The following is a 72,089-nucleotide window of genomic DNA, read 5'->3' on the forward strand; positions in this document are numbered from 1 at the left end:
TTCAATAGTTTATTATGTTGCACAGTTAATCTTATTGAATAATGTATATTGAATCTTAATTGCAGGATCCAATAGAGCCAACACGAACAACAACACCACAAGTGGTTTGTTTTTTAAGCTTTTTTTTCATGATAATCTGGGAAGGTTCATCTACGGTGTTATGTGTAACTGTGAAGGTGAGAAATTTATATTTTTTGTGATTCTGACATTTATTTTTTGTTCCAGGTGGATGACTTGGAAGAGGTCAGTGATTACTATCAAAACAGAGGTCGCTTTGATGAACTCATATCCGTGTTTGTGATGAGTAGTAGCACTTGAAGGAACTTACATATTTATATATTCAAGATGATGAATATAATAATGTTGCCACTACTATCATGAACCATTCTCTAGAGGCAAGGGATCATATGCAATTCAAAGATGTTGTAGTTAAAGTGGTCAAGGTTGAATTGTACTACAAAGTTGTACACGTTTATTTGCAAGAACACCCAGATCTTATTAATGACCTCTTAAATGTCCTTGCCCTTAGGGTAGACCACACACTAGTGGTTGGCATCATGTGTAAGGTATGGCTCTAAACTCTTTTTTTCTGTTACTTTTTTTAGGATTACCGATATGTCTTTCACTTGGATATTAAGTTTTTCTAGATGTTCTCTTTAGCAGCTATTTGGTTTGGAAAATTTTCATGACCATCTTTTGTTCTGTTGTATTTTTTATCCACGCTAGACATCTCCGTCTTGTGAAGCCATACATGGTTGCAGTATAGAGAAACAATGTAGATGTTTTTAATGAGGCTTTGAATGAAATTTATGTAGAAGATGAAGATTATGATAGGCTTCCAGAATCTATAGATATGCATGATAACTTTGATCAGATAGGGCTTGCTCAGAGGGTAAGAGGAACTTCTCTATTGGTTCTTTCATTTAAGTTAAAGTGGGATGTAATTTAGCATTTGAATAGTTTTGTAATGATCTTCAATTTCAATTAGGTTGAGAAACATGAACTTATTGAATTCCGATTAAAGGCTTTTCTATAGCAAATTTTCGAGGCAAATGATTCTTGAATTCTGTTTGGTTATATTTATTGCTTTCTGAAAATTATGAAATCTTACTTATAAATTTTTATGAAGTTGCGCTTGTATAAATTAAAAGTATGATTCCTTGATGAACATTTCTTCTAAAAATGCCTGATTTAATTATATCAGATCAACAACAGACCAGTGCCTTCATCCCTTATTGATTTCATACTATTTCAAATTGAAAGATCCTACGTATAACCATGGAGACAGTTTTAATAACTTGTTTTCAAAACAAGACAATCACATCAAAAGAATCTATATGGATTGTAACTGAAATATAAAATATAGTTAGTCTTATTGAATTTTAACTCTGCTCTGAAAGACCAATAAGACAAGAAACTTGCCAACCAACCTTTCAAACTGATGCTCAAACTAGAAATTAGTCTCAATCACAATAGCATAAGATAGCACATTGACGCAATCTAATAAAATAGATTTATCACATGGAACTAATTAATCAATTGAAAAGCATATACCATTCAGAATGAAGAACACTTGAAATTTATATTGAAAATAGATAATCAAACCAATTGATTTCAATATGTATCATCCATCAACTTTGATATTTCCAGAAAACAAACTACATAAGTGTTGTATAAAATTGTCTTGACAAGATCATAAAATTTGAGGTATCTCCCCCACTTGTTCTAAAAGATCCTCCATTTATAGATCATTATTCAGTTTGAAAGTGAAAGGGCATACCCTTTCATTAAAACTAAAACTAACAAAAACTAACTAAAAAATAACTTCCTAAAAATTGTCTTTACAATATGAACATATTATAAAAACATAGAAAAACATGACTCTTGGCTCCAACTTAGACATCAGGTCTGGTCTTTCAACATCTTGCCATAGTTCTAGATATGCTCCAAGTACTTCTCTGACTTATATATGTCTACATCGTGGATGATATCCCTGGTAATGAATTCCAGAGTGACAAAGTTTTCCATCTGATTCATAGTCTTTTTCAATTCAATTCCATCAATTTGGGCAATATCAAGGGTGACATTGAGAAGACTACGACATTCTGAGATCCATACATATTTATCATTTAGCTCAGCCTTCTGATTAGTTAACTATGGGAAACCATGCTAAACAGTGTCTTTGCATTCATCATATTCAAATTGTAATTGTTCATCAAATTTATTGTGTTTAGCCAACAACCTCTTTATTTTTTCAACTTCTTTTGTTTCTACTTTGGCCATTGTTTTATTATGCAACCTTGTTCCCAATCTATTTGAAATTCTGTTGTGTGAAATTGCATTGTCCATGTTCTTTTGAAACACTGTCTAGAAAGCCCTGTAAAACCTCAAATCTTTTAGTTAGTAATACATCACTAGTATCTGCCCTCACACTTTGCATATGTTTTAATATCCTTTTATTTTCTTGCTACAACTCCTCGATTTTTTTCTTCCATTGAGAGCTATCCGGAGTAAGAACCATTGGCACATATTGACTGCTTCTCCTTAGTGTTTCTTCATACAATGCCTTATACTGGTTCATCTCCCTCACTACTTTGACCATCTGTGCTTTATTTAATTTTGAAATATCCACTCCGATATCAATAGAAACAATTGGATTAATTTCACCAACTTTTAGTTTCATCATAAGGCCAAAGGCCTTGTCAACATCAATGAATTTTGGTCTCTTGTGGGGAGGATACAAATCCCATAACCTCACAGATTCCTCATCCTAATCAAATCTTGAACCAATAAATACATCATTTACACCTTGTATATCCAATTTGAATTCCTTGTTTTCTGAATGCAATAAACTGTCAAAGATAAAAGAAGCACTGAGGTCCCATCCAGGAAACAAAATCACCCCAGCCTCTGTAAGCAGTTGCCTCCCCTTTTGAGGGGTCATTGTGGTTATCTCTGCATCAATTTCCTCTTTAAATTTGTTTAACAACTCAGCCTCATTATTAGGCATTATGTTGGGAATAGAGTCCCTCAAATTATTCCCTTTAAAATTGTACAAGAATGTTTTAAATTCTTTGGAATGAATAAAAACATCATCAACAATAAAAGTAGAAAAATCCTCTAATCGAGAGTCAGCATGAACTTCCGATGTTGTCTCTATTTGGCCTTGCATGTCTAGCTCTTCTTCCTTCTCTGGCACTTGCCATCTAGAGACACCTACATTCTCATCAGATTCACTTTCTGCCTCCTCCTCCTCAGTTTCAATTTCCTCAAGTCTCCATCTCTTTTCTGCCAGTTCATTATTCAGTTGATCAATTACCTCTTTGGCCTCTACATCCTCCATGTTCCTGAAGATATCTTCAGCCTCAATACTAACATGCAGATAACCTCCCAAGTTCTGGCTCTTCTTGCAAGACTGAATGTATCCTTTAGGATCATAGTTTTTCCTAGCATAATGCTCATACAAATTTTATTCTTCTATTAGCTTCTTATCAATTATTTCATAAACTTTGGTTGACACTATGATGAAATCACCAAAACTTAGTGTCCCAGGCAGGAAGGCTTGCTTACGCATATCTGGAAAATGTTTAGCATTGGACACACTCAATTGCCTCACAATCTCTAGATAAGCTATTATGTCTGGTACTAGTTTTGGCAGCATGTAGGGGCTCCCCTCAAATCCATATACTCTAAAACATGTAAAATCCTTATTCACAAACCAGACCCCCCAATTATGATCAACAATGTGTCTTTCATCATAATCCCTGGGTCTTAGGAACCTCTTAATCTTGTCAGAGATAGACCCTTCACATGAAATCCCATACATTTAGTACAATGACATCACGATAAGTTCTTCAAACTTAATATAGTGGGACCTCATATATCGAGAATCCCAAAGAAATATCCACAATTGGATAGGCTGCTCCTCACCTTCCCCGTTCTTGGTATTTAGTTTTAGGCCCTCAGGCAAAAAACCATTTACATATCCATAAAATAACACTAGATGCATCTATAGTGAATAAAATTTGAAATTGGGATGAGTATCATCCCTAAGGTTTAAAAAACCTTCATGCAACCTCTCCACCAGATATGTTGCATAGTAAAAAAGACCTAGGTTTATACATTTGTATATCAGAGGCTAACACCAGTGGCCTGGTGCTTGCTAGATCAGGCACCTCCACCCCTCCTACTTGCCCAAATGATATATATGTGTACTGCAAGTAGTGTCTGAACAAATCCATGTTGAATGGTGGCTCATCTTCCTCTGTTAATTTTCCTCCTTGCCTCTTGTGAATGGCAAATTTCCAGCCGGTATATGTAGTGTCCATTCTAAGGTATTATTCCTCCAACTCCCCAAAGGACAAGGGCTTATCAGGACTCGGGTCTAAATTGAAAACCTCATTTATGGTACCCACAAAAAATATAATAAATGCTTCCCCATTTGGGAGCTAAATCCACCTCTTCACCGAATTATAATTCCTCACCAAAACCTCTAGCAATCTTATGTTTACAAAAACAATGGGGACTGTTAGCTTACCTAAATTTGTCATCCAAGGATTGCAGAGCGACATCTCCTTGCTCCTTCTCAAATAGTGGAACATAAATAGTTCATGTCCCCTTACCTTGGTCCAGACATCTCTGACCTCTCTGTACTTGTCTTCTAATTGGTATCTCCCCGGCAAGTGCTACTTCAACCTTCTGGATTTTGGGCCAGATTCCTGCATTTGGTCTATCATGTCTTGGTTTAACTTCCTGACTAGAGGCACCTCTTCATTTTTAGCTTTATTCACCTTAGAGTCAGGGCTATTAGCTGCCCTCTTATTTCCTATTGAACTCAAAGTTTCCATTTTTGCAATTACAATCCTCTGCTCTGTTTTTCAAAGGCACAATGTGTTCTATCTGTGTATTCTTCTTTCACCAACACAGTATTTAGACAAGGCAATTCCTAGTTCTTTCGTATTCTTTTGCAATAATGAACTTCTCATAAAATTTGTCTCGTGCAAAAAATAGATGCGTATCTACTATAAGTATTAAATAGAAGACTTCTAAAAAATTTGGTTTTGAATTCTTATATGACAACGTCTTGTCGGCATATGTCTCCCCGATGAATATTTCCCTTTTGGCACTCTCTGAAAAGCCCTTTATCTGCTTTGACATCTTACTTTCTCTTATCGAGATTCCCTTAGCTGATGACTCCTTTTCCTCCTAATCGATATATCTCAAACCAATATTATCATCAGGCGTCGGGTGAGCTCATTTAGCATTATCGTGATAGGCATTGTTTCCCCGATGGGCTTCATCATCGGTATAGATCTTCTTGATGCAACCTGCTTCATCACCATGAGTCTTCCTGATAGTGTCTTTGTTAGGTCCCAAAGACAACTGATAGGGGGGGGTGTGAATCAGTTGTCAAATAAATTCAAAACAAAACAACTTAACCAACTTATTGCTTAATACTGGTGGATAGTTTTATCAGATAATTGCAATATCGGTAAAGATTAATGCATGAAATAAAAGGACAAAGTCATCCACAACACATAACACCAATATTTGTACGTGGAAACCCTGTAAGGGGAAAAACCACGATGGGAAACCTTACCCACAATTAGATGATACTACTACAGATAGTAAGTGTATACAAATGGGGTCTGCACATGCAGAAAGACCAAGCGCCTAGAGCTCACTGCTCACACACAAAATAGGAGTCACACTGACTACAATTGGATGGTTAAATCCAATAAGGATGCACTACTTAAAATAGCATCTTCATATGCTAGATTCAGTACCGGTGTAGTTCTGATATGCTTTCACAAAAACCTTGCTTGACCTTCAAATGATGTCTACGTGTATAGCTCTGCTTAATCTCGCGTATACCTTCACACAATTCTTCTTTGCATTCCTCTACTGATCTTACAAATAAGATCTTACATTCATATCATAACCTAGGACCAATTTTAGTAGGTTGACTCTAAAAGATATTACAATAAAATCAATTTACAAATAAATTAATGCCTGATGCAATAACCGATTCAACATGTCGGCTTAATGCATTTACAACAATAATAAGTCATCTTCATAGTGTGCCATGCTGATCTGAAAAAGATAAACCTGTCGGTGTATAACCTGGACCTATTTGCCGGTAACAGCAAATATGTGAATATGAATATACCAATAATCAAATCTCCAAGACAAGGTGTCCAAACAATGTCTTTGACATAACCAAGTGTTTTCCATGTCATTCCAAGTGTCGGTGATCATTATATCCTACCAGTGTACCAGATAATGGTGAATGTGCATAAGTCACTTGTCGGTGAATATTGCTGATTCTCCAAAGTGCTAGAGTTGATAAAGTTTAGTAGGTGTTGACATCAATGACAAAACCATACCAAAATACCAACAATCTCCCCCTTTGGCAATGATTGCAACACAAGATGGAAAAACCATCAAAGTGTCAAAACAGAAACGCCAAATACCAAGTCATCCACAACACATAACACCAATATTTGTATGTGGAAACCCTGTAAGGGGAAAAACCACGATGGGAAACCTTACCCACAATTAGATGATACTACTACAGATAGTAAGTGTATACAAATGGGGTCTGCACATGTAGAAAGACCAAGCGCCTAGAGCTCACTGCTCAAACACAAAATAGGAGTCACACTGACTACAATTGGATGGTTAAATCCAATAAGGATGTACTACTTAAAATAGCATCTTCATATGCTAGATTCAGTACCGATGTAGTTCTGATATGCTTTCACAAAAACCTTGCTTCACCTTCAAATGATGTCTACATGTATAGTTCTTCTTAATCTCGCATATACCTTCACACAATTCTTCTTTGCATTCCTCTACTGATCTTGCAAATAAGATCTTACATTCATATCATAACCTAGGACCAATTTTAGTAGGTTGACTCTAAAAGATATTACAATAAAATCAATTTACAAATAAATTAATGCCTGATGCAATAACCGATTCAACATGTCGGCTTAATGCATTTACAACAATAATAAGTCATCTTCATAGCATGCCATGCTGATCTGAAAAAGATAAACCTGTCCGTGTATAACCTGGACCTATTTGCCGGTAACAGCAAATATGCGAATATGAATATACCAATAATCAAATCTCCAAGACAAGGTGTCTAAACAATGTCTTTGACATAACCAAGTGTTTTCCATGTCATTCCAAGTGTCGGTGATCATTATATCCTACCAGTGTACCAGATATCGGTGACTATGCATAAGTCGCTTGTCGGTGAATATTGTTGATTCTCCAAAGTGCTAGAGTTGATAAAGTTTAGTAGGTGTTGACATCAATGACAAAACCATACCAAAATACCAACAATCTCCCCCTTTGGCATTGATTGCAACACAAGATGGAAAAACCATCAAAGTGTCAAAACAGAAACGCCAAATACCAATAATTATCAAAATATAAGAAATCTTTCTCAAAGTAACAATCTCTCCCCCTGAGAGTGACATATGTTTCCTTTTGTTTTTCCATACCGATCTCCCCCCCTTTGACATCAAATGCCAAAGTTACCAAAAAAAAGTTCATATACAAAATACCAACCAATTTAGTATACCAACTACTCCCCCTGAGAAGTAGCTTCCTCATCAAAGTCGGAGTAAAGAGATTTCTCTATTAATTTTGTCGGTTGATGACAAACATCAAATTTCTAAGTATCTACCGGTGAGGGAATGACCCCAAGCTGATCTCTAAGATATTCAAAGGTCTCCTTAGGCAGAGGTTTAGTGAAAATATATGCAATCTGCTCTTTAGTATTCACATAAACCAGTTTAATTTCTTTTGCTTCAACATTCTCCCTTAGAAAATTCAATTTGATAGAAACATGTTTGGTTTTAGAATGTAGTACCAGGTTCTTAGATATATCAATTGCTACAGTGTTGTCACAATAGATAGTGATAGGTTCCATGCATTTTACCTTTATGTCTTTCAACATTTGTTTAAGCCATAGTACCTATGTACAATTAGTTGCTGCTACAACATATTCTGATTCTGCTATTGATAAGGATGTACAACTTTCTTTCTTACTCAACCAAGAAAAAATGCTCCTTCGGTGGTGCTTTTTCTATCATCCACATCTCCTACCCAATTTGCATCTGTGTATGCACATAATTCAATGTTTTCATCTCTAGGATACCATAATCTAAGATTTGTTGTGCCTTGTAAGTACTGGAAAATCCTTTTTACTGCTGATTCATGATTTTCCCTAGGATTACTCTGAAATCTTGAAACAATACATACTTCATTCATGATATCAGGTCTGGTTTGTGTTAAATATAGTAAACCTCCTATCATAGGTTTGTACCTAGTTGGATTAATAGGTGTAGATTCATCCCTTAGTGATAGTTTGTCACTTGTAGTCATAGGTGTGCTTACCGGTTTAGAGTTTTCCATCCCAAATTTCTTTAGTAACTCCTTTAAGTACTTGGATTGACTCAAGAATATACCTTTGTCAGTCTGTGTAATCTGCAATCCTAAAAAGAATTTTATCTCTCCAATCATAGACATTTCAAATTCTTGCTGCATTTCAATAGAAAATTCTTTACATAGTCCATCTTCTCCTCCAAAGATTATATCATCAACAAAAACTTCTATAACCAAGATGTCATAATTAGTCACTTTATAATATAGGTTGCTATCAACATTACCTTTAGAAAAACCAATCTTCAAAAGATACTTATCCAATCTTGCATGCCAAGATCTTGGAGCTTGTTTCAATCCATACAAAGCTTTCCTTAACCTGCAAACCATATCTTTGTTATCTGTCAAAGAAAATCTATCAGGTTGTTCAATGTAAACTTCTTCTTCAAGATCTCCATTCAGAAATGCACATTTAATATCCATTTGATATACTTTGTAGTTCCTGTGTGCTGCAAAAGCAAAAAATAATCTAGCTACCGGTGCAAAGGTCTTATTGTAATCAATTCTTTCTTTCTAAGAATATCTCTTACACGCTAGTCTTTCTTTATTTCTGATAACCTTACCATCTTCATTAAGTTTTTTTCTGAATACCCATTTGGTTCCAATTACATTTTTATCTTTAGGCCGAGGAACTAATGTCCAAGTGTTATTCTTCTCAATTTGTTCTAATTCTTCTTCCATAGCTTTAATCCAGCATTTATGTTCACATGCCTCATTAACTGATGATGGTTCAATTTGAGAAATAAGACATACCTCTTCATTTACCAATCTTCCTCTTGTCATAACTCCTTTATACTTGTTTCCAATTATCTGATCTTCGGAATGATTCAATCTTACATACCGGGGTGTCTTTGTTTCTTGTTGTTCCTCAGTCACAGTGGAATTTTCAGTTGGTGCTGGTGTAACTAGATCTTCATTCTGTACCGATGGGTTCAGTGTAGGTTCATTTGTTATAATTTCTTTTGCTGGTTCAGAATCTATATACCTTGAAGTTCCTCTGAATTGTTCATCAATCTTCACATTTGTACTCTCAACAATTTTCTGCAATCTTTTGTTAAAGCATCTATATGCTTTACTCTTAGATGAATAACCAAGAAATATTCATTCATCACTTCTAGGATCAAATTTCCCAATATACTCATCTCTTCTAATATAGCATTTACTTCCAAATATTCTGAAATATTTAAGAGTAGGCGTAATACCAAACCATAGTTCATTAGGGGTCTTACTGGTTTCACCTTTTATGTGAACTTTGTTGAATGTATAGACCATTGTACATACTGCCTCTCTCCAATATACATGTGGTAGGTTTTCTTCTGATAACATACTTCTAGCTGCATCCAAGATAGTTTTGTTTTTCCTTTCAACAATTCCATTTTGCTGTGGTGTCTGAGGTGCTGATAGTTGTCTTCTGATTCCATTCACTTCATAGAATGCATTAAATTCCTTAGATGTAAATTCTCCTCCTTGATTTGATCTTAGACATTTGATTTTCTTACCGGTTTCATTTTCTACCATTGCTTTGAACAGTTTGAACTTCCCAAGTGCTTCTAATTTTTCTCTGAGAAAAGTAACCCAACACATTCTAGAATAGTCATCAATGATTAACATGAAATATCTATCACCTTGCAAGCTTTTGGTTCTAGCTGGACCACATAAGTCAATATGAATTAAGTCAAAAGGATTATTGGATTTTTTTGGAATACTTTTAAAGGTAGTTCTAACTTGTTTTCCAAATTGACATTCCTTACATACTGTATTGTGAGGTTTGACAATTTTAGGTAAATCTCTAACTACCTTAGTAGTACTGATTTTCACCATGCAATCAAAGTTTACATGACAAAGTCTCTTGTGCCATAGCCAACTTTTATCAATATGTGCAATCAAGCATGTCTTTTCACTATTTTTCAAATGAAAGATAGTTCCTCTAGTTTGATTACCAGTTGCAATTTCTAAACCAATTCTATTCATGATTTTGCATTTTCCATTTTTGAATTGTAACTAAAATCCTTTCTCAACTAATTGACCAACACTCAAAAGATTATGCTTTAAACCTTCAACATAGTAAACATTGTCAGTGTTATGCTTACCATCAAGAGATATTGTACCCTTACCTTTGATCAGACAAGCTTTATCATCTCCAAATCTCACTAGACCTCCATTATATTCTTGAAAGTTCAAGAATTTACCTTTATCTCCTGTCATATGATGTGAGCATCTTGAATCAATGATCCATTCATCCTTTACTTCAATTTTAGCTGCCAAGGCCTTCTCTACCGGTTGGACTGTAGGTGTCAGTTGATTTTCTGTTATAGCAACAAAAACCCATCCATTGTCTGCCAGATCCTCATCAGAATCATCAGTCACTCCTTCATCAGCAAGATAACAAGATTTGTCTTTATTCTTCTTAAATCTGTATCTCTGATATTCAGGGTTAGGCTTGTATGTTCTTCTAGCTTCTTCTCTTAGTCTATCATGTCTATCAGGGCATCTTGAAGCCATATAACCAATCTTATTACAGTTAAAACATTTAAAGGGTGCTTTACCTTCATACTTACTTCCAACTGGACCTTTAGGCATTTACCTTGCAAATAGTGCTTCAAGTTCTTCAAGTTCTTCATTTTCTTTCCTGCTTTCTTCAAGTTCTCTTGCATAAAAGGCTTTCCAATCAGATTTGTCAAATGATGATGCAGGTGATGTTGATGCTTTAAAGGCTAAATCTATCTTTATAGTAGCAACATGACCAAATTCCTCAATTTCAAAGGCTGAAAGTTTTCCAATCAATGTATCTCTAGTTACTGATGCATTAGGCATTGTTCTTAACTCATTTATAGCAGCGACCTTCATTTTATATGCCAGTGGCAATCCTCTTAAAACTTTTGAAACAATTTCATCTTCACTTAAGGTTCCTCCACAACATTTAATACCCAAAACAATTTCATTAACTCTTTCCATAAAAGCAAAAATCCTTTCATCTTCTTCCATTTTTCAAATTTTCATACCTAACCCAAAAACTTTCAAGATTTGCAATTTTGACTATGGAATCTCCTTCATTAAGTGTTTCCAAATGATCCCAAATAGCTTTAGCAGTTGACCTATCTGATAATCCCATGATTTGTTGATCTGTTAATGCGCTCAAAAGTGCTTCTCTTGCTTTGCAGTCATTTTCTTCATCTTTAGTCAAGTTAGGTGGATTAGTCTGGTTTTGAGTAGGAGTAGTATAGCCATTCTTTGTAACATCCCAGATGTCCTTTCCAATGCAATTTAAATGTGTCTCCATTCTGATCTTCCATATGCTATAGTTGGTTCCATCAAGTTTAGGACTGTCCTTCCTAAAATAGTTAGTAGACATTGGATCTCCTCAAGCTGTTAAACTTATGCAAAAGAGGACTAAGCTTTGATACCAATTGTTAGGTCCCGAAGACAACTGAGAGGGGGGGGTGAATTAGTTTTCAAATAAATTCAAAACAAAACAACCTAACCAACTTATTGTTTAATACCGGTGAACCAGTCTTTTATACCAGTGGACAATTTTATCAAATAATTGCAATACTGGTAAAGATTAATGCATGAAATAAAAGGACAAAGTCATCCACAACACATAACACCAATATTTGTACATGGAAACCCTATAAGGGGAAAAAACACGGTGGGAAACCTTACCCACAATCAGATGATACTACTGCGGATAGTAAGTGTATACAAATGGGGTCTACACATGCAGAAAGGCCAAGCACCTAGAGCTCACTGCTCAAACACAAAATAGGAGTCACACTGACTACAATTGGATGGTTAAATCCAATAAAGATGTACTGCTCAAAATAGCATCTTCATATGCTAGATTCAGTATTGGTGTAGTTCTGATATGCTTTCACAAAAACCTTGCTTCACCTTCAAATGATGTCTGCATGTATAGCTCTACTTAATCTTGCATATACCTTCACAGAATTCTTCTTCGCATTCCTCTACCGATCTTACAAATAAGATCTTACATTTATATCATAACCTAGGACCAATTGTAGTAGGTCGGCTCTAAAAGATATTACAATAGAATCAATTTACAAATAAATTAATGCCCGATGCTATAACCAATTCAACATGTCAGCTTAATGCATTTACAACAATAATAAGTCATCTCCATAGCGTGCCATGCTGATCTAGAAAAGATAAACCTGCCAGTGTATAGCCTGGACCTATTTGCCAGTAAGAGAAAATATGAGAATATGAATATACCAATAATCAAATCTCCAAGACAAGGTGTCCAAATGATGTCTTCGACATAACCAAGTGTTTTCCATGCCATTCCAAGTGCCGGTGATCATTATATCCTGCCGGTGTACTAGATACCGGTGACTGTGCATAAGTCACTTGCTTGCCGGTGAATATTGCTGATTCTCCAAAGTGCTAGAGTTGATAAAGTTTAGTAGGTGTTGACATCAATGACAAAACCATACCAAAATACCAACAGTCTTCGCTCTGCTCAATCAATCTACTCCTTCATCGGGTATCGGGGTAATCCGAAATGAAACATACTGATCAGCAAAGTCTTCTCGATAGAGTATGTTCCATCAGTATATGTTTCACCGATGATTTCTTCAGGCATTGGGGTGGCTCAAAGTAACACATACCGATCACTTTGGCTATACCAATACAACCAGCTTCATCACCATGAGTCTTCCCGATAGTGTCTTCGCTCCACTCAATCATTCCACTCCTTCATCAGGTATCAGGGTAATCCGAAATGAAACATACCGATAAGAAAAGTCTTCCTAATAGAGCATGTTCCATCGGTATATGTTTCACTGATGATTTCTTCAGGAATTAGGGTGGCTCAAAGTAACACATACCGATCGCTTTGGCTATACCGATGGACTCTTCTTTTTGCCACTCTTATCAGTATAAGTCTTACCGATACCCTCATCGGCTATCGGCAAGACAATTCTCCACTGCTGCCGCTAGTATTTACTATACCGATGGGTCATATTAGTATAGTTTTTGTCGATGCATCAATTCTCCTCAACTTCTCTCCTTGATCTGTATAACTTATGCTGATGAGTACAACTCAGGCTTGCTATGCTCTCTCATTGGTATATGGTATCCTGATGCCTCCTCACTATTGGAGTTGAGAAAAATGCAACACCACAGGAGCCCAAATGATCTCTGCAAGTGAAAAACCTGTTACAAGGAGAAGCAATGAAGCAAATCATAGAAGAAATAAATACACAAAAAATATGCTCAAAAAAGAGAGAGCTCAATATTCACAAAATGTATAATGTAATAATCCTTCTTCTTACAAAGAAAAGAATGAACTTAACATTTAATAGGTCAAGAAACCCTAAAAGGGAAAACCTAGGCTTGCACATAATAATTAATAAAAGAATTAATTATTATGCACCTAAAGTTAGCTTAAGTGTAAAAGAGATAAAGGGAACTTAAATAATTAAACAAATATTGTTTAATTAATCAAGTAAATACCCGAATACTCTAACAAGAGGAAGGGGTAGTCTGGTGGCTAGAGAGGGTGAAGGTGGCCAGTGAGTGACACTTCGGTGGTGGGGTGGTGCTCTGGTGGTCGGGCGGCGGAGCCAGGGAGGCCGGTGGGCCAGGCGGTAAGGTCTGGGCCGGGCGGTGGGTTCTGGCGGCAGCGGGGGGGCCAACAGGCATGGCGGGAGGTGGGGTCTGGGCTGGGTAGCGATGGGGCCAGTAGGCGCTGCGATCGACAGTGGGGGCCAGGGGCTATAGCAACGACAGGGGCCAGGGGTTGCAGCAACGGTGGGTGCCTGGAAGGCGGACCGCTGAGGAGCAGCGGTCGACAGGGAGATGGGGAAGTGCCGGCGGGGGCTAGAGTGTAGCACCGACAATAGGTAGTAATTCTTGAGGCCGTACTAAAAGTGACAGTGATCTTGCAGAGTGCAGGGGCGCCACAGTGCCCTGCGTACCATGGGAAACACCCCCCCGCAAAAAAAAAAAAAAAAACAACAACAATTTTGTTTTAATTTTTTTGAAAAAAACTTATGCCTTTTGATTTTTGTTGATTTTTGGTTGTTTTTTTTTTCAAACAAAAATCATTTGGCCTACATGCCATAAAAAGGCAAAAAATGTTGTTTTTTTTTCTCAAACTACGTGTCAGGGCCGTACGGCCTGGATCTAGAGAGAAAAATACTCCCAGAGGCTCAAGAACCAAAAAAGGTCAAATTTTATATGACCATAGGGGTTTTCAGGCCTTCTGAGCATGATGGTGAGGTCCGTTTAGGCCCAAAGTGCTCAAAAAAAAGGCCTATCCCTAGGTGCATAAAAAACTTTCTAAAACTCCAGATCTGCTTCCAATGCAAAAAATTCTCAAAACAGGAACAGATAGATGCAGATCTGGAGCTCTGATACCATGTTGGAGTTGAGAAAAATACAACACCATAGGAGCCCAAATAATCTCTACAAGCTAAAAAACCTGTTACAAGGAGAAGCAATGAAGCAAATCACAGAAGAAAGAAATACACAGAAAATATGCTCAAAAAAGAGAGAGTTCAATATTCACAAAATGTATAATGTAATAATCCTTCTTCTTACAAAGAAAAGAATGAACTTAACCTTTAATAGGTCAAGAAACCCTAAAAGGGAAAACTTGGGCTTGCACATAATAATTAATAAAAGAATTAATTATTATGCACCTGAAGTTAGCTTAAGTGTAAAAGAGATAAAGGGAACTTAAATAATTAAACAAATACTGTTTAATTAATCAAGTAAATACCCGAATACTCTAACATTCACCTCAATCGGGTGATCGTGAACTTGCAGAGGAATTGGTGGTGTATTTTATGGAACAGGTATACAATTGGTAAAACATATAGTTGATTGTTCTCTCTCACAAGGTAAAGTATATTTTGAATTTTCATTTTGGATTGGGGCATTGAAATGGGGCTTACTTTTGCAATTTGGAACTGGAGGGCAAGAAAGAATTCTTTGCTTCATGCTTGTTCATATGCTATGACTTGATCAAACCAAATGTGGCTTTGGAACTTGCCTGGATGAATAATATGATTGAATTTGTGTTTCCATACCTACTTTAGGTTCTTGATATACTCTGATGATTCTGTGAATATTTTAAGTTTCTCTTTAATAAACATTTTAAATCTTCTGCATAAATAAATATGTGCCTATTTTGTTTACAGAATATGTATGCTCAGCTTCTTCCCCTTTTCTTTGCCAACACCTCCAATGCCTGGCATGGGAGTGGACGTGGGAGGTTGCTTTCAGCCAGGTATGAGTGGAATGGGAATGCCTCCCATGCCAACTTATGGTATGCCGCCTATGGGTGGCTATTGATGGGATTGAAGAACTTAACGTGGGACACAATTCTTCAATCATACATGGTTTTTTGAGGTTGATCTTCAAGTGAAAAGAGTAGATTGTCAAATTTTTTAATTGTCGTTTGGTTGATACAAAATAATGAATCTTTAGTATTATCGTATTGGTCAATCAGTTCAAATATTTCCATCAACCAAGCATTTGACGCCCGAACCGTCACATGATTAGATTTTCAAATTGTTTTTATTATTGTTTGGTTGGCTGATATAGAATAATGAATCTTTAGTATTATCTTATTGGTCAATCAATTCAAATCTTTCCATCCACCAAGCATTCGACGCTCAAACCATCGCATGATTAGATTGTCAAATTGTTTTTATTGTCGTTCGGTTGGCTGATACAGAATAATGAATCTTTAGTATTATCTTATTGGTGAATAAGTGCAAACCTTTCCATCCACTAAGCATCTGACAAGGATGTTGTATGTCTGATAGCATCCTCATCAGATAAGCAGTGAGAGGGCATCGAAATTATGATGCCCACTCAATTTATTCCGATGACTGTCGAGTTTTGCTGACGACTAAGTAGTGAGGGGTCGTCGGAATTCTGACGCCCACCCAATTTTTTTCGATGACTTATCAAATTTTGTTGACGCCCGGACCGTCACACATACAAAATCCTCATCGATGCAGATGTCATCATAGCCATTAGATGTCTGATGGCTAAGCCATGATGTGGCCATCTAAATTCAGACGCTTGAACCGTTGCACATACAACATCCTCATTGGTGCGAATGCCCTCATGTCGTCAAAATTCTGACGGCTACATAGTGACGGGGTGGTTTGAATTCAGATGCCCAAACCATTGCACATACATCATCCTCATCGGTGTGGATGCCCTGGTTGTCATTGGAATTCTGATGACTTATCAATTTTTACCAACGGCTAAACAATGAGGGGGCCATCGGAATTCCAATTTATCCCAACGCCTTAGTCGTCGGAACATTACCTGCAAGGCATTGGAATCCTGATGACTTATCGAGTTTTACTGATGGCTAAGTGCAGTCATGGCCATCATCAAAAGAGTCTTCACCTCCATTGAAATTCTGACAGTCTTGAGCACTGTCAGAATGCCCAGCTACAAGTTTTCGATGGCGTTGCTCATCGACAGTCCAACGAATTATAGTCGAAATCCCGATGAACTGTCGTCGAAATTTGAGGCCAAATATACTAGTGGAAAACAACAACTCAAACCGCTTGAGCTATGCTAACATTTTTCTTTTATGTTGTCTTTTATATTAACTTTCACTCATTATTCCCTCTAAGTAACTCAAGGAAGTATATCTTGACTAAGAGGTACAAGGACTGGGGGCATAATACCTTTCTTTGTTTTTTGCTTGTGGATGTAATTCTGATGATCTTAAAAACGTCCTATAAACTGGGTGTTTGTGATAGGAGCTTTCACATTACGGTGAAATGGCCTCACATACCTTGACTCCATTTATATGTATGCTTTAGTGAGGTCGGAACCATTTCCTTATCTATTTTAAGTTTCTGTTGTGTTTGCATGCAAGAAGTATTCAGGTCATCTTGGCCTCCTTTTGCCTTAGTGCTTATGTTTGACTGCTATATCAAAGAGGATAGGACATTCAATTCATCCTAGCTCTTTGTGCCTTGATGCTTATGTCTATTTCCTATATTTAATGCTCAATGATGATGAGAAAGTGAATCAATATCCAATGACTAGGTCCTAGTTGCATCTTTTGCATTCATGTTAAGTTTCATGAATTGCATGGTGAATCTGGCATACTAACGATGATTTTGGTCTTCTTCACCTAGAGCTTGAATTTAAATCAACCTTCTCTTCACAGTTAAGTGGTCAAAACCCTAATTTTAAACTTGCTCCGATTGGCATGAAAACTGCACCCTTGGTTAATTTGACCGTCCTCATTCCATTTTCGGGATCAAAATCCAAGATCATCTTCCTAGTCAATTTCACACAACTGTGACCACTTAACACTTTCATCAACTGCTCATTCTTTTCTTCAATTTACACTCAATTTCTCATCAATCAATGCTAAATCTTTAAATGGCCCTTTGAATCATTCTTTGCGCTCAAATTATTAATTGCTTAATCTTTTTATCAAATTGCTTGAAATCACTGCCCAACCTACCGATCTTTCGATTTCGCTCCCGAGGGGGCATACTCATGACATCATCATCATCAGTGATCACATCCTCAAAGTCAATAATTTCTTTCAAAATCTTGATCACATCCTCAAAGTCAAGAATTTATTTCAAAATCTTCATTACAAGTCGAGCAGCTAATCTTTACAAAACATCAAACAAGACCTGATCGCTAGGGGCATCTCAACTTCATCACTTCATATCAAGTTGAGATTTCTCAATCATGTGAATCAAATTAATCTCTAGGGGCATATCAGTTTTGTCACATCAAATCAAGCTGATATTGTCTTCATCTAAATTAGTCTCTTAACATTAATCAATTATATCAATTTCGTCGCATCAAATCAAGCTAATATTGTCTTCATCTAAATTAGTCTCGTAATGTTAATTAGTTTCATCTCTTATCGTCAAGTTGATTATTCGTTTAAACTCAATCAAGGGTTTAAAGAGTATCTTTGACTGCACACTCAATCTAAGCAGGTGTTCAGTTTCATCGCATCAAATCAAGTTGAACAATTTATCTTCACTCATCATGTCTCAATCCATCAAGTTCAAGATCGGTTTTATCTTCACTCACTGTGTCTAGTTAAACCAAGTTCTAGATCAGTAAGATCCGCTTCTTGATCCATCAAGTTCAAGTTTGGTATCTTTTCTCTTCATCAGTCCTAGTTCAATAAAGTTTGGGATCAGTATCACTTTCAATCAGTCTGTTAAGTTTCATCACTTCAAAACAAATTGAATACCTCACTCTTCATCTGGTTCGTGATCAATCAAGTTTAGAACTGGTATCTCCTAGACATCAATTGTTCTTTGAATCAACGCGTTGCTCACACATCAATTCAAAGAGGGGCAGTGTGCCTGAATGCATGTGCATTCCCCATTGTTATATTTTCACACACTACTGTAGAGTATCATCTTATTGTGGGTAGGTTCCCACTGTGGTTTTTCCCTTAACCGCTTTTTCCACATCAAAATCTTGTTGTTATATGTTGTGCTCTTAATTTTCTTATCTATCTGTTACTGCAGTTTATCAGTTTATGTTTTGGAATTTAATTTGTTGTGATCTGGTGAAGACTTATTCACCCCCCCCTCTCTCAGTCTTCCTTCTTGATTGCTGCTAACACTTTGTAACTTGTTTGTAAACTTCATTGACACTATTAGTCATTGATTCTAGGGTTGTGGTAAGGGATGCATGATGTTCATGCTCAAAGGTCTTCAATCTATTCACCAATTTGGTTATTTTTGTAGTTTTTGTGTTGATTGATTTATCAAATCCTCCAATGTCATTTGTGAATGGTCTATAGGAGGAGGTGGAGGGTTTGTATCTTGAGGGTCTTGTTGTCGATTCTCTTGTGGGTTTTTCCTTGAGTTCTCAGGAGGTATGTTTTGTTGGAGGGCAATGTTTTGATAATTTGAAATACTTATAACAAAAAAAAATTAAAAAATTAAAAACAATGAAATTACATTCAAATTTCAAATAAAATTAATCAAATACATAAAATTCATCAAAAATAACAAGTACATACCTCTTTGTTGCTCTGGCATTGTGTATGATTTTTTTTGCCCAAAAATTATTCGCTTGTAGTAGACTAGAAATCCTCCCCAAAACCCTTCTTGTGCAACCATGGGTGGAAATGACCCAGTTGGCTACGATAAAAAAAATTATTGTCAATAAAATGCGAATGGGTTCTTACAACTAAAAATTTTTTTGCGCTTTTTAAAACCTAAAAATTGATCACGTTTTAGGCTCGGTAATACGAGCCTTAATACGAATGGGCTATTTAAATTTAAAAATAACTTGTTTGTGTTATTAGTTTTTAGAATTTATTTTGAGAGGGTGTCTAGTTTTTTGCACAGTAACTTTGTGCACTTATTCATTAATTTAATGTATGTATCTCTTTTAAGCTTTCTGTGTGGTTGTAACTTTTTTTTTTTTTTTAAATGATCTCTAAGTTGCCTAGTTAGTTGATTAGTTGGTTAATTTCTCTAGGGTATCTTGGTGGGCATTACAAATTCACATGCTTACAATACATTAACATAAGCCAACCTAGATTAACAAAAATAACAACTGGGCATAATGAAGCATGTTTAAACCAATATTATTTTAGAAAATTAAATATGAGGGGATGTAAAGGGGAAAATTTGATTTGGCAATTTACAACATAAAAGGAGAAATCACCAAATCAATTTTTTCTCTGGGGGAGGAATTACTTTACATTCAAAAGAGGGGAGGAATCCACTAGATTTAATCACAAATCAGATAAGGATTGAATACTAAGTGGATTGATTGATTATGATTTGTTTTTCCCTCTTTTGTAAGTTGAAATTCTGATTTAGGGTAAATTGTCAAATTTGAAAACAAATATGAGAAAATAATGAGCTAGAGGTTCGAGATTTCATTGTGCACCTAGACCTGAGTAATATGAGTTGATTCGAATCTACCCTATGAAAATGCCCCAAAAATCAGGGACTGCAGTGTTGCCTCTTGGTCCTCTGAATTTTCCGCACGTCAAAAATGGTTTTTTCGTCTTTGCAAATAAAGCTTATTTACAGAAGAACAGTTGTGCACATGTTTCCTGCACAAAGAAAAAAGGGGGAAATGGTTGGGAATAGGGGCTTGCCTTTGGTCAAACCTCGGTTTGGAATCAACCTTAAATGAAATATTGCAAATTCTTGAAATAAAATGATGCAAAGGAATACCTTCAGATCTGCAATGAATGATGATGATTCTTTTCTTCTTGAATGTAATCACATATGTTGTATGAAATGGCATGAACATGAAAAAATCCTAACACACACATGTTTGCAAATGAATGATGTAATGTTGCTCCATAATGGATAGATGAAGAATATTTAGCCTTGAAGACCTCTAGAGATGCTTGATGATGAATGCTCCAATGCTTGAATTCTTGATCTCTCGTGTGCTCAATGCTTCATGAATATAATGGATGATCAAATGAGAGGAGACACCCTCTTTATATATATGCATGTCATCAAACTTATTAATTTTTCAACATAGGCTGACATGAAGAAGCAATTCCCGCTCAAATTTGAGATAGGGCCTAGGGTTTTAATTGGGCCCCAATTAGGGAGGACCAGAGCATAGCGCCCTAGTCCTACCCTAGATTGGGCCAAGGTAAGGGGTCCCAAAAAGGCACAAAGTGAAAATATGGAGTTTATTGCATGACAAAGGCATAAATGGATCCAAATCAAGCGTGAGAATGAGGACACTAAGGTGAGGGCCCCAACTGCGGTCAAAATTGCAAAGGGTGCAATTTTAGGATGCTACATTTAGCCCCCACTTTAGCAGGAGTATGAGCTTACGCAAATACTCACTGTAAAGTAGAAGAAAGAGAGATGAAGAAGATGAGGGATGTAGAACAAAATCACAAGGAGAATAAGATATCGCTAATCTCAAGGAACCAAGCCCCCAATCTTAGGATCTCAACTCACTCAAACATATGCAAGGCACACAAAACAAGACAAAAAGGAAAACAAAGGCAAAGACACAAAGACACACAAGACACAAAATCTAAAGACCAAAACAAGAACTCAAGTCAACTAGCCAGAGTGACCTCAATATAAAAATGTCTCACCAACTAATATCATTCTTGAACAATGCCATCTCATGAACACAGGTGATCACATAAAAGAGAAAAGCAAGCATCATCCATGAACTATCAATAGAAAAGCTACGAGTTCATAAGAAGAAGAAGAGAGAGAATAAATACATGCTAGATGTGTTTATTTAAGTGATCCATGAGAATAATGATGAAGAGGAGGAGAACATAGATGTCTTTCCCCTAGATGTTTGCATCTAGGTGATCTATGTTGGGGAGGAGAGTAGGAATAGTCTAGCCACACTCTGATAGTTCCACTCATTCTCGTGCATGTGTGCAAGTGATGTCTAGTTTCAAGTGTATAGCACCCCATGTAAGACTTTGATATTTCCGAGTGTGCTTCAACCTGTTTAAGACATGTAATGTAAATGCAAATGCCAATAGGAGATTGTGTGTACAAATGTGTATTGATGCCAAGGGGTGAATGTGAAAATGCGAGAACATTCATTTAAGAGTTTTACTCTAGTTTTGAGAATGTGTAACCCCGATTGAAATAGATACATGTCTAGATCTGAGGAAATCTTGTATAAGAGTTTCTCTCTATTTTCAGTGATGTGTTTCCCCATCTAAGACATATATCAAATTCTACATCTTGTTTCGGGCGTGAAGTATCTCGTATAAAAAAAATTCTCTGATTTCGAGAATGACCACCCCATTTAAGACATGCAAAAATGATGTGCAAAAATATAGTACAATATACTAAATTGGGAGAGATATGGGTCGTCCTCCTTAAGATGTCAAAATAGCCCTATGTTGATGGCTTAAGGAAGATTAGAGATAAGGACACTATCCTTCAACACTAAGGAGATATCCTTTAGCCAACAATGTCATAAATCCAAGCTAGATAGGGATTACTCTTGAAGTAAGGATAAGATAGTTGAAAAAGAGATATCTTGCAACAAGTGTAAAGGAGATCCTTGGAGGAGAAGATATATTTGCTAAAAAAGGCATCTACCTCCAAGAGGAGCTATCTTTAACAAATTTAACATCTTCTACCAAATTCAGGGAAGGAGAACAAGAATTCATACCTCCCCACATTTCCAGGTAAAAGGGATTCTTGATGAAGGATGACACACTTTTAACCGAATTTGAGGGGTAAGTTTATGATAGATGTACATTGTCAAGTGAAGAAGAGGTTGTATTCAAGGACTTACAATTATTGTATAAGAGAGAATCCTTTAGCAAACAACAACTTCATATAAAGAATGACACCAAATTATGAAACAAAGACCATTCAACAAAGGAAAGTTGGATCCTTAGAAAGGAGAGAGAGAGAGAGAGATCATTGTCCCCCATGTGTAAGGGAAATGAGAATAATTAAACAATCCTCTAAGGATATATTAGACATAAGCAAATGCGTAAGACATTAGTATATGTAAAATGCAACTCAAAAGAAGAGGTAATCTTTAAAGAGAGAGAGAGAGGGAGATTAATCTTAAGGAGGGATTAATATTAAGAGACATACCATTGCAAGAAAGGATATCAACACATGAAAAATTCAACCCTAAAGGGAATAGTGATACATTAGATAGAAAGAGAAAGAGTGAAAAATCCATCCTTGCCCCCCAAGCAAGAGAACAAGGAGAAGAATTACACATCTTCTAAAGGGAGGTTATTCATAAGAGACATGTCATTTCAAAAAAGGAATAGATCCGAACCAAGGAACAATCATGTGCTCACATGAAGGATACCCTATGAAAGAAAGGAAATCACATTATGAATAATGCAACACAAAAGAAGAGGTAATATCTTGAAAGAGAAAGAGCGAGATAGAAGAGGGATCACAAAGCCTCTCTAAGGAGAGATCATTCATAGAAGATGTATCTTTTCAAGAAAGGAGTAGGTCCTAACCAAGGAATGAACATATGCTTGCATGAAATATAATTCAATGCAAGAAAGGACATCAATTTATGAATAATGCAACCCATAAAAGGAAATGGTGCAAAGATAAGAGATTGTATAGAAATAAAAGAGGAGCATGTTGCTACCCCAGGATGTTTGAAGTTGAAAAATCACAACCTCTAATTAAAAAGAGCCCCCAATTAAGTTAACTACTTATTTCATAGTGTGAGGAGAAACATGAGGGTGAAAGGAGTGCTAAGGCACTACCGTTTCACCTAGAAAGAGAGCAAGATCTGTTGAAAGACATATACGAGCATGGTTGTATTGTTCTTGAACAAATTCCTTAAATGCTTTACACTTTACAAGAGAATAAGAACCACCATGATGAAAAAGATAATATTCATTTCATTCTTTATGTTTATTGCTAAACCTCACAAAAGGAAAAACAACATTCTTGTCATACTTCAATTTCCAAAAGATTCTAGTTGCTAATATTTCTTCATCATTAATGAGTGTAGGCTTATTCTTATAAGATTGAGGATAAGAGTTTTTATTAGAAGAAGAAGGATTGTCATCCATGATTTTAAATTTACCACTATCGATAAGTTCTTTTATTGAATTTTAAAAATTGGGACAATCGTCAACATGTTGATCATGAGTTTGATGAAAGAACAAAAAGGAGTTTTTGAAGAAGCACTTTTTCAGGCACGAATGGCTTGTTGTCTTGCAAGATAATTTTTGAATTCTCGAATCCTAAGGAGGTCATCAATAGGAGATTTATTATTGTTTCCTAGGCCTTCTGTGATAATTTGTGTAGGAGGGTTTATAGGGACTCAAATTCCTTGTTCAAATTTTCCAAGTCCTTGTCCTCTAAAACCTTGTTTTGATATTATGTTAAAGCCACTCCTATAAGAATCTTTTAATTGAGAAGGCGGGGAAACATTATAAGAAATAACTCTGAATTTTATAGTGTAAGGATGTTTAGTAGGAATGAAAGTAATAGTAGATGAAGAAGGAATATATTGAGAAGAAGATTCTTTCTTTCTTTCATCATGCATATCCTCTTTAGTAGACTAAGAAGGAATGTCTTCATCATCTAAGACATCATATTTGCTTAATGTTATGTGGGGAGAGAGATCGTGAATTAAATGCATGACATCATCTTCTCTACAAATGTTTTGATGTTTAAGATAAGCTCTTGGAGAATAAGGAGGATCTAGAGAGATGGAAACACCAATATTTTGATATTGCCCCCCTTGCACAAGGGTATATGTATGAGAAGAAGATGAGGCCATGTTTCTCTTCAATGCTTTCTCTCCATTAGAGAGATCATTGATTTTGGAATCCAAGAACACTGAGAGGGGGGGTGAATCAGTGTTCTAGCGGAATGTTCAATTTTAACCTTATTATAACAAGCATTCACCAACTAGTAAACCAGTACATATATAATTGAAAGAAGTAAAGCAATAAATAAGACAATCACACAAATGAATACCATAACATAGAGAATTATACATGGAAAACCTCAAAGAGGAAAAACCACGGTGGGATTTGTGACCCACAATATCAATCCACTGGCCATATGAAAAGATATTACATAATATGGGGGCCTGCACATGCAGGAAGGCTTACAACCTAGAGAACATTTCTCAACACAAAGGAGTCTCACTAACTACAGTCACTTTGAATAATAAAACATAAGACTGAACTCATTTAATGCATCTTCTATGCCTAATTGAGTTCTGGTTCAAGCTCTGACTGTTCTAGTTTTGAAACCCTAAACCCTTACCAGAATAACCTCTTACATAATCTTCACATTACTCACAATATCAACATTCCTCTCATTACAATTATCACTCTCACATCTCATTCATGTTACAAAATGATATAATCAATTGACCTATATACCCTTACATTTCTTCATGACTCATGTCATCTTACATAGATAATTACAAAATGAATATACATGTCGGCTCAATACATATATACATAAATATCAAAATGAATTGTCGATTATCGGATCTCCCAAATGATGTCGGCCTCCTATACCAATATCCTATTGCAAGTCATGTTGGCTTGGAATGTCAGTACCCATAGAATTATTCCTACCGATGAAGATACTTATCGGTGTCGGTGTCGGTGTCGGTGTCGGTGCTAGTGAAGTGTATGTCGGTGAACAACCAAACCAAAATATGAAGCTGGAACATGTTGCCATCAATGACAACATATGAAAATGATCAAATGAGTGTCAATTTCCAACAATCTCCCCCTTTGGCATTGATGGCAACACTCATGTGAAAAATGATAATGGTTTCCATCTATCAGTTTCACCCCAAGACTGCTCCCTCTGAGCTGAATATCCATCTGCGATCATGATCTGTACAAATACTTCGTATCTCTTGAGGTCAAGAATATATTTTTTACCTATACCTCCCCTTTTGACATCAATGCCAAAAAAAATACCAAAAACAAGGATGAATAATGAAAATCTGTACAAAGAATGTGTTCCAAAACACCTTACCAGAGCTGAATATACTTGAAATTTTTTGGACAGGCTTTCTCCAAAAGCTCTAGATAGGTGTCCCAACTGGATTTGAATGTGTTCAAAATAGATGCAGGTCTATTAAGCATATGAGCATAGGGCTCTTTCTGTTTAAGCTCTGTCAGTGTGGGCTTACCAACCATATCAATGCATTCCTTCTTATGTACACTCAATGAGTCCAACATGGGACTCACCAATCCTCTGAGCCCTTTATCTCTCCTTATGATTTTGTCTTTATCCCTTTCAAGAGCTGAAACTTGAGCTTCTAATAGCAAAATATGTCCATCAATAGATGTAGTCAAAGAATTGGAGCCATCAAAAGAATTGACTATACCTACAATTTTATCCCATGAATCCTTAATCCCTTTATCTATATCTACAATAAGTAACCTTGTGTTACATCATATTTTGTATATATTAGTACATTGCCTTAAAGAATTATCAATTAAATTTAGTTTATCAATAATTTCTTTCTTCTCTAATTCAATTATCTAATCAAAAGTAGCTCTCTTAGCTTGTGTGAATCTCTCCAATGCCTGTCCATTAGATATCTACTGCAGTGATTGAAAATCCTTAGAAATGTGCTCAGTAATTATTTTGAGCTTGCAGGATGGGCTTGCTCCTTTGTCAAAATGGCACTCCGAGACAATTCTATGCAAAATTGGGATTGATTGATCAATAATTCCTTTGTCCACATATCCTTCCTTCATCATCTTCTGAGCAGCCATCATCATGAGCTCAGTAGAACTCATCTCAGTTACACTCTTCTGCTCTACCTGTGAGGTGTCAATTGAAAACAATGATGTGCTCTCTACTGGTTCCCTACTAGATTCCTCTTCCTTCTCCTCTGATGGTTTAATAACTTTAATAACTTCCTCTTTTGTACTGGTGGCTTCACCACTTGGCACAGTATCGATTATTGTTGGTTCCTCCTTATGAATAGTGTCCTTAACCTATACATTCTGATCTGGAGGATTATTGTCCTCAACATTTGTAACCTGTACACTCTGTGAATCTACCGGTATCTCTACATTTGTCGGTATCACCTCGGTGTCCTATACATTATATTCTACTGGGGGCTCTACATCCAATGCCTTGTTATCTTTCAAAATTTTAGGTGGGGTACCTACTATACCTTTGCCTTTCCCTTTAATTGGGATGTCAGTAGTGTCTATTTTAGCTTTCGATGACTTGTAGAAACCAGGGTTTTCAACAAAGAATTGAACCCATGCCTTGTGGGTCTCACTGATTATTTCATTATTAACCCTACCTAACATAAGACTAACTATCTTTTGCTTGTGGGTCATCTTCAATTCCTGAGTCTGATGGAATAGGCTCAATGAATATTTCAGGTTCTTTCCTCTTCCTTCCTTTTGCCAAACAACATCCATTAAGGTCTGATGTCCTAGGATACTTGTTCAACAAATTTATTGGCTTTGCCTTGCTGTTTCTCCCTCTTCTTCCTATTGAATTTAGTTTGAACCTCTTGCTTCTTCTGCTTTGCAGTACCAAAGGATTTCTCACCCTCGTCAATAGGAGCATCAATTAACATCATTGCATAAGCATCCAAAATGTCAGCATCAACCTCATTTTCCATCTCTTCTATCCATATCTTCCGGGGTTTAACTGCTTCCATTAAGGTTTCATCCTTTTTAATCATGAAGTAGATCTTGGTTTAGTATTTATCAACAATGTGTTTTGGAACCCTCTCTTTGGATTTCATTACTTTCTAGAATGCCTTGAAATAACCCCACGCCTTATCATCTCGCTGACTACCCAAACTAGCAATAGATTGTTTCAGTTGTCTTCCTATCGGGACATCAAATGCCCACTATCTCTTCCCAAATCTGGGAGTTTTATTAATGAAAATAGAATCAAAGAGACAATAATATTCCCATACCAGAATGCCCCCTTTTTCTCTCCTTTGATCTTCCCAAGGATAATTAACAACTCATCTAACATCCATCCATAGAGATCTATCCTCTCATTTTCCCTCATAATCTTATGTACAACATATATGTAGGAGCGAGAAAAATAATTCAGATGGTTTGATTGAGTTACCTTATACCCAATGATCATACTGCCAAATCTGATGTCTCTATTAGTGATGGTACTGACCCTCATCGATCGTCGGTCTGAAGTTGCACCAGTGAGTTTGTTAACCTGATCATTTGAAATATTTTTCTCCAGACGCTGACCCATCTGGGAAAAGCCAGTGATGGCTCTAATGACCTCCTTCATGATTTTATAAGGTCTGTCCAACCAAATGAATTCTCCATGCACTCTTCTCAATACATATTTGATGATCTCATCTTCGAATTCTGGGATATTTAGAATTCCAGTAAACACTAGATCATCAATGTGCTTATACTTGAGCTTGATCTTTCTGGAGTCACCCATCAACTTGCTCATATACATTCTCTTGATGTCATTGGTACCCAGATTCTCAATGTGGTAGTGAATGTATGCTCTGACGTCTTCCATATAAACAACTCCTTCTGGAACATAGGAAAATGTGCCAACTGAATCATCCAAGGTGGCAATATGCGGACATTGCTTGAAAATTGGCCTAGGAAAATCCTTAACCTCGACAACAGTAGGATTTGCAATGAAAGTAGGTGCAGAGAATGATCTTGCTTCCATGATGAAAGTTGATTTTGATAAGTACTCGTGAAATGGTTGCCGGTGAAACCCTAGAGAATTGTTCTGATTGCTGGTGGAATTGTTGAAGAAGATGTCTAATTGCACTGAATCAACTTAGACTTTCTTTGTATCACTCTTAATCACTCTGAATGCAAGGTGATAAAAAATTAAGTGGATTCAACCTTTTAACCTTCAAGAAACCCTAATCCATCATTGATATGAATGACTTTCGGTGTAACATACTGGATCTCAGTCAAACATCTCCATGTCGGATAACCATTTTCCAATGTATGGAACATCTTCCAGAACTCCTTCCTAGGGCATATGCACTATGTTCATCAACTTTGCTTACCCCTAAGGCATCTGGCTCAGTTACCAAATGAGCTTCCTGTCGCTGCAGGAGAAACCTCCTCTGTCGGTTGAGTAACCGAAGCAATTCCATATCTTAATTGATCATCTATCTTCCTGACCCATTTCTTAATATGATCTTGCCGAATTTCATTGACTTTTTCTTTCCCTTTATCATTTGACCGTCATTGCTAACCAATGGATTTTTTCTTCTACAAAACTTAGCTATGTGTCTAATCTTGTTGCATGCATAACATGTAACATTGTTCTTTTGAATTGTTTTGCTATAACCGATATAATTGCTTGACCCGCACTGATTAGCCATATGTCCAAATTTTCCACATGCATGACATTTAACATTCATTCTACAATCTTTTGTCTTATGACCATACTTAGTGCATTTAGAACATTGATCAGGAGTAGAATTATAGTTCTGATTTGCTCTATCTCTATATTGCCTAGCCATGTGACCAAATTTATTACAAACAAAGCATCTACCATTAAATTTGTAAGCATTAAGTTGCCTTATCGATGTCTTCTACTTCTAATCTTTATTAGCAGTATCGGGGCTCTAACCTTTTTCAAATCCAAGTCCACTAGAATCTCCATTCTATCTTTGACTTTTCAATAATTCATCAAGTTGTGTTGAACTAACCTTGAATTTGTTCTTATACTCACTTGCAATAGTCAGATCATCTCTTAGGATTATCATTTGTCTTTCAAGTTCTTGTTCATTTCTTTGGGATTGCACTAAATCAGTTCTCAACATATCATTTTCATGAGCCAACCGTATGCAGTCTTTAGATCTATCTTTCAGAGATCTCCCAAGGTTTTCTTCATTCATCCTCTTGTCTTCAATCTCTTTTGATATTCTCATAGTTAGGGCTTGCATTTTATTCCTCATGACCATATTCTCCTAACTTAGCTTTTGACATCTTTCATTAAGGGCATCTTTCTCTTCATTATCCTAATTTTGCAAAAGTTCCTTCCTCCTAGATTGAACAGATGAAAGCCTCTCTTGTAGGATAAGGATGAATTCCTTAGCAGAATTCAATTCATCTTGTAACTTCAAGTTTTTCATCCTTTTAGCATCATAATCTTCAAGTGCTACCTCAAGTTTCTTCTCCAAACTCATATCAATGGATTTCAGATTCAGGATCTCCCTCAAGCTGTTAAACTTCCTCCAAGGCACAAGGCTCTGATACCAATTATTGGAATCCAAGAACATTGAGAGGGGGGGTGAATTAGTGTCCTACCAGAATGTTCAATTTTAATCTTATTATAATATGCATTCACCAACCGGTAAACCAGTACATATATAATTGAAAGAAGTAAATAAATCAATAAGACAATCATAAAAATGAATATCATAACACAAAGAATTATATGTGGAAAACCTCGAAGAGGAAAAACCACGATGGGGTTTCTGACCCACAATATCAATCCACTGACCATATGAAAATATATTACATAATATGGGGGCCTGCACATGCAGGAAGGCTTATAGCCTAGAGCACACTGCTCAACACAAAGGAGTCTCATTGACTACAGTCACTTTGAATAATAAAGCATAAGACTAAACTTATTTAATGCATCTACTATGCCTGATTGAGTTCCAGTTCAAGCTTTGACTATTCCAGTTCTGAAACCCTAAACCCTTACCGGAATAACCTCTTACATAATCTTTGCATTACTCACAATATCAACATTCCTCTCATTACAATTATCACTCTCACATCTCATTCATGTTACAATATGATCTAATCAACTGACCTACATACCCTTACAATCCTTCATGACTCATGCCGACTTACATATATAATTACAAAATGAATATACATGTCGGCTCAATACATACATACATACATACATACATACATATATATATATATATATATCAAAATGAATTGCCGATTTTTGGATCTTCCAAATGATGTCAGCCTCCTATACTGGTATCCTATAGTCATGTTGGCCTGCAATACCGGTACCCATAGAATTCTTCCTACCGATGAAGATACCTGCTGGTGACGGTGTCGGTGAAGTGTTTGTCGATGAACAACCAAACCAAAATATGAAGCTAGAACATGTTGCCATCAATGACAACATATGAAACCGATCAAATGAGTTTCAATTTCTAGCAATTCATAGGATTATTATCTCTTTCTTCATTCACATTAGATACCATAGGAGAGGTACAAGTATTAGATTTGTCATTGTCATCTCTAGGATTAGAATCTACAAAATCTTCTAGGTGATCTACGTATGAAAAGCATTTGCCCCAAAATATCACCATAACACAACATACATGATAAATGAAAGCTTTGAGATCTAATCTATGAAAAGAAATCAACTTGGAAATTTGAAGAATGCAATATTTCCAAGTGTTATGAATGAAAAGAAGTAACATGAAGTGGAAGAAGCCTTTATTCAACACATGATAAATGTAAGTAAAAAGCAATGTAATCATATGTGAAATAGAAAATAGATCAAATCCATTAATTTCCATGATGAATATTGAAATTTAAGACCAAGAAAATTAATTGAAATAAATTTGGATTTTATAAATAAAACCAACTAATTTATGTAAATTGATGAGATTCAAATTTGATTGATTTTTTTTTTTTGAGATTTAAATTTTGAAAAATGTGAAATGAAAGTTGAGATTTGGAAATTGGAATTTGCAAAATAATTGAATAATACAAGATTTTAGAAAAATGATTATTCAATTTTTGAAAAATTATGCAACCTCCTAGGAAATTTAAATTTATAATTAGGACTATGAAAAAAAACCTTTAAATTTAAAATTACCCACTAGAAGATTTGAAATTAAAATTTAAAATTAGGGCTAAAAATAACCTCTTAATCTTTTTTAAAAAATTGATTTGAAAGTCATCTAAAGGAAAATTTAAAATTTGGGCCTTGTAAAAAGAACCACTTAATTTTAAAATTAGATGAAATGTTGAATTTAAATTTAAAATTAGGGCTCTTGTAATTAAAAATTTAAATTTGAAATGATCCACAATATATTAAATTTAAAATTAAGGTCTTGTAAAAATAGCCTCTTAATTTTCAAATTTGAATTTACAATTAGAGCCAATGTTGAAATTTTAAAAATTGGAATAATTAATAGAAATTTGGGAAATGCACAAGATTAATTTAAATTAAAAAATTTGGGGAATTTTAATTAACCACTTAATTTTTAAATTTAAATTTGTCATTGAAATTTTATCCAAGATTGCAATTTTGAATTTTGAATTGAAATTAACAACAAATTTGAAGAGGGAAATTCAAAATTTAAACAATCCACAACCTAAATTTTAAATTTTTTGAAAACTAGGGTTTTTGCAATTAACCACTTAGTTTTAAAATTTAATTGTGAAATTTGACTTGTAGATGAAATTTTGAATTTTGAAATTGAAAAAGTGCACAGATCTAAAATAATTAATCCAAATTAAATAACTCACAAGCTCGATTTTGAAATTAAAAATTAGGGTTTTAGTGAAATTAACCTCCAAATTTTTAAAATTATCAAGGAGATCAAACTTTGTAAATGAAAACATGGATTTCAAATTGCATACACTCAGATCCGAAAAAAAAAAAAAAAAAAAGAATTAAAGGTGTAAGACGTTGGGTTCACCAAAATGTAAAGGGGAAAATTTGATTTGGTAATTTGCAATATAAAAGGAGAAATCACCAAATCAATTTTCGCTTTGGAGGAGGAATTCCTTTATATTCAAAAGAGGGGAGGAATCCACTAGATTCAATCACAAATCAAATAAGGATTGAATACTAAGTGGATTGATTTATTATGATGTGTTTTCCCTCTTTTATAAGTTGAAATGCTGATTTAGGGTAAAGTGTCGAATTTGAAGACAAATCTAAGAAAATAATGAGCTACATGTTTGGGATTCGCCATGCACCTCGATCTGAGTAATATGAGCTGATTCGAATATACCCTACAAAAATGCCCCTAAAAAGCAAGGACTATGGCGCTGCCTCTTGGACCTATGAATTTTTTGTGCGTCGAAAAGGGGTTTTCCGTCTATACAAATAAAGCTTAAGTCCAGAAGAACAGTTGCACACCTGTTTCCTGCACACATAAAAGAAGGGGGAAAAGGTTGGGAATAAGGCCTTGCCTTTGGTCAAACCCCAGTTTGGAATCAACCTTGAATGAAATATTGCAAATGCTTGAAATAAAATGATGGAAAGGTAAAACTTGAAATCTGCAATGAATGATGATGATGCTTTGCTTCTTGAATGTAATCACTTATGTTGTATGAAATGTCATGAACATGACAAAACCCTAACACACACACATGCTTGAAAATGAATGATGTAATGTTGCTCCACAATGGATAGATGAAGAATATGCAGCCTTGAAGACCTCTAGAGATGCTTGATGATGCATGCTCCAATGCTTGAATTCTTGATCTCTCATGTGCTCAATGCTTCATGAATGTAATGGATGATCAAATGAGAGGAGAAAACCTCTTTATATACCCGTCTGTCATCAAACTTATTAATTTTCTAACATAGGCCAACATGAAGAAGCAATTCCTGCTCAAATTTGAGATAGGGCCTACGGTTTGAATTGGGCCTCAATTAGGGAGGACTGGGGCGTAGCGCCCTAGTCCCAATGAGGACCAAGGCACCATGACTTGGTCCTACCCCAAATTGGGCTAGGGTAAGGGGTCCCAACAAGGCACAAAGTGAAAATATGGAGTTTATTCCATGGTAGAGGCATAAATGGGTCCAGATCACGTGTGAGAATGAGAACACTAAGGCAAGGGCCCCAAATATGGTCAAAATTGCAAAGGGTGCAATTTTAGGATGCTACAGGGGATAAAAATTGATGTATCATAAAACATAGTTATCTAATATAAAACATAACTAGCCTTCTTTCCTAATCTACTTACTATCCTCAATTTTTTTTGAGATAAGTTTGGATCAATTCACAATTATAATTCAACTATCTACCACATGGATGTGATATTTGACATGTAGTCATGATTTAGCATAGTGCAAAATTTTGATATATATTTTCTCATGACCTCTACTCCTTGCTAATATCTAAAGCTTGGCTGAATTTAAAAATACCTTGTTAATATTGTCAGATTGTATGGGCCAAATTCTCCTAGGTTGACCCCAAACAACATCCAAGTTATCTATATGTTAATTTTGGTGAAATACTTTAATTATTTTAGTGTTTGAATTCCAACTGCTCCTTTTATGTGCTATGATTTTGAATGATGATCAAATGAATTTATTTAAATATCAAGGAAACAAATCATTGCATAAACATATGCCAAGTCAACTCCTAATGACTATGAGAAAAAAAATAGAATTGACAATTCGAATTTTAAAAATATAAACTTTAGGGCAGATTCATGTTGTTTGGGATCCATCCCACATGCTCAAAAAAGGCATCATTTAGAGAATTGGGAATTTGGGAATCAAGGATGACTGCACTAAATTAGTCTAGTATTGCTCAAATTTATGGGGAATACATGTAGATACGGTTGGTATGAGACATGTGTATTGAAACGTTTGAGGATAGATAAGGATTAATAAATGAATGGAACTTAGCACAAAATTATGCCGAATATTGCTACATTCACAATGAACACAAAACTAAATTGGAATTGGAACGATATGCAAATTTTACAATTATATTATCGTTGTTGTGTATTCATTAACTTAAATGCATGTGTTTTTTTATTATTGTCATATCATATAATATTCATTATATTATGATATTGCATTGTAATTTTTAATTTTATAATTTAGATTAAAGTTATAATATCATATTATAATAGTGAAATTCGCACACCCATGTCAATCCCCATTTAGTTATGGGACCATTTTGATGCAACAACATAACATAATTACAAAGCAATGTGACACACTCTTTTACTAAGTTTGGCTGATCCCTAGATCCTAAACATTATCATGCCCTCGATGCATTGATTGTGTAGAGCTTGTGAAGAATTCTAGGCATTGACGACACTCGGGGCATCAATTTTTATGCTATGGTGAATTGATTCTCCATAGCACCCTACTTTCATATCCCCTTATCAAAATGAGAGTCGAGTATCATTCTACAATATATTTAATTTTTAAAAGTAGTATTTTGATTTATAAATCACCAAATTTTCCAAATTAATTAAATCTAGGCCAATTAAATAAATGCATACAATCAAAATAGACTCAACATAGATTTAATAAGGAGTTGGCAATGAAAAAAAAAGTATTATTATTGGTGAAGATCAATTTTAACTAGTGGAAATATGATTGGGGGTGCAAGTGCCAGAAGCTCCACTCATGGCATATGGCCTTCAACGGCCAATTTTCAAAAATTCAAGGGCAAAAATCAGATGAATGTCAATGGCAGTAATCAAAGAATGGCTCAACATGCAGATTTCAAAGGTCAATATGGTAGGCAAGTAAATTTTCCTAATAATATTCCTCTACAGGCCTCTGCTCTTTCTTCCAGGCCTATTAATATAACTATCTATAGTGGTTTATTTAAAATATATGACTCAATTGAATCAAAGATATTCTTTCAAAGTTGGAGATCCAACAATTTCATGGAAGCCCTCTACAACTCACTAGGGATTTTGTGGATAAAACCCAATAAGGGGGAAATATATTAATTTTGGGCCCTTCCACACCTTTCATGAGGGGGAGAAATACCAAAAGCATAAGGATCAAGTTTTTTTTGAAGAGGTGGGTTTAGAAAAACCCAAGGAGCCCCTATATATGAGTTAGCTCCAACACCCCCAAATATTGGTAGATCAGATGGTGATGGTGTGTTGAAGGTTTCTCTCCTAAGGGAAATTATTCATAATCAGGTATCAAAGCTTCAAAATAGATCATTAATTGGTAAGTTTTGGGGATCCTCTCTTGATATTTCTTCCTTGTTGATTTGGTCTCGTCATTGTTGGCTAGGGGTTAATGAGGTATTTTTCATAGATAATGGTAATGGGTTTTTTATTGTTATTTTATCTAATTAGGAAGATAAAGATCTTGCCCATTAAACAAAGAGTTGGTCATGCAAGGGATTTGGATTGTTGAAAATGGTGTGGATACCAAATTGTAATCCTCATTCAGTTATGATTAATTTTGCCCCCTTTTGGATTTCTCTACCCTCGATTCTTTTGGAATATAAAGATTTGGATTTGATTTAGTTATTGGCTAACCAAATGGGCATCTTTCTAAAGCATGATATTACACCTTTTTGAGCATATACATCTTCCTCTTTGGGTCTATGTGCTTTTGGACTTGAGAATATCTCTCCCAAAAAACCTATCAATACAATCAAAAAATGAGATGGACTCAACAAATTATCTAAAAACTAGAGGTTGTGGATAAAATTATTAATGGGTTGGGAAATTTTACTTATGAATGTCAAGATTTAGATAATGCAAAGGTTAGGGTTTGTGATGATCCAGTATCAGATGCTAAGATGTATTCTCTAGTGAAGAGTGGTATAGAGAGCATATCAAAGGAGAAATCTCAATCTTTTGCTCATGATAGACAAATGATAGTATCATCCAATAAGACTACCTCTTCAGCACATCTGTCTATAAATATTTCATTCAAATTGATTGACTAGTTCAATTGTAAGAAGGGTAACATTTTTCAAAATTGCTTCAAATACTTTTTTCACAAGATGGATGGACAAAGGGTTTTATTGGCATGACCAATGGTTACATCCCTCGATATGCAAGAAGACCTATATGTCCTCATCTTTTTGAGTCATTTCATGGAATTTCTATTAACAATATTGTTAAATGGAAATGTGATAGAGTTTTCTTATCAGATTTGAAGGCTCCTTTTGTGGCTCAAAAATTTAATTAGCTAATTGATGATTTACTTTTGAAGGTTTGTATGCAAAAAATAAAGGAAATTGCAAATCCAGTTTTGGTATAAAACTCTTAGGTTATTCAAAGGAATCTGAGAAATGTAGTGGGACATCCTTATAATTCTACTACTTTTGTGAATCAATTAGATAATCAAAAAATAGATGTATTAGTTTCAGTGGACATTTATTTGGGAAGTATAGAGATAGTCATCAAGAAATAAAAGAATATAGAGAACTATTCCAATAGAGAGGAGTTGAAGCATGTCACTAGACTAGAATGCATGTAATGACCACCAAGAATACCCTAGATAAACTAATTAACTAGAAAAGAGAGATATTGTTTTTAAAAAGAACTAATACAACACATATATCTAAAGATAACCACGTACATTAACTAAACATGATCTCATAAAACATAAATGCACAAGAAAAAATAACTCAAATAAATTAGATCATTTAAATTACATTCCCTAGGGTAATCTCAACATCATTACTTAACATAACATTAAGATGTGAACAATATCAAATACTACTAATACATGATTTTCCTCTTATTAAACCCAATTATCATTCCATCTAAAAGTACATAGGAAGTAATTTTCTAGCCTACTCATTACTTATCCATACATTATAACATTTAACACCACTAAATGCAATAGGTTCATTTTAATGCACCAAATCCAAATGTTCCTATCCAATAATTCCATCAACTAAGTATTCCATATCAACTCTAGAATATAATTGAAACCATATTTAAAAAGAAGAATACATTATCATTACATGTTACTTATTACAATTTGAATTTTACACAAGATGATTAATACAACATACAAATCATCTATCCATCAAGGAATCATAAACTCTATCTAGAAGAATAGTTATCCAAATTACATATCATGTCTTACACAAAGAGAATCAACACATGTATACAATATATTCTTCAATAATGAATCATAGTTCTTAGCCACAAATATAGTTATCCAAGGTTACATTTGTTGGCCATTTGGATGAATTGATTATGTGTTGCATTAATGTTTTGTCATTGATGTCAATACTAGTTGTTTGGATGCTTTACTAGCACCCTTCTAGTCTCGGTAGGCTGAGTAGTTTCTAGTTAGTTTGGATCCGGCATGATCTGGTAGGCTCTGGTATGGTTTGGTTATGGAATTGGCTTAATCATAATGCTCATGTTCATATTCAGTCAGTTGATTTTGGTTTGGTGATCAGATGTTATCCTGTTTTGCTTGGAAGCTTGGCTTGCGGTTCCGACGAGGGTTTTACTGGTAAAGCTTTTGATGAATATATTTGATGATATGCATAAGTGGTGTTGGTGCAGCTTCTGGTGGAGATTCAGGATATTGTTAGTAATCTTGTTCAAGACTTGGCGGACAGAGATAATTGCTTTAGCATGTGGACATATATTTGGTCTCAGTTGATCTAGGTTATGGACCGATTTAATGAAACATGTGGATTGGACCTCTCGATGTGTTTCTGGGATGTCTTATGTGTATTTTTTTGGTCTAAGGATGACAAGTTTTGTAATTATGTATTTGGTTTATTGTCTGGTAGCCGACCTGATTGTTTATGGTCGAGGGTTTGTATATATATGATGTAAGATCTCATTGTAGATCGTACATGGGAATGGGAAATAGATATGTGATGTGCGAATAATGTAATATCATTCAGGAAGAGGATTTGGTCGATCATTAGAGATTGAATTGGGTTTATGTAAGAGGATTTAGTCCTCTGGTATTGAGCTTAACCAAAACTATACTCAAGCATAGGAGATGTTATCTTTGCAGTTCAACACTTCTTCTGGTAGTTTGGATTTCTATGTAGTCAGTGAGACTCCTTTTGTGATGAGGAGTGTGCTCTAGGCTATTGGCCTTCCTACAAGTGCAGGCCCCTCAATTGTAATTCACATACTTACTACAAAAGTATTATCTAACTGTGGGTAGGCTTCCCACCATGGTTTTTCCCTTTACCGGGTTTTCCACTTAAAAATATTGGTGTCATGTGGATGGTATTTATTCTCTGATTATTATTTATGCTTAATTGGTTTAACTGCTATTCTAGTATTTGGTTTAAGTATTCCGATATTAATGTTTTGGTTTCTCATAATCTATGACAACTGATTCACCCCCCCCCCCTCTTAGTTGTCTTTTATTTATTTGAACTATCTAACAATTGGCATCAGAGCTTTGGTCCTCACTACAGAAAGCTTAATCGCTTGAGGAAGATCCTATGGCATCTAACAATTCAAGTTCATCTCGTTCATCTGGAGCTATCTTTTGGAGAGATATTCCTAGGTTTGATGGAACAAATTACACATTATGAAAGATTCAGATGGAGACTCATCTAAGATGTCTTCACAAGGAGATTTGGGAGATCACACAAAATGGTGTCACACCTCATAATCTGACATCTGACAATCCTCCTCCAGCAAACTTGGATAAGGATCTTGAGATTGATTGTAGAGCAAGAGAAGCCCTCTTGTGTGCACTTTCTGATCAACAAATAATGGGGTTAACCGACAAATCATCTGGAAGGCTATATGGGATAAGTTGGAGACTCTTAATGAAGGTGACCTTACTGTTAAAATGGCAAAACTTGATGGTTACCAGGTGAGATATTAAAACCTAAAGATGGAAGAAGATGAAAGGATTACTGCATTCATGGAAAGGGTAAATGAGATTGTTATGGGAATTCAATGTTGTGGTGGAACTCTGAGCAAAGATGAAATTGTTTATAAAGTTTTGAGAGCCCTAACATTGGCTTATAAGATGAAGGCTACTGCTATTAATAAATTGAGAACAGTGGCTAATACATATGTCAATAGAGATACCTTGGTTGGGAAATTATCTACTTTTGAGCTTGAATAATTTGGACCTTCTAGAGCTGTGAAGTCTGAACCTTCTTTTCATGCATCGGCATTAGCAACTAGTAAGCAATATTGGAAAGCTATGTATGCAAAATAATTGAATGATATGAAGAGAGAAGATGAAGATTTTGGGAAACTTGAAGCACTATTTTCTACAAGAGTACCTAAAGGACGGGTAGGAAGTAAGTATAAAAGAAAAGCACCTTTAAAATGTTTTGCATGTAATAAGATTGGTTATTTTGCATCTAGATGTCCTGAAAGGAATTCAAGATTTGAAGAAAGAGTTAGAATATCATTTAAGCCTAACCCTCGATATCAGAACAAGTATAAGTACAGGAAAAATAGAGACAAATCATGCTACATAGCAGATGAGGAAGGCAAGACTGATTCTGATGATGAACCAATAGAAGACTCTGCTAGTGGTTCTGGAAATGGGAAGGAATGGGTGTTCCTGGCTATCAAGGAAGATGTTCCGACACTGGAAGAGAATGTACCTAAAGAGAAGGCACTTGCTGCTAAAATTGAATACAAGGATGAATGGGTAATTGACAGTGGTTGTTCACATCATATGACTGGAGATAAAGGGAAGTTTCTATCTTTGCAAGAGTTTGATGGCGGTCTGGATAGATTTGGAGATGACAAAGCATGTATGATCAAAGAAAAGGGAACTATGTCATTGGATGGTAATAACAATACTAACAATGTTTATTATTTTGAAGGTTTAAGGCATAATATTTTGAGTGTAGGATTCATTGGTGGATAAGGGATTTTAATTACAGTTCAAGGATGGAAAATGCAAAATCATTAATAGATCTAGTTTGGAGATTGTAACTAGTACACAGACAAAAGGTAATATATTTAATTTGAATTTCGGTGAGAAGACATGTTTGAAGACAATGTTTAATATGTTGAAGGTTTAAACCATAATCTTTTGAGTGTAGGACAATCAGTGGATAAGGGATTTCAATTACAGTTCAAGCATGGAAAATGAAAAATCATTAACAGATCTGGATTGGAGATTGCAACCGATACATAGACAAAAGGTAATATATTTCATTTGAACTCCGGTGAGAAGACATGTTTGATTACATAGATTGTTGAGAGTTTTCTATGGCATAAAAGGCTATGTCATGTGAATTTTGATTGCATTGTGAAGATCAGTTCAACTAAGGCAGTTAGAGATATACCTAAGATTATGAAGCCCTATAATCCGATATGTAAAGAATGTCAAATGGGTAAACAAGTCAAAATCTCTTTTAGGAGTATACAAGATAAATCTAATAATGTCTTGATCTTCTTCATATTGATTTGTGTGGCCCTGCTAGAGTTAAAAGTTTTCAAGGTGATAGATATTTTATGCTAATCATTGATGATTATTCTAGAATGATGTGGGTTACTTTTCTAAAGGAAAAATATGAAGCATTTGAAAAGTTTAAAATATTTAAGGCTAAAGTGGAAACTGAGACATGATTGAAGATTAAATGTTTGAGGTCAGATCATGGTGGATAGTTCACATCTGGTAAGTTTAATAACTTTTGTGAGAAGCATGGTATAAGGAGACAATTTTTTGCTCCTCGGACACCTCAGCAGAATAGAGTTTTGGAAAGGAAGAATAAAACTATCTTGGATGCTGCTAGAACAATGATGATGGAAGCTAGTCTACCTCATATCTACTAGAGAGAAGTAGAGAGCACAATGGTTTATACATTCAACAGAGTACATATCAAAGGAGAAACCGATAAGACACCTTATGAATTATGGTTTGGAAATAAACCTATAGTTAAGTATTTTAGAATATTTTGTAGTAAATATTATATCAGGAGAGATGATTTCATTGACAAGTTTGATCCTAGATGTGATGAAGGCATATTTCTTGGTTATTCTAATGAAAGCAAGTCATATAGATGTTATAACAAGAGATTGCAGAGAATTGTGGAAAGTGCTAATGTCAAGGTGGATGAGCTAAATAGAGGTCAAATCAAAGTTTATGAGAAGGAACTGGCAGTGGAAATGATTATATCTGAACCGGTAGCACCTTTACCGAAATAGAGTGTTGAACCACTTACTCTGGCAATATCAGAAAATTAGATAGTAACTGAAGAACCAGGAAGAGGAACAAAGAGTCATAAGACTCCTAGGTATGTGAGATTGAATCATTCAAAAGATCAGATCATTGGGGATAAGAACAATGGAGTAATGACAAGAAGAAGACTGACAACTAATGAGGTATATTTAATTTCACAAGCTGAACCGGTATCAGTAATTGAGGCATGTAAAGATGAATATTGGTTGAAAGCTATGGAAGAAGAATTAGATCAGATTGAGAAGAATAATACATGGACTTTGTGTTGGGATCTAAGAACACTGAGAGGGGGGCTGAATCAGTGTTCTACTAGAATGAATAGATTTTACCTTTCTAGACCATGCATATATATATATATATATACCTGTAAACAAATAAGCATATAACAAGAAGCAAATAAACCATCCACATAAATGAACACCATAACACATAAATTTTATATGTGGAAAACCTCAATGAGGAAAAACCACAGTGGGATTTGTGACCCACAATATCAATTCACTATCCATATGAAAAGATATTACATATAATAGGGGTCTACACTTGTAGGAAGGCACACTTCCTAGAGCATACTGCTCATCACTAAAGAGCCTCACTAACTACAAGCTTTCTGCCAAAGTAAATTTACTGAAAATGAACTCAAGAATGCATTTGTTATGCCAAATAGAGTTCCGGATTTTTTTTTGCTCTGTACCAGTTCATAAACTCTGAACTGCTACCAGTATCACTTCTCCTCTAAGAATTATTTCCAATCTATCTACATATCATTGTATGATATAGAATTCGCATACAAAATTATCTCCATACATATATTTCCCATCATAGAGTTCTACTATATTCTCCTATATCCACACATATCATATATCTTGCTTTTTTTTTTTCAAAAATAACCTAGCAGACTGACCTATATACCTATTACAAATTATATGCCTTATGTCGTCTTACAATACATTTAAAAAAATGTCAGCCTTGACAATAATAATTACAAATGATTTAAGTAAATCCTCCTTGATGTTAGCTTCCAAAGAAGTGTTGATGTTGGTGCCAATGCTGGTGTCGGTGTAGCTCTGAATGCTCCAAAGCCGATATCTACCAGTATATGCTTCCTAGTGCTGATTTATGACTTCCATCATATCTTGTTGCCATCAATGACAACAAAATGAATCCAATGAGTGTCAATTGCCAACAATGTCCCCCTTTGGCATTGATAGCAACACTCATGTGAAAAATGGACTCCCTGCCGATATGCTCCCCTGAGCAATACACTCCATCTGAAATGTGTTTTTCTGATATTTTTCACATATGAACATACTCCCACTTTGACATTAATGCCAAAGACCTGTGAAAGAATTGAAACAATAAAAGAATATTGTTATTTTCACTGGAGCTTTGCCATCTTCAGGATTTTCGGTTAATGCCTTTTGCAATAACTGAAGATATGTATCCCAACCGGATTTGAAGGTATCAAAAATAGATGCAAGTCCACTTAGTACATGGGAAAATGTTTCTTTCTCTTGGATATCTATCGGTGTGGGTTTATCTATTATACCCATGCATTGTTTCTTGTGAACACCCAATGAATCTAGTCTAGGACTTACCAATCCTATTAGATTTCTTGCTCTTCTCATGATTTTGTCTCTCTCCTTCTCAAAAGAAAAAATTTGGTTCTCCAAGGACAAAATTTGTCCATCAACAGATGTGGCTAGTGTATTCAATCCATCAAAAGAGTTAGCAATTTTGGCCATCTTATCATATAACTCCTTCAATTTGCTATCTACATTAGTTGTAAGACTTTCTATGGTGCAACACACTCTGTAGATATTTGTACACTGTTTTAAACAAACCTCAATAAGGATAAGTTTGTCCTCAATTTTCTTCTTCCTTGTCTCTATAAGCTGATCAAAAGCTATTCTTTTTGCTGCTGTAAAATTGTCCAAAGCCCATCGGTCTGATATCTGCCTCAGAGATTGAAAATTGTTGGGAATGTGCTCTGTTAGAGTCTTGAGCTTACCAGGAAGGGCTTTCTCCATATTCAATCTGACAGTTAGGTAATAATATATGCAATACAAAGACTGATTGATCAATTAATCCTTTGTCTATAGTACCTTCCTTCAGTAATTTCTGAGTAGCCATCATCATTAATTCAGTTGGACTCAACTTAGAGACTGATTTCTTCTCAACCTAAGAAGTGTCAATTGCCAAAACCTTTGTCGAGGAATCAGTTTTACCTGCCGGTATGGACTTAGTGGTTACCTTTTCCATCTTAACCTCTATTGCACTGGTGGCTTCACCACTTGGTGCAATGTCGGTTACTGTCAATGGATTATTATCCACAGTATTTCCAATTTCATGTACATTTGCTTCCTCAAAAATGGTCTATGTTGGTATAGACTGTACACTTTCCTTAGTTGTCGGTTGTGTTTGAATGTCTATAGTTATTGTTGGTGGTGTCAAAACTGGAGTTGAACTACCCAAAATACCTTTCCCTTTTGATTTGTCAAGAATGGTGGAAGATGTTTCCCTTTCAAATTCTTCTTGAGATGTGAGAAAGTATGGGTTTTTCTGAAAGAATTTTGTCCATCCCTTGTCTCATTTACCACCTTATTTACTCTTCCCATCATAAGAATTATCTGTCAAGATTTACTATTGAAGATAGTCTTATTTGCAGTATCAATACACCTTTTCATTTCCACATTATTTACAGTACCACACAATTTCAAAAGTGCAACTTCTTTAATCCTTGTCCCTCTTGATAGCGTCATGTCTCCTAGCTTCAAGTTTATTATACAATGTTAAAGGTATCTCCTTCAAAATTTCAATTAAGGCTTTCTTATAGATGTCCAAATATAACAAAATATCCTCTTCTAATTCACTTTTCTCATTCTCTTCTAAATCTTCATAATACTTAGATATATTTTTCAACATTCCATCTTTTGTAATTTCATCAACAAGTTCAGTACAGGTCATTGTGGTCTTACCGGTTCTAGTATCATCACCCTTCTGTTTTTTTCTTGTGGTTGTTGGTGTGACTGGTTTCCTCTTTTTCATAGGCTTCCTTTCCGGTGGTGGAGGTGCAGTAGGCTTAGTTACCTTTTTGACAAGTCTCCTCCTAGGTTCTGCCTTCTTCTACTCTACGGGTGGTTTTACCACATTCTTTCTTTGTACCCTTCTGAAAGCTAGAGGTTCATTATCCTCAAGATCAGAGTCAGAAGTGATAGGTGAAATTTGAACGTGTGGCTTCTTTACTTCTGTAGTACCAACCTCTACTGGTTTAGCAGCCTGTTTAGATTTAGAGCCCAACTGTGTGTCTATCTTATAAAGCACATCTTGTACACATGTAGACATCTTTTCTATTTTCTTTTCTCTTCTCTTCCTGTTAAAACTGGTTTTCACTTCAAGGGCCTTCTCTCCCGCTATACCAAAATATTTTGTTTTATCATCTAATGGGGCATCTAACAATATCTTTGCATAGAGTTCAAAAATGCTATCATCTACCTCATATCCAAGCTCAATAATCCAGATTTTCCTTGGTTCAACTACTTCCATAAGAGTTTCATCAGTTTGTACCATAAAATAGATATTAGTGGAATACTTCTCCACAATGTTCTTTGAAATTCTCTCCCTTTTCCTCATGTTTTCTTGAAAAGTCTTAAAATACCCCCAAATCTTCTCATCTCTGTCGGTACCTAGACCGGTGATAGCTTCCTTGATCTACATGCCTATCGGTATGTCATAAACCCAATGATTCTTCCTTATACCGGGTAGCTCATTTAGGAAGTAAAGCATTAAACAAAAAATCAAGTTTCCATATCTAAAGGTGCCTTTCTTGATTCCTTTGATCTTTCCAAGGTTTAACATCAAGTCACTCCTCATACAATCACATAAATCATACTTCACATTATTCCTCAGCAACTGACATGTGGAATGAATGCATGAACTAGCAACAATATTCAATCGGTTGGATTGAGTTACCTTGTAACCTATGATCATGCTTGCAAACTTTATATCTATGTCAGTGATTGTGCTTATCCTCATTGATCTATTGTCAAGTGTAGCACCAGTGAGTTTTTCAACCTCTGTGTTGGAAATTTTCTTGCCAGGTTCTTGTCTGACTATGGGTAAGTCGGTGACAGCCTGAATTGCCTCCTTCGTGATCATGTAAATCCTATCTAGCCAAATAAATTTATTGTGAACCCTACTCAAAATGTATCTAATCACTTCATCCTTGAATTCCAGTATGTACAAAATACCGATTAACCCTGAGATCCTCAATTGCTTTGAATTTTGGTTTGATGGTTCTGGAGTCTCCCAGTATCACAGATTGATACATGATTTTGATTTCTTCAGTGCCCAAGTCCTCAAGGTTGTAGTAAATGTATTCCCTCGCATCTTCAACATACATTACGCCGTCAGGAACCCTAGAAAATTCTCCTGCAGAGTCTTCCTTTTTAGCAATTTTGGGAACCTCCTTAAAGACTAGCCTTAACCTATCCTTGACTTCGACAATGGTGGGATTTGCAATAAAAGTAGGTGCTAAAGATCTAGATGCCATGTCGAGAAATACCTAAGAGTGAATGCCTATGGAAGATTGATAAATGCTTGAAATATTTTCACAATGCTTCTGCTCGCTCTTGATTTGCCTTTTCTTCGCTTTGAATGCTTGACTGCTTGGTGAGTGAAAATGAATTTACTTACCCTCTTTTATTAGCAAGAAAAACCCTAATTTTTGTAATAAATGCTTCACCAACAACCCTATGGATGTCGGTTTCACAGTTATGTGTCGGGTGAACCTTTATCGATGATGAACACAATTCTCCAGATCTCCTTAGATCTCTTCCAGGGTAATATGCAAAATTTAGCATGACTTTGACAACCCCTAAAGCTTATGCCTCAGTTACTAGTGGAATTTCCTGTCAATGGAGGAATACTCTATTCTACCAATGGAGTTACCGGTATAGATCCATCTCCACTTGGTTCTTCAGATGTTCTAACCCATCTCTTGGTGTACTTTCCTTTCTCATTATTAACCGGTTGAGTCTTGCTTCTACAATACTTAGCAATATGACCTATTTTGTTGCATGCATACCATGTAACATTATTCTTTTTAATTGCTTTGACATATCCGGTATCATTTCTTGACCTACAATGATTAGTAAAATGTCCAAACTTTCCACATGCATGACATTTAACATTCATTTTGCAATCTTTTGATCTATGACCATATTTCTTGCAGTTTGTGCATTGACCGGGAATAGAATTGTAGTTTCGATTTACCTTATTTCTACATTGTTTAGCCATATGTCCAAACTTATTGCAAACAAAACACCTACCATTGAATTTATAAGCATTAGATTGCCTTACCGGTTTCCTCTATTCTGATGAGTTCTGCATACCGGTTGTCTGATCTTTATTTGCATTACCGGAGCTTTCACCTTGTACAAATCCAAGTCCTCTAGAATCATCAATCTATCTTTGTCTTTTCAATGAGTCATCCAACTATGCAACACTGACCCTAAACTACTCTTTATACTCACTTGCAGTAGTCAGATCATCTCTCAGAGTGATTACTTGTCTTTCAAGTTCTTGTTCATTGTTCCAGGAGTGTTCCAAATTAGTTCTCAACTAGATAATTCTCATGAGTCAATCTGCCACATTCATCAAATTCGTTCTTCAGAGATATAACCAGATTATCTTCCTTCTTCTTTCTATCCTCAGTATCTTTTGATAACCTCATAGTCAGATCTTACATTTCATTCTTCATGAGAATGTTTGCTTGACTTAGTTTCTGACATTGTTCCTTAAGATCATTTTTCTTCTCATCATCTTGTTGTTGCAAAAGTTCTTTTCTCTTGGCTTGATCAGATGATAACCTTTCTTGCAGGATAAGAATGAATTCATTTGCAGAAATCAATTCCTCTTGCGATTTCAAATTCTTCATCCTTTCAGCATCATAATCCTCAAGAGCCATCTCAAGTTGCTTCTCCATAGCCATGTTCAAAGATTTCGGTTTTAGGATCTTCCTCAAGCTGTTAAACTTCTTCTAAGGTACCAAGCTCTGATACCAATTGTTAGGATCTAAGAACACTGAAAGGGGGGGGAGGTGAATCAATGTTCTGCCGAAATGAACAGATTTTAACTTTCTAGACCATGCATATATATACTGATAAACAAATAAGCATATAACAAGAAGCAAATAAACCATCCACATAAATGAACACCATAACACATAAAGTTTATACGTGGAAAACCTCAATGAGGAAAAACCACGGTGGGATTTGTGACCCACAATATCAGTTCACTGGCCATATGAAAAGATATTACATATAATAGGGGCATGTACTTGAAGGAAGGCACGCTGCCTAGAGAATACTGCTCATCACTAAAGAGCCTCACTGACTACAAGCTTTCTGCCAAAGTAAATTACTAAAAATGAACTCAAGAATGCATCTGTTATGCCAAAATAGAGTTCCGGTTTTGGTTCTACTCTGTACCGATTCATAAACTCTGAACTGCTACCGGTATCACTTCTCCTCCAAGAATTCTTTCGAAGCTATCTACATATCATTGTATGATATAGCATTCACATAAAAAATGATCTCCATACATGTATTTCACTTCATACAGTTCTGCTATATTCTCCTATATCCACACATATCATATATCTTGCTTTCTTTTTTATTTTTCAAAAATAACCTATCAGACTAACCTATATATTTATTACAAATGATATTCCTTATGTCGTCTTACAATACATTTACAAAAATGTTGGCCTTTACAATAATAATTAAAAAATGATTTAAGTAAATCCTCCTTGACGTTGGCTTCCAAAGAAGTGTTGATGTCGGTGCCGGTGTCGGTGTCGGTGTAGCCTTGAATGCTCCAAAGCCGATATCTACTAGTATATGCTTCCTAGTGTCGGTTTACTATTTCCATCATCTCTTGTTTCCATGAATGACAAAAAAATGAATCCAATGAGTGTCAATTGCCAACACTTTGGTTCCTCGGCCTAAAAAAAGAATGTTATTGGAACTAAATGGGTTTTTAGGAATAAATTGAATAAGGATGGTCAAGTTATAAGGAATAAGGCTAGATTGGTTTGTAAAGGATATTCTTAGAAGGAAGGAATTGATTATGGTGATACTTTTGCACCTGTAGCTAGGATTGAAGATGTAAGATTATTTCTTGCCTATGCTGCCCATAAGAACTACAAGGTTTATCATATGGATGTTAAGTGTGCATTTTTTAAAGAGGATCTTGATGAGGAAGTTTATATTGAGCAAGCTGATGGTTTTTCACTATCAGATAATACAAACATGGTTTGCAGGTTAAGGAAAGATTTATATGGATTGAAACAAGCACCTAGAGCTAGGTATGCAAGGTTGGATAAATATCTTTTGAAGCTTGGTTTTACTAAGGGTAATGATGCCAGTAATTTATCTTATAAGATCACTAATGATGATATATTGATTATTGAAGTATATGTTATTTTTAACAATATGAAGAATGAATTTGAAATGTCTATGATTGGGGAAACTAATTTTTTCTTAGGTTTGCAGATTACTCAAATTGATAAAGGTATTTTCATCTGTCAAACTAAGTATGCTAGGAAATTGTTGAAGAAATTTGGTATGGGAGATTCTAAACCGATAAGTACTCCTATGGTTACAAGTGAGAAATTGACAAGAAAAGATGTTTTTGCACCGGTAAATCCTACAAGATACCAATCTATGATTGGAGGTCTGTTTATTTGACTCAGACTAGGCCTGACATAATGAATATTGTCTATATTGTATCAAGATTTCAGAGTGATCCTAGAGAAAATCATGAGAGTACGGTGAAGAGGATTTTCAGATACTTACAAGGTACATCAGAATATGGTTTATGGTACCCTAAGGATGATGACTTTACTTTATCTGCATATACAAATGTTGATTGGGCTAGAGATGTTGATGACCAGAAAAGTACTTCAGGTGGAGCTTTCTTTCTAGGAAAGAAGTTGGTTTCATGGATCAAAAAGAAATAATCATGTACTTTTTTATCTACTACCGAAGCTAAGTATGTTGTTGCTACTACTAACTATACACAGGTTTTATGGATGAAGTAATCTTGAAGGATATCAAAGTGCATTGCACTGGACCAGTAGTTATTCACTATGATAACTCTACTTCTATTGACATATCAAAGAATCTGGTATTTCATTCTAAGACAAAGCACATATCTATTAAGTATAACTTTTTGAAGGAGAAAGTGGAAGAAAATTAAGTTAGATTGGTTTATGTGAACACTAAAGAGCAGATTGCAGATATTTTCACTAAACCTTTGCCTAAAGAATCATTTGAATACTTCAGAGACAGGTTGGGAGTTTCTACCCCTTTGGCAGAGACTTGATTGATGCGGTTGGGCATCAATCCGGTATGCATTATCAGAGATATTTTTTATTTTGGCACTAATGTGGGGATGCTATTGCTCAGGGAGAGTAGTTAGCTTTATGTTTTCAGTAGTTTATATTTTTGCTTTGATATTATTGTCATATTTCTCGCATTAATGTCAAAGGGGGAGAGATATTGATGTGAAAAAGAAAAACTTAAGGAGTTGTATACATTAGTAAGAGAGATATATTATAATTCAGAGCTTTATAGAGATATAATTCATAGGGGAGACTTGTTTGGCATTTCTTGGTACTTAGATGTTTTTCACATCTAGTGTTGCCATCAATGCCAAAGGGGTAGATTGTTGGCCATTTGGATGAATTGATTATGTGTTGCATTAATGTTTTGTCATTGATGTCAACACTAGATGTTTGGATGTTTTACCGACACCTTTCTGGTCTTGGTAGGTTGAGTAGATTCTGGTTGGTTTGGATCCGACATGATCCGGTAGGCTCCGGTATGGTTTGGTTATGGAATTGTCTTATTCATAATACTCATGTTCATATTCAATTAGTTTATTTTGGTCTGGTGATTGTATGTTAACCTGTTTTGCTTGGAAGCTTGGCTTGCAGCTCTGGTGAGGGTTTCACCAACAAAGCTTTTGATAAAGAACTTTGATGATATGCATAAGTGGTGTTGGTGCAGCTTCTGGTGGAGATTCAGGATGTTGTTGGTAATCTTGTTCGAGACTTGGTAGATGGAGATCATTTCTTTAGTGTGTGGACCTATGTTGGGTCCTGGTTGATCTAGGTTATGGACTAATTTAATGAAATGTGTGGATTGGACCTCTCAATGTGTTTCCGGGATGTCTTATGTGTTGGATATTATTTGTTTGGTCTAAGGCCAACATGTTTTGTAATTATGTATTTGGTTTATTTTCTAGTAGCCGACCTGATTGTTTATGATGAAGGGTTTGTACATATATGATGTAAGATCTCATTGTAGATCGTACATGGGAATGTGAAATAGATGTGATTTGTGAATAATGTAATATCATTCAGGCAGAGGATTTGGTCGATCATTGGAGATCGAATTGGGTTTATATAAGAGGATTTAGTCCTCCAGTATTGAGCTTAACTAGAACTATACTCAGGCATAGGAGATGTTATCTTTGTAGTTCAACACTTCTTCCAGATTGTAGTCTAGATTTCTATGTAGTCAGTGAGACTCTTTTGTGATGAGCAGTGCGCTCTATGTTGTTGGCCTTCCTGCAAGTGCAGGCCCCTCAATTGTAATTCACATACTTACTCCAGAAGTATTATCTGACTGTGGGTAGGCTTCCCACCATGGTTTTTCCCTTTACCGGGTTTTCCACATATACATTTTGGTATCATGTGGATGGCATTTATTCTCTAATTATTTTTTATGATTAATTGGTGTAACTACTATTCTGGTATTTGGTTTAAGCATTCCGGTATTAATGTTTTGGGTTCCGGTATTAAATTTTTAATTGCTTAAGGTTTCGGTAATCTGTGACAATTGATTCACCCCCCCCCCCCCTCAGTTGTCTTCCAGTTATTTGAACTGTCTAACAATATTATATAATGATATTCCTCAAACATAGAGAATAGTCCATACTACTCCAAGAATCCATAACACAAAGAGCTGAAGATAAGAATCCTCAATCATGCACACAAGCATCCAACAAAGGAAAAATACCAATAGAAGAAGGAATCTAACCACCTAACCATGTGGAACTAAAAGGTCCATCCCCCATGCTCTAAAGAATGACATAAGCTCCCACACACACTCTAAACCTAGGATGACACATAAGATTCAAGTAACATAAAACATAGACAACCACAACTGAAGACTACCCACATGCCACACAAACAAAAAAGTTCAAACAAGGCTCAACTCAAAAGCACAAAGACACTATATTCTACCATCAAAATGTAAGGCTAAGGTAGTATGACACACATAGGAAAGAGTGTCATCACATGCTATCAACAAGTGTTTCACTGGTGGTCTCTAGACTTTGATGCCCATCAACAAAGGTTTCCCTAGTAGTATCACTGTAGACCCCAACACCCAAGTGATACCCATGCGGAACCAACTCAACCTTTTGTGAAGACAAGGGAGTATAGTCATGCTAACAAGGACTTCCCAATCTCATATTGTGCCTCAATTCGCATGCTAGGTCATGAGTGGGGCACCAAAAATTATCTTGTTTAATGTGAGATATACCCAAACCCCTAAATTAATTTATTAAGATTATTTTTTTATTACAAAAAACTTCCAATGAGATTCCTTGGTAGCCACTTGGGGGCCCCAACACCGACTTGGAATCCACTCCCCTATGATGTTCCTAAAACCTAGGGTATGAACATCAACATAAATAATCATAAGAGAATCACATAATACAACATAACAAAGGTTCCATAACAATTCTGAACCATAATCACATCTGATCCAAAATGCCAATATTCCATTATTCTCATGTAGTAATCCCAAACATGGAACCAATAATCTCAATAGCACATTACCTCCAACAATGTGATCCCAATCTTACAATAAGCAAGGTATATCCATCTCTCTCAAAGCCATAAATATCATATATCTAGAAAATCCTCAAAGCCAAGTAAAATTCAAAACTAGAAAAACATTATTGGGAATCACAGGAATCCAAAATCAGCCTTTGGTTTGACACAATTGAACATAGATTTCAAAAATTGACACAAAAATATGAAAACCACATAACGATGACTTACACAGAAAAAATTGGCATATTTATACATTTGACTAGTGCCTTCGCAGAATCTTTTGGTGTATATATAAATCTCTCTGGTGCCTTTGTGACCTAGACTAACATATAAAACCCAAACAGTGACACAAATACAATGTATAACAACACATTCGACATATAGTCTAGTGCTTTCATCGCCTAATTTAGCACGTATGAGTAACAAAATAGCAAACACAACAAATACAATGGTGCATTCATTCACCAGATTAGCGCATATGACAGAGAGGGTAAAATACAACTCAGGCATAGAGATAAAATGATCAACTAAGTTTCAAAAAGTCACGGATGTAAATTCCGACTTCCATAAGGACACAGAAGGGCATCTAAATTCAAAATATAATATTATAAACATAAAAAGGAAGACATTAAACTAGATCAAAGACAAATATCTCTTGGCATCTTACAAAACTTTATTCCTAACAATTTGAATATTGAAATCAAACACATAAATGCAATACAAACAAGGTCCTCCAAGGAAAATGAAAGCAAAAACTTTCAAGATAAAATCTCATAATGCAAACATGGCAATAAAGACCCAAAGGATTCATAATACCAGTAAACCCAAACTAAAAGAACCAAAACCACAGTATTGCACAATGCACAAAAACATCTTTCCAAGCACAGTAATCATGCTTTCCCTTTAAACAGGCACAACACATACAATATTTGGTAAATCAAAATGCACAAAATGGGATTCAAAACCACCAACCTAAAGGTTGAAGAATGGACAATGAAATTTTGAAGAAGATGCAACACAACAAGCTCGAAGTCACCAAACAAATTTGCAATCCAACGACCTCTTCCTACGCAAAACAATAACAATGCCAAAATAAAATACAAAACTCCAATCCTCAAACTTTCATAGAAATCATCTCCCATTCCAACAAAAATCCCCATATCCAAAAACCTTTCCAGCCAAAAGAACCCCATGGCAATGTCAATTGCCAGAATTTCAAGAATTGCCCAAAATCATACCACATCACAACCCAAAAATTAAAATAATAAAATAATAATTAAATTACGAACTCTTCACAAATAAAGAGATAAAAATAAATTAAAAATAAATCTCCCAAATGCAGCTCCAAAAGGGCGAATCACAAAAAGGGGTAAGTAAACAATAAAACAAATAGATAAATAATTAAAAAATTAAATAAACCAATAAATAAATAATCAAATAAATCAAATGCACAAATAACATAAATGCTCAAATAAATATAATGCCACAAAATAAACATTAATTTATTATAAGCTCTCAATAATTAAATATATTTATATCGATATCAATACCCACCGTAACAATAGTAAATTAACTCCAATACCATAGCTCATAAGATCACCCAATCATGAAATAAATAAAATACCACATACACCTAACAAGGCAATTCTAGCCAAAACACTAAGACTAACAAGATACCAACTAAGCCTAGAGTGTGATAAGACCTCATGTCACCTTTGATCAACTTGCCATTGGCATTAAAGGCATGCTCAAACTTGTGAAACCGGGTGGAGTCAATGTCTAGTACCTGCATCTCACGAAACACCACACATTTATACAACAACATATACATTGTACATATACAATAATCACATAGGTGAAAGAGAGTTGTGACATTACACCTTGGTCATAAATGAGTGGTATAACATTGTCCCTTTCATGTCCGCACTAGTAATATAATCAAAGAGAACACAACATCATCAATAACCTCATCATATCCAATATAAGCATGCAGTAAGATTAGCACATAGAAAGATATCCTCATAAACATATATAAACCAACATGTGCATATAATGAGTTCACATAAATATCCAAACATATGTCCAATCATCATAATTGTTCTGAGTATACCATCGTCCACATAAAAACCATAATGTATCAACTGTCAAAAGCAATGTCTAACATCAAACTAAAAGCATCTGAAATATAAATAAATCCATAAGTATCCATCAAGAGTATCATGAAAGAGTGTGATATGGAAGAGCACTACAATACCGACTAGCTAGACAAGATTTTCTAGGCATTTTAGAGATATATTCTTCTCCACATGCATCCTTTCACAAGCTTGAAATGATGAATCTAGAGGAGAAGATCAAGGAATTTAGAGGAATTAGAATAAAATTCACTTCTAAAATTATCTATTCATTAGACTCCATCAATAAGGGATAATACACTTAAGAAAACAAAGTGTAAATTTGGTAGGCCCCCTAAAAGGAAGAGATTAATTAAGAAAATGAAGGAGATAAATACAAGGATTTAGACAACTTTGGATGGAAAAATTAGAACACGGAGAGTATGCAACTCTTCAAGCCAACAATGAAAATAATAACGTGGAATGTTAGGGGTCTTAATGCCCCTAACAAGAGACGCCTCATCAAGTCTCAAATTGAGGGTTGTGGGGCAAATATTGTTATGCTTTAGGAAACTAATTTTTTAGAGGCTGAGGAATTACAACCTTTAAATATGTGGAAGAAATGGAATTATATTGCCTCACCATCTTTAGTTGTATTGGGTGGCCTTACTATTCTTTGGAAGCATAATAACATTCAGATGAAAATAATTGTTGTAAAAGACAACTATATCCAAGTCTAGGTTTCTTTCTATAATACAATTTTTCAATTGATCAATATCTACAATCCAAAATCAACACTGAGGAAAAAGTTTCTTTGGGATTCATTATCATTGGTATTAGCCAATTTTTTGGAAGAACCATTTATTTTGGGGGGAGATTTTAATGCATTATTATCACTTAGAGACAAGACAAGACAAATTGTTCCACCTTTCAAAACAATGCAAGATTTCGGTAATTTTTAGTAAATAATCGCTTGAAGGACTACTCCCCTTGAAATAGAAATTTCAGATGGACTAATAGAAGGAAGCATTTTTTGCACATTGTAGAAAGATTAGATAGGTTCTTAGTTAATCCAAACTAGATATACATACATGGGCTAGAAATTTCAAAAATATTACCTCTTTCAGGCTCTAATCATTTTGTATTACACATGACAGTGTCCTTTGTTGATCCACAAATCAAATCCAAAGCATCCTTAAAATTTGAGCAAATGTGGTTTAAGGATGCAACTTTTCTGCCTCTTCTCAGATCCTAGTGGCAGAATGCACCATATATTCATGGGTCAAGAATGTTTCAACTTTGCAAAAAATTGCAATGGCTTAAAGCATAGATTAATGAATGGAATTATCAAGTGTTCAGGAATATCTTTTCCTCAAAAGTTTATTTGGTGTTGCAACTTCAAGCCATTAATGAAGAGATAATTCAACAAAGGATAAATGATCACACCTATAGTTGTCAAATTCATCTTCAAAATCAATATGAGGAACTTATAAAGTGAGAAGATTTATATTGGCATTAGAAATCTAGGGAATTATGGTTGCAAGAAGGGGACATAAATACTAAGTTCTTTCACACATCTGCCAAAATGAGAAGAACGACAGATTTTATATCCCAAAATAAAAATTTGTCACGGGAGATTCTTAGGGACAAAAGTAAGATTCAAGGTGAGGTAGTCCATTTTTTCTCTTCTCTTTTCTCAGTCCCAAGGGGGAGTGGTCTTCCAAATGACATAGAAAGTCAAGAGATTCTACAATAGATTCCTTTGTTAGCATCTAATCAAGAAAATTTAGAGATTTAAAGGCCTTTCACTATGGAAGAAATTAGAGCTATCATTTTTTCTATGCATATAAGGCTCTGGGACCAAATGGTTTTACAACCATGTTCATTCATAAGTGTTGGGATTTTATTGTCTTTCATGTGTGGAGGGTTGTGGAAGAATCTAGGAGGAATGGTAATATACTCAAAAAATTCAACATCACATTCATTGATTTTATTCCTAAAATAGTGTGTACATTACCATTTGTAGATTATCGACCTATATCTCTTTGTAACATGATCTATAAAATTGTTACAAAGGATATTTCGATGAGATTGGCAAAGATAATCCCTAGAATTATTTCAAAGGAACAAGGGGGATTTGTGCCAAGGAAGGAAGCAACTGAGGGGGCTTTGATTGATCATGAAATTATTCATTTTGTATCTATGCATAAGTGCGAGTCTATGATTAGAAAACTAGATATGATGAAATCTTATGATAGGGTAAGTTGGAACTTCCTTCGTTAGGTTCTTCTAAAGTTTGGCTTCTCAAAGGAATGGTGTAGATGGGTTATTTAATGTATTTTGGGTGCTAAATTTTTAGTTTTGGTAAGTGGTAATCCTTGTGGATTTTTATCTTCTTCTCAAGGGGTTAGACAAGGATACCCTCTTTCTCCTTATTTATAATTTTAGTTGAGGCATTGAGTAGGACAATTTCTACTCACCATCATAATAAGTTGTGGAAGGGTGTCCAATTGCCACAAACCCAAATTGTAGTTACCCATATTTTGTTTGCAGATGATATTATTTTATTTGGGGAAGCATTCATGAGAGAGACTAAATTTCTTAATCAATTTTTGGACAGATATTGTGAGATCTCAGGGTAGAAGATTAATGCAGCTAAATCCAAGGCTTTTTTCATCAATTATTTTGTTGTAGTTACTAATCACTTAGCTAGTATTATAGGCTTTAAGAAAGATAACCTTCCTTGTAAGTATCTTGGTATTCCCTTGTTTTCAAGAAATAATAAAACTTCCTTTTGGTCAAACATTGCTTCCCCAATTCTGAACAAATATCTTCTTGGAAGAATTCCTGGTTATCTTTGGCAGGAAGAATTTTGATGACCAAGTCGGTGTTGGCCACCATTCCTAATTACATCATGTCAATTCTACTGATCCCAAAAGGAAATTAAGGTGAATATAGAATCAAAATTAAGATGTTTCCTTTAAAAAGGAAACAAATATTCCAAGAAAAATCTTCATCTAATGGCATGGGATAAAGTTTGTTCTCCCAAAATGAGTGGTGGTGTGAGTATACATGAGATTGAAATAGGAACCTAGCATTGGGTGAAAAACTTGTATCGAATCCCTTCTTCAATTCTAAATCAAAATGGGCATAAATTGTATAACCAAATATCTTGACTTAGAGAATCCTGAAATAGTATTTACAATCCATGATCCACCACCAGGATCACAAATGTGGAACTTTATGATGAAGTAGAAAGGTTTTCCTTCCATACTTGGTTAATTCATGATGGGAAAATAGCATGCTTCTGGGAAGACTCTTGGAATGTCTTCCCTCCACTAGGCCTAATGAAGGATATGAATGAAATTAGAAGTGTATTGAAAGTCCAATGGGGAGATAAGGTTTGCGACTAGTTTTCCATAATTTGCAATGACGGTGTCTGTTTGCTTAAGTGGAAAGATGTTTAATGTGTTGGGCCTCCACTTGATCAAAAACAAAAATTATATTAGGAACTCAAACAAATAGTAATCCGTTATAAAGACAACAATGATAAGCTTATATGGATACCTTCTCTATTTGGTAATTATTTAGTGAAACAAGGGTACTCTGTTCTTAATGAGCAAGTTTAGAATTAGAATTTAAGACATTTTTCATTTTGTTGGATAGATGTGGGCCTTCACAAAGATGGCACATTTGCATGTCTTGCATTACAAGGTAGAATCCTTACGAGTGATATATTGTCTTCTCTTGGAATTTATAATGTGTTCAACTATGTGTTATGTAGCAAAGAATTGGAGACGAGGGACCATTTGCTACTTAATTGTAAAATTTGCACATGATTGTTGGGTTTGGCTTCTAAATAAGTAAATTTTGATATCCTCTTTGCATTTAAATATAGAAGTAGTTTTTGAGTCATGGCTTATTAGATTGTTTAAAGAGTATTTCTTTGCAATTTTATGGGAGATTGCACCAAGTATATTAATTTGGAATATCTAGTGGGAAAGAAATAGGAAGATTTTCTAAAAGGAGAGTAGTAAAATTGAGGTTGTCCTAAGTAACATTGAAACCTCAATCTCTAAAAAATGTAAGAGCATATACAATCAAGAATAATAAATTAGACTCTTGTATTTCATCTTGGGATAGTATGATCTTATCTGTTTGGAAAGGTATCCAATTACCCTTTAAGGGAAGTCTCATTAATAATTCTACAAAGAGGGTGAATAGAAAAAAATCAGATGGAAACCTCCCGAAAAGGAATTTTGTAAACTCAATTTTGATGGTGCATCCAAGGATAATCTAGGAGTTCCAGGTATTGGTTGTGTTATGAAAAACCATTTGGGCAAGGTCCTTTTAGCAGAAGCAGCTAGAATTCCTAATTCTACTAATAATGTGGTAGAAGCTATGGCACTATTGTTTGGTCTTAGACTAGCTCTCAAAATTGGAATTAAGAAGCTGGTCATTGAAGGAGATTCAATAAATACCATTTCGACTTTCAAAAAAATTGAAGTCTCCAAATAGAAAATTGGTTACATTCTACAGGAAGCATGTAGTTATTCTCACAAATTGAACTTGTTCATTATCTCTCATTGCTTTAGAGAAGCTAACAAGCTAGTAGATATATTGGCTAATAAAGGGTGCAACTTAACTGGGGGAGAGAGTATATTTAATCAAGTGGAAATTATGACAAATGCTAACATCCCAATGGAGATCAAAAATGATATTTTAAAATAATGAAATAATGTGTGTTTGATTATGTAGACCTTCCTGTAATACCCCTTCCCTAATCAGACTCTTTTGACCTAGTTGACTATGCTTGACTCTTTCTATGGCTTACGTGGATGGTTGATACAATATGATGGTGATGTTTTTATCCAGGTATTATGCTTTGGAGTGTGATTTGGTGAATATGATTATGCATTATTGCTTATTGAGGAGTAGATGTTGATCAGGCGCTATTTCTTTGAATGAGTAGATGTTAATTATGCTTATGCATTGTATTTTATAAATGATGAAATATTAATTTTATTTATGTGTTACTAACGATGGACTAACACATTTACTTCATGTGTGAGTTGCACTATGTATATGTCATCATATATGTGTGGAAAGTGTATGGGGTGTGAGGATATTATTTCCCGTCACTCACTTCGACGAGACACGGAAAGTCACAATTCTCCTTCACCGGTGTGGTTATCATGTTTGTAGATATATATGTGTATGTGTGGTTCGGTGATGCAGGAATTGCAGGTACAAGGTACCGATTCCACCTGACTCCACAAGTCTGAGCGTACCTAATTAACTTGATGGAAGTGAAGGAGATAGTCTTAGGGCGCTAATGTCATCCCTAGCCTTGCTCGATTGTGAGCATTGTGAGTCATTTGTCAAACCTGTCGGATTGCCAAGTAGGCCACTTTTCCAACGTTGGTATGTGGGTCATGTTTTTATTTTGTTTATTTGAGTTTTGCGTGTTATGTGTTTTGTGACTTTATTATTCTCTTCTAGTGTTATTTAATTAGAAATTAATTATTAATACCTTATGGTTAGTAATAATTAATGTGTATTGCGCTTATTAAATTAAATTAAGAATAAATTATTAAGAGCACATTTGTGGTTAAATAGATAATCAATTATTCTTAATTGTTTAGTTAAATTGATTGTTGATTTATTAGTGGGATTTATATTATGTCTTGAGTATTTGTTTTTAAAATAAAAAAATTCCTCTATTGTTGAGAAAATTTTCAAAAGGAAGGGCTCTCTTCATTTTGGAAAATTTTCCTCTCTATGTTGAATGGGAGGCTTGGCATTTTGGAAAATTTTCTCTTAAGTGTGGATTGGGGGTTTTTGCCTGGAGGTGTTCATGAGATGTTGAAGGGATTTATTTGGTGGAAAAAGTTGTGGAAGGTTTGGTGTTTTTTTCTGTGTGGGTGCATCCATTGGATCTTCTTCAATCATCTTCCAGGAAAGCATTTGAAGGTTGGGTTTTAAAACCTTTGTTTGTTTATTTTTGTCCTTCTGAACATGTGTGACTGAAGTTATTTTCTTCTTTCCCTTTCCTATTGAAAGAATTCTTGGTTTGAGAAATTGGGTTATGAGGGATTCTAGATCTTCTAATTTGAGGAGCAGAGGAAATTGGGGTTTGTTGTTTATATTCAGCTTTGTTTGGTGAGTTTATTTTAAGATTTTCTGGTTTGAAATTCCCAAAAAGGAAACAATTTTCTTAAATTTTTCACTTGTTAAGGGGAAGGCAAGGCAATGTATTTTAAACAGTGGCCTTTATATCAATTATTGTTATTTCATTTTAAGAAAAAAATTATTTAAAAATTAAAAAAATAAAATAAAATAAATAAAAGAAAGAGGGGCATGTGGAGCCAAACCCCATGTTGTGGGGAGAGGCAACCCACAACCGTGGGTGCCTCTCTTTCCACATTTGTGGGGAGAGGCTACCCATGCTATGGGTGCCCCTCCTCCCACAGTCATGGGGGAGGCAACCCACATCATGAGCTCCTCTCATCCCACGTTGTGGGTGAGGATTTAAACCACCCCCCCCCCCCCCCCCCCCCAAGCATGGAGAAAGTATATGCCAAGCGCCTCACTAAATTTGCAGTTTGTATTTTTTTAATTTGTTGTTAAAATATTATTCCCTGGTAGTTAGCATGTTATTTGGAATATATTAATTTGATATATATATATATATATATATATATATATATATATATATATATATATATATATATATATATATATATATATATATATATATGTTTGTTATTTTTTAATTGAGAATGGGGTTTAGTGGGATTTTGATCTTTTTAAAATGATCATCAGTTTTTAAACAAAAAAATAAATATAATTGTATTGTTATATATTGTAGCATCATAAAATTGCAACCTTTGAAATTTTGGTCGTATTTTAGGCCCTCACCCTGGTGACTGCATTCCCCTACTTAGCTAGGACCCCTCTCTGCATCATCATTTCATATTTCCTCCTGTTTCAGACCTTTTATCACCTTGTGACCTTGTCTAGGCCCCAAAATAGGGCAGGATAGGGGCATGGCATCCCTATCCCCATTGGACAAGGGCGTGGCACCCCTATCCTCCCTCTTAGGGTGTCCCAAGATGGGTCCATCTGACCCTTGGACCTAAATTTCTCTTCGAGACTTAAAATTATCCTATATTAGCCTTAAGTGAGATAAAAGTTAATCCTCCTAGGTAAGTATAAAAGGGGATTTAGTCCTCTCATTTGCATAAGAAGAAATTAGATAAGCTAATATTGGGTAAACAAGAGGAGGTTTTCATTATCATCACCAAGCATTCAAGTCTTCAAGCATCCATCAATTCTTCTTCTTCATGTGTCTTCTTCATTCATTCATTGGAGCAACATTACAACATTCATTTGCAAGCATGTGTGTGTGTTAGGGTTTTGTCATGTTACATGCCATTTCATACAACATTTGTGATTACATCCAAGAAGAAAAGCAACCATCATCAACAAATTGCATATCTACAAGGTTGTAGATGCGCACCTATAATTGCAGGTTTGGGCTTCATTTGCAAAGACAAAAAAACCCTTTTCGATTCACGGATTTTTCGGAGGACCAAGTACACTTTCAACTCGGCTCAAGTGACTTTTCTCCTAATTTGCAGGGCAGATCCGTATCAGTCTAAATATGTCAGATCTGAAGTTACACCACGATCTCGAATCGGTAGCTCCTTATTTCACCCATTTTGTCTTCATTTTCTACATAGTCAACAAGTCAACTCTTCTACTTACAAAAGAGGGAAAGCTACCTTACACCCTTTTAATTCACTTAGTATTCAGATCCTTATTCATTCTAGGGTTTGGATCTAGTGAATTCAACCCCTCTTTTGAATGTAAAGTATTTCCCAAGTGAAAATCATCCTAGTGATTTCCTTTCTCTCTCCTAGGTGGGGAATCACTAGGGTTCAATTTTCCACTTTACATTTTGGTGAACCCGACGTCCTACATATTAATTCTGATTTCTTATTTGTTAGATCTGAATAATTGTAATTTGAACTTTAAAATTTCATTTCCAAGTTTCATCTTTTTGCAAAATTTAGAGGTTAATAGCTTAAAAACCCTAATTTTTCAGTTTGAGGAAATTAAGCTTGTGAAGTATATCATTTTGGTTGCTTGTTTTAGATCTGATTTCTATTTTAAAATTCCAATTCAAATATGTCTTTTTATTCTGAAAATTAAGTGGCTAAATAGTAAAACCCTAATTTTAAAGAATCCCCTATTTCGACCTTTGACTACTAATTTGACCTATCTGGACATCTCCAAATCAGCAGTTTTTTTGGATTCTGCAATAAAATCATAATTTCTATAATCCCAGAAAATTTTGGGAAAAGTTGGTCAGACCAGGTACACTTTGCACCTAGTCCCTAGTTTTTTCTCAAAATTTTGGGAGTCGGAATTGACTATATTTTTCTGCTTAAATCCAGGAAATTGGTTGATTTTATCAATTTTTAAACATCCTAAGGTTGAAAGCAAATTCAAAATTGTGTGTTTGATTTTCTTGCAATTTACAAAAAATCTAGATTTGAAATTGAATTTGTGCAAAACTTGGATCTTACTTCAATTTTCAGATTTATCATTGTTGTCAGACTTGTCTTCTTGCCTAAAATTCAAATTTTCAATTTCCTCCTTTTCCCAAAATTCAAAATTCAAAATTCAATGGTTAGGTCCTAAAACCCTAATTTTCAAATTTAATTGTATTTTATGCAAATTTCAATCAATATCAACCAATTTCAGTTTTCTAAATATTATTCAAGGTGGCCCTATCCATTAGGTTTGACCTTTTTCAAATTTGCAATTCTTATCTTTTTCAAAACCCTAATAGGGTCCTATTTCGACATTCAAACCTTAAATTTGCCTATCTAGAGATCGTAAAATCAATCAATTTTTTGGGGTTAGCTCTCAAATCATTGTAGCTTTCATCCCTGAAAATTTTTGAAAAATTTGGGAGGACTGGGTACACTTTCAACCTAGTCCCTGGCTTTTTTCCCGAAATTTCCGGAGACTGTTATGACTGTATTTAATTGCTTAAATCCAAACAATTGTCTAATTTTGTCGAATTTTGATCCCTCTAAAATCGAAAACATTTCCCAATTTCAACATTGTAACTTTCAAGGAAAAATTTAAAATTAAGTGGTTAATTATAATCTGCTCTAATTTTAAGATCTTAATTGTGTCCATTTTAAATTTGAAATTGAGTGGTATCCCATAGGCCCTAATTTTTAAAATTCAATCTCTTTTGGATAATTTTAAATTAAGAGGTTATTTTTACATAATCCTAATTTTAAATTTCAATTTCCTAGGAGGTTGCATTATTATTCTTTGAATCAATTTGTTCATATAATTGAATAATCATTTTTCCTAGAATTTTGAATTATTCAATTATTTTGCAAGTTTCAAATTTCAAATTCAAATTTCACAATTTCAAATTTGCAATTCAAATTCCATTTTTCCTCCTTTATTTAATTTTCTATGCATGTATGGGGTGAATATTATTATGGTTAAATGACATATGAGTTTCTTATTTGATCATAAGTGCATATGGAGTTCTTATCTTATTTTGCTGATTCAATTTTGAGTTACATTAAAGATGTTCATGATGTTCCCTTTCATGCATATGATGATAATTTAGTTCTCCCTTTCATTCATACCTATGATTTACCCTCTCCCAAAATTGATCTCATTAGTGAGGGCACATTGGTGCAAAAAGGGAATATGGACACTTCTTTCAAAGATATCCCTCCTAAAGATGAATCTTTGGAGAATTTTGTTCCTTCTTCTCCTAAGAAGTACCTCCCTCATAAGGATTATTTGGTGCAAGAGGATGATATTATGGCTACTTATCCTGGTGATACCATACCTTATTTTCATGATCTTCCCTCTAAATATGAAGCATTAATTACATATGATATTCCTTTTTCTAATGAGTGTCTTGAACATAAAGATACCTTAGAACAAGACGATGATATTATTTCTCATCATAATTCTCTATCTCCCAAAAATCAAGAGCCTAACAAAAATAAAATCAATTCCATTCATGTTCCTAGGAAACCAAAAGTTCTTCCTGATTATCATGTTGTGCACTACACATATACTAATTTGGTGGTTGATGAGAACATAAGTGAAGAATCATATGCTTTCGTACTTCCTACAATCCTCTCTTTAATTCACTCAAATACACCATCTCCTACCAAAGAAGTTCCTAAAGAATAACTCTTAGAGGATGATTGGGTCCTTAGATTTCACTCCTACCTTTTCTAGAAAGTCTAAGATGCCTAAGTTTCATATTCTGAATTTTTCTCTTAAAATAAATCTTGAAATTGATTGGGCCTCTTTAAACTTCAATCCAATTCCCCCTAAGAGTGAAACCTCTTTTGAACATACACATGGATGCAATGGACAAATACTTTAATGTGAGCGACAAAGTCATGAGAAATCACACTTTCCTTTGTCAACATCTTCTTTTCCATTGTCTTGTAAATCCATGCCTTCTCATTCTAATTGTGAGTTACAACAAGAAAATATGTTGAAAAATCTTCTAAATTCCAAATTAATATCTCCTCTTTGTCCTAAATGAAGAAGAAAACATAAACAACATTCTCAAACTTCTTTTTTTTGTAAATATCATCAAACCCAGGGCCATTCTACTAATGAGTGTCAAGCTTTGAAAACACAAATGTATTCCTTTCTTGAAACAGTACATCTCTTATGAGTAATCTCTCTCTAGAAGTTGTGTAATTCTTCTCATTATCCTACACTTGGGGGGCAATGTTTTCTCTCCCTTTCTCTTTCTCTAAGGATCCACTCTTTCCTATTTTAAGGATGCTGTGAGTTTTATTACTTGATTTCATTCCTTGTGTGAAGTTGTTGTTGTTTGTACAAGGATTCTCTCTTATACAAGAGGTGTAAGTCCTTGACTACAATCTCTTTCGCACTTGGTAATGTACATCTATAATAAATTCACCAACCCTCACTGGGATAAAAGTGAGTCATCCTTCATTAAGAATCCCTTTCACCTAGCAATAGGGGGGAGGATTGAATTCTTGTTCTCTTCTGCACTTCATTCTAGAAGATGTTATATTTGTCTAAGACAACTCCTCTTGGAGGTAGATGTCTTTTGAGAAAATATCTCTTTTCCTCCAAGGATCTCCTTTACACTTATAGCAAGATATCTCTTTTCAACTATCTTATCCTTGCTTGAAGAGTATTCCCTCTCTTTCTTGAATTTATGACATTGTTGCATGATGGATATCTTCTTGGTGTTGAAGTTAGGTATCCTTGTTCTACTTCCCTTAAGATATCAAAATTAAACTATGTTGACATCTTAAGGGGGGGGCACCCACACTGCTCCTTTTGTACTATATTTCTCCACACATTGTGTCTCTTGTACATTGGGTCATTCTCGAAACCAGAGGGTAGCCTCTTAGAGTGAGATGTCGCCACTTTTCTTTTGTACAGTGGGTCATTCTCGATACTAGAGGGCAGCCTCTTACAACAAGATGTCGCCACTATTTCTCTTATACAGTGGGTCATTCTTCAAACTAGAGGGTAGCCTCTTAGAGTGAGATGTCGCCACTTTTCTTTTGTGTAGTGGGTCATTCTTGGAACCAAAGCACAAGCTCTTAGAGCAAGATGTTGTCACTTTTCCCTTATACATTGGGTCATTCTCAGACCAGAGCATAGCCTCTTAGAGCGAGATATTACCACTTTTCTTTTATACAGCGGGTCATTCTCGGAACCAAAGGGCAGCCTCCTAGAGCGAGATGTCGCCACTTTTCTTTTATACTGTGGGTCATTCTTGAAACTAGAGGGCAACCTCTTAGAGCGAGATGTTGCCACTTTCCTGACATTTGTACTATGCATCTTATACAAGTTGTAGCATACTCAGGCATAGAATCCTATGAGGTGCTTCGAACCTCACTTGCACACACACGCATGAGGTTGAGTGGAACTAATAGTGTTATCACTCTTCTCCCTTACATGGATCACCTAGACAAAATCTAGGGGCTAGCTTTCCATGTCCTTTTTTCTCCATGGATCACCTAATTCTAGGGGCGAGATGTCCATGATTCCTTTTGTTTGTCTTTCTTCTCATGGATCACCAAAGTGTGTATTCGTGTCCTCTCTCTCCTTCTTCTCATGAACACATAGTTTTACTATTGATGGTTCATGGATGATGTCATCTTTTCTCTTTTATGTAATTATTGGCTTTTATGTGATGGCATTTGTCTCTGTGTTTCAATTAGTTGTTGAGACATTTGAGTATCGAGGTCTCTTCGGCTAGTTGATTTATGGTCTCGTGTTTTGGTTTTTGTCGTGTGTCTTTTGTTATTTGTCTTGTTTTGTTTGTCTTGTTCTTTTTGTCTTATGTGCTCTTGAATATGTTTGAGTGAGTCAAGATCCTAATATTGGGGGCTTTGTTTTTCAAGATTAGTGATATCTTATACTCTTTGTGGTATTGCTCTGCATCTCTCATCTTTATCTCTTTCTTTCTTCTACTTTACCAACAGTATTGGCATAAGCCATACTCCCACGAAAGTGGGGGCTAAATGTAGCATCATTAAATTGCAACCTTTGCAATTTTGGCCCTCACCCTAGTGAGTGCATTCCCCTACTTAACTGAGACCCCTCTCTACATCATAATTTCAAAATTCCTCATGTTTTAGCCATTTTATCACCTTGTGACCCTGTCTAGGGCCTAAAGAGCATGACAGGGGCATGGTACCCCTTTCCCCCTTGGATAGGGGCATTGCTCCCCTATCCTCCATATTAGGGTGGCCCTAAGATGTGTCCATCACACCCTTGATACCTAAATTGCTCTTTGGGACTTAAAATTCTCCTATGTCGGCCTTCAGTGAGATAAAAGTTAATCCTCCGAGGCAAGTATAAAAGGGGATTTAGTCCTCTCATTTGCATAAGCAGAAATTAGATAAGAGAATTGTAATGCCCTGCCAGGAACCCCAAAGGAAAACCACACAACTAAGCAACTAAGGGTGAAATAAATTTGTTTTTAAAGTATAAATCACATTAAGTGCATTAATTACTACATCGCACAATAATAACACAAGCGGAAGCCTAACACAAGAATTCCTAAAGGGTTACCAACGAAGAATTAAATGAAAGGTTAAATTCCATAATAAGATTAATCCAATTAACCATCAATTACTCATTGATCATAATAAACCATATACATAAATAGATTACACCATTTAAAGATTGAAAGGATAATAATATAATTTTCTCTTCAATAAAGCATTTGCACAAATCATAAGGTTACTAATAAATAACATCCAAAACTTAAGATTACATTGATCATAAAATGCATGGCTTCTAATAATACATATAAAGTTTACATCTTTACCAAATACAAGGCTACATAAATTCATTAATACAAATGACCACATTGGTCTCCAAAGTACAATAATCTCCAACATGAGATAATGCATGAGTCATGAACCACAAGAACACCCACAAATCCAATCCTCGCATGAAGGTACAAACAAGAACATCCGATGGAAAGTGGCACTACCATCCAACTATGTGATTCCAAAATGGAATCACCCCACCGTGCTAGGAGATAGCAGAGGACCCTCAAGCAAGCATAAGCAAGACATGGATGATAGTACAAGATGACTCCACAATAATCCAAGTGAACCTTACATCACAATACTCAAGTGACCCTAAATAGAGTGTGTCATCGCATAGCTTATGATGGTTACCCTAGGTAGGCCTCCATAGGTCCCGGTCCCCATCTTGGGTTATCCTGGTAACCTTTCCTGAACCTCTAGTTCCATCTAAGTCTCATGCGGACCCTCCCAACCCTTCGTGAAGAAAAGGTGGTCGGTTTAGCATTCCAGGCCTTCCCACTACATCTTGAGCCTATACGACCACTCAAACATGCAGGGGTACAATATCTTATATAATGTTATAAACTACCCACCCCCTAATCAATTATTAGGTTATCACTTATTATCTAACTTTCGAGGGGTTATCCTGCCAACCACTTCGGGTGCGGCCCCCACTCGAAAGCCACTCTCTCAAAGGACACTAAAACAAACATGGTCACTCTACGAGGACCCTATGGAAAAACAGGCAGTCGTAACACCACTATCAAGATACAGGTGGCCAAAAACAAAGACTTAAAACCCTTGGTCAACCATAAGGAATGGGCACAACATGGTTAAGACAACAAGGTCATAATACATCACCTGATCAAGAGCTACAAAATACACCACAACAGGACAACTAAACATAGACGAGAAATAACAACAACATAAACCCCTTGCAAGAAAAGTTAAATTTACTAAGTCCGAACTCAGACAATCTTTGAGAATATCAACAGCATAAATACTTGCAAATTCATCAATTGAAAATTAAATAAAACACCCCACATTTAATACATCATTCTAAAACGTCATTCAATTTCATTTATTTCCAATTACAATAATCCAAACAAAAAAAATAAAATCCATATTAAATATATAACAAATAAATATGAATTATATTAGAATATTTAATCTATTACCAAATTAAATCTTAATTTATCAATTAGATCACATAACTAATGCCTTGATTTGACAAGAAAATAAAATATATATATATATATATTTACAAATAAATTTAATAAAATAAAATTTAAAACTAAAATATAAATTTAATCACACTATTTTAAATAGCGAACATTATTTTTAAAACACTGCAAAGGGGACAAAATAGCAAAGGGCGGTGACCTAAGCCTACCCGCGGGTAGTGTTTCTACCGAATTGTAGCAGACACTACCAACTGGTAGTAGGCACTACCACTGGTAATGCTGCTACCGACCTGTAGCAGTCACTACCATGGGTAGTGTTGCTACCTCGCGGTAGCAGGCACTACTGTCGATAGTGCTGCTATCTCACAGTAGCAGTCACTACTGTCGATAGACATGGTAGCAGCAACTATCGTCCCACGCGGTGGGATTTCCCTGCCAAGTGAGGATATATTATATATATTTTATTTTTTTTTAAATTAATTTAAAAATTAAACCATACAAAATACTGAACAACTCACTAGTAAAAACATAGTGAGCAGAATTTTATTTCTGCCATGATATTCTTCAATAAGAAATTATGATAAACACTAAAGCATAGAAGACCCAAATATAAATTTCTTGGGCAAAATTAAAAGAATTTAAAGAGATAAGAGGGGATTTGATTTATTTCTCCATTTCTTCACACCCAAGAAGAATTTTTGCATCAAGCAAAGAGGCAAATTTAACAAAATTTTTGCAGCATAACCCCCAAATTTGGACAAATAGAAACTTGCAAACACTCAGAAAACAAATTCCATTCCATACTACACTAGTAGTGGAAATAGTCAAAAACCAAATTTTTGCAAGAACTTGAAAACACATAGCCAACAAAAAATTGAACAATTTCCTTTCAACATACAACACATTTGATTTAGAATTTCAATAAAATTTAATAGCAACTACTCTATTTTCCAAATCCAACTTCCAACAAGAATCTTCAATAAGATTTCACAATTTTAACAAACACACAGGAAGAAAGCTCAAACATTCAAATTTTAATTGCAAAACAAGAAGAAATCTACCCAACCTGCAAAGCAATCCAGGAAGAAAATTTGTGGAAGAGTTCCAATCCTGCATACCAATTCCAAATCCAAACTCCTCCTTCCAATGGATTTCCAAATTTTTGTATTAAAAAATATGCCTCCTCTCTACCCATGAACTAGGCAATATAGCCAAAAAAATATTTCAACCTAAACTTTTTGGTTAAAAAGTTTTTTTTCCAACCAATAAGAATAAATTGTTTAAAAATTAAAAGAAATCTGATTTTCTTTTTCATGACACAATCCCTTTTTAAATAAAATAAAATCTAAAAGTTAAATAAATAAAAAGTAAAAAGGGAATGCCTTTATTTATTTTTCCCATGAGACTTTAACTCAACATTAGCATTTAAAATTTAAATAGCAAAGCATTTACTTATTTCTTTTTCCAATAATTTAATACAACTATAACACAATATATTATGCAAATTTAACCACTTAAATCTAGCAACTCCATTTATTTATTTAAATTGATAAACTCAAGAGCATATTAACTAACTAATTACGCCAACATAATAACATCATTCACTCAATTTTAATCTATACAAATAATCGGAAGCATGCAAAACAAGGAATGATCAAATGACGACTCACAAAATGAAAATACCAAAGCACTATGACTCGCATACCGGTCAAACGATAAAGACAATCGGCTGACAACAGTCACATGAGTGTAACTGTGGGTCAAATTAGGGTCCGACAACTATCTCCTCTACTCCCATTAGACAAATAAGGAACGCTCAAACCTGTGAAACCAGGTGGAGTCGATACCTCGTACCTACCCGGTACTTGTACCTGCAATGTCCTGCATCAATGAACCACACGTGCATATAGACAAATATATAAACAAACATGACATGCACACCGATGAAGGAGAATCATGGCGATCCATGTCTCATTGGAGTGAGTGAAGGAAAATCATCCCCTCGTATCCCATACACTTGCAAACATGAAACATATAAATAACACATTGCACATATAAAGTAAATGTGTCAGTCCATGTCAGTAATCCATAAAAAAATTACATTTAATCATAAGTACTGAAATATTGCATGAAAGCATACACCACATGTCAAGTTAAAGAATTTAATAACATCGTATAAGGTCTGAATAAAGTATAACAGTAATGTATTCACTGAACAACCAATTGAAGTCAAACATAAGTCCAAAAGAGTCTGATCGAGAAGGGGTACTACATTCTCCCCCAAAAAACTAGGCTTACTCCTGGAAGCCTAAAAAAAATAAGAATAAAGTTCTCTCATCTTCACTGCATCCTCCCATGTCACCGAGGTCTCATCACTTGGGTCCCATAGGACCCTTACCTAGTCGATGGTACAGCCCTTGAGGGTCAAATCTCGATGTTGAAGAATATGCACGGGCTCCATGGAAAGCTTCCCATCCTCGACCTACAAAGCATTCCAATCAAGAACATGAGTCACATCAGGATGATAAGGTCGAAGAACTAAAACATGAAAGACATCATGGATGTGAGATAGACTCAATGGCAAGGCAAGATGGTAAGAAATAGGTCCTATCCTCTCAAGGATCTCAAAAGGGCCAACAAAACAAGGCACCAACTTAGAACCCTTTCCATAATGGATCGGACTCCTCCACAAACTCACTCTCAAGAACACATGGTCGCCAAATGAAAACTGA

The sequence above is a fragment of the Cryptomeria japonica genome, chromosome 3 (assembly GCF_030272615.1).
Source record: "Cryptomeria japonica chromosome 3, Sugi_1.0, whole genome shotgun sequence".
Taxonomy (NCBI): domain Eukaryota; kingdom Viridiplantae; phylum Streptophyta; class Pinopsida; order Cupressales; family Cupressaceae; genus Cryptomeria; species Cryptomeria japonica.